This window comes from Camellia sinensis, chromosome 3, assembly GCF_055761805.1.
Source record: "Camellia sinensis isolate YWXY chromosome 3, ASM5576180v1, whole genome shotgun sequence".
NCBI lineage: Eukaryota > Viridiplantae > Streptophyta > Magnoliopsida > Ericales > Theaceae > Camellia > Camellia sinensis.
In genome coordinates, this window is record NC_138963.1 from 182,605,899 (window position 1) to 182,677,987 (window position 72,089).

A 72,089-nucleotide genomic window follows, 5' to 3' on the forward strand; every position below is an offset into this window, starting at 1 on the left:
TTTCACTTTTGCAATGCAAAGTTTCTCACTTCTTCATCGCGCAATTCAGTTCACAAGTCTTCGTATTCGGAGCCCCATCGACGCATGATGCTTTTGGGCTGAAAAAGCCTCCAGATTCGGAGCGCCCTTTGTGGATATCACGATTGGCCAAATTAAGCCTCCGAATTCAGAGCGCCCTTCGTGGATATCATGATTGGCCAAAGTCTCCAGATTCGGAGCCCCATCGGCGCATGACGCCTTTGGGCCGATAAAGCCTCCGAATTCGGAGCTCCATTCGTGGATATCACGATTGGCCAAACAAAGTCTCCGGATTCGGAGCCCCATCGGCGCATGATGCCTTTGGGCCGAGAAAGCCTCCGGATTCGGAGTGCCCTTCGTGAATATCACGATTGGCCAGTCTCCGGATTCGGAGCCCCATCGGCGCATGACGCCTTTGGGCTGATAAAGCCTCCGGATTCGGAGCGCCCTTCATGGATATCACGGTTGGCCAATCTCCGGATTCGGAGCCCCATCGGCGCATGACGCCTTTGGGTCGATAAAGCCTCCGGATTTTGAGCCCTATCGGCGCATGACGCCTTTAGGCTGACCAAGCCTCCGAATTCGGAGCGCCCTTCGTGGATATCATGATTGGCCAAATAAAGTCTCTAGATTCGAAGCCCCATCGGCGCATGACGCCTTTGGGCCGACAAGGCCTCCGGATTCGGAGCGCTCGTCGTAGATATCACGATTGGCCAGTCTCCGGATTTGGAGTGCCATCGGCGCATGACGCCTTTGGGCCAATAAAGCCTCCGAATTCGGAGCCCTATCGGTGCATGACTCCTTTGGGCCGACCAAGCCTCTGGATTCGGAGCGCCATTCGTAGATATCACGATTGGCCAAAGTCTTCGGATTCGGAGCCCCAGTCGTGTATAGCACGTTTGGGCCGAACAATACTCCGAATTCGGAGTGCTGTACACGAAGGTTAAATCATATAAATATTCAAAGTGGAATGTTTTGTTAAGCTAAGCCGGCTAAAGCCGTTTACACTTTAAAAGCATACAAACGTTGAAAATGAAATGCTTGAATAAGTTAGGCCGGCGCAACCCCATAAACAAATAAAATATGCAAACATTCGAAACGAGATACCTAATTAGGCATGCAGCCATTGCCAATCAAACACAAACATTTAAAATAAAACATTTTATTAAAATATCCAATGGATACATAGCTGACGCCCAAACTGTGTTGGAACATTTACAATATATGTCTAATCCTATTCGGCATCACCCTCATCATCGCTCTTCTCAATTTCAAAAATGTCAAAATGGAAGTCGTGATGATGATATAATGGCGATGTCGACTCAACTCCTATTCCTTGGAGTGCCTCTGAGGCTTGGAGAGCCTTGATCCACCCGTGCCTGAAGCCCCGATTCTCGCATCGGCACGCTTCCTCTGCGAGTTTCTCCTTGGTCTTGTCTATCCCGACTCTTCGGCCGTCGTGAAAGCCTTTTTCATAACCCACGGTCCTTGCATTTTCCACGGCAAACATGCTTGTCGTATCCCGATTAGCGATCGCATGACTTAACAGCCGTTGGGTCACTCTCTCCTCCACGACCAGGTTATATTGACCTGCCACACGCGGCTCGTTGGTTTGAGCCTTCCTAAGTTCCCTAAGCTCACGTTTGGCCTTCTCCGCGCGAGCTTCCAAGTTCTGAATTCATTCGTCTTTTTTTTCTATTTCTCGCTGCGTGATGCGCAGGTGCATGCCGACTTCATAATCGGTATACAGCCCCTTTACCGCCTCGTGGATGCCCTCTCGAAATACTTCGAAATCCTGTCGACCAACCATCGACTGTTGCACTTTCGGCGGAAAAATCTGTCGCACAAACTCGACTGCTACACCTGGGTCGTTGACAATGGAGTCCACCTCCATCATCGGTTTATTGCCCATAAAAATCGCAAAACTCAACGGTCGCGGCATCACGTCGGCCTCATTTCTCGGTCGCGGTCGTGGGGAGCTTCCCCGTTGTTGTTTTTCTTTTCGAGGTGATCTACTCCGACGACTTGGAGGCTGACGTTTTTCCCATTCTTTGGACATCCTACCTCCCGCACGGGTGTGTTCACTGCTGCGATTCATTGCAGTGTCAAGCTCAGCCAAAGTTCGCGATTCTCCTTTGCTGTTGAAGAACAGTCTATTTGACATTCGCACTTATCTAACCTTATGCAACAAACTGTTTTAAGCTGAGTCTGAACACAATAAGTGGAGTCACTGGCGCGAAGAGTCCATCCTATTTATTTCTAATGCTTTTAGCGCCTCCGAGGAGATTTCATTAACGTTAAACTCCAAAAGACGGATGCTGATCGACATGCACTGCAACCACTCCATGAACTATTAGCATTTGGCTTTCTGGAGTTCACGCACTGGCTGGGGCAAAGGCAGATTTATTAATCTGATCGGCCAAATACTTAAGCCCGATGCCGATCGGATCACTCCATGAACTATTAGTATTCGGCTTTCTGGAGTTCAGGCACTGGCTGGGGCAAGGACAGATTTATTAATCTGATCGGCCAAATACTTAAGCCCGATGCTAATCGGATTACTCCATGAACTAACAGCATTCGGCTTTGGAGCTCATGCACTGGCTGGGGCAAGGGAAAATTTATTAATCTGATCGGCCAAATACTTAAGCCTGATGCTGATCGATTCATGCCACAGCCACTCCATGAACTAATAGCATTCGACTTTGGAGCTCATCCATTGGCTGGGACAAGGGCAGATTTATTAATCTGATCGGCCAAATCCTTAAGCCTGATGCCGATCGATTCATGCCACAGCCACTCCATGAACTAACAGCATTCGGTTTTGAAGCTCATGCACTGGTTGGGGCAAGGGCTGATTTATTGATCTGATCGGCCAAATACATAAGCCTGATGCCGATCGATTCATGCCACAGCCACTCCATGAACTAACAACATTCAGCTTTGGAGCTCACGCACTGGCTGCGGCAAGGGCAGATTTATTAATCTGATCGGCCAAATACCTAAGCTATCTAATCGGCAAGTATACGCCAATGTTTTATCCAAAGTACAAAGGAAATTAAGCAACAACTGTACAAAGGATATTTAACAGCAAAGTACATTCATCAATAGCAAAATTAAGCATAAACAATAGAAAAGAACAAAGGGAATTTTCATTAGTAAATTGGGCACAAATTGTAACCATTTTACATTTGAAAACTACTAAACAAAAAGCTACAAGTTTGCAGGCAATGCCTGGCAAAAACTTAAAAACTATAACCATACATAAAAACTACTAAACAAAAAGCTGTAACATTACATTCAAAATCTTTAAATAAAAATAACTACTGTTGCCCTAATCAATCCTCGGAGTCAGACTCCAGCGACTCAACATCCACTTGCTCGTATGGAATCGGCATAGCCAATGTCACATTAACAGCAGCAAGGGCCTTGAGCCAGCCGTGTTTGAATCCCCGATTCTCAAATTTGGGGACTTGTTCCACGTAATTGTCGAGGGCAACGCTTTGCCCAGCCTCATATGCCTTCGAAGCCTCAAAATCGGCTACCTCCTTCGCCGCCTTCGATTTTGTCAAGTTCGCCTCAAGTTTAGCGATCGCCTCTTGGGCTGACTTGAGCGCAGCTTTATTCGCATCCGCCCTCTGCTCGGTAGCCAATCTGAGCTGGTCTGCATTTCTAGCCCTCTCCATCTTGGCCTTGGCCCTTGCGCCTTCCATCTTCACCCTCATAGCTTCGAACTCGGCCCTGCTCCTCTGGCCCTCAACTTCCGTTTGTAAACGGCCAAGCTGTTAGACGGCGTCATGATGGCGACGGCCTATCTTGGCTATCCTTTCGACCATCTGCAAAACAGGAAATTAAAACCAAAACGGTATTTGCATAAAATGAAAAGACAAAGTCAAGGTATACACCAAAAGTGCCGATTGAGTGGCTAATGCTATTACAGCCAGATCCGGCTCCGCTCGGAAAGCCGCCTTGTCTGTCGGCAACGAGACAGACGTAGCCATGCTCAACGCCACAGATTGGTCTTTAATAGTCGACACGTCAGAGGAGATCGGCGTGTTTTTTTATCTTCAGTTGAATGACAAAAGGCACAATCACATCCGATTCCTCTAAACGAGGCCGTTTGTTGGCATGACTTTCTTCTGAGCCGACCTCGACCTTGGCAGGACGCTTCTCTGCCCTTTGCTCAGCCTCTTGATCGGCTTGCACAACCACTTCAAACTCGGCACATCGGTTCTTTGCCATTTCCTCCTCAATAATAGGCAAGGAGGGCTGAGATTTGGCAATTGGAAGGGAGGGCTGAGATTCGGCGGCAGGTGGCACTTCTGATCGAATGGCCTCTGCCCTTCACCGCGCGACCAACCTTTCCGCGTTTCTCTTTTTGGAAAGTTGTGTGAGGCTTAACCTAGCCATGTCTTTGGGATATGAGCCGGGAAGATCCTCTAAACCGTTAAAAATGTCGTCAAATGGAAGGTTTCCTCGGCTTGAAGTGGACGGAGGATCGGCTGAACTGAGGCCGGCTTCCTTAAAGGCCAACCTCAAAACCTCGTCTACTTCCTCTTCGGACTGATCTAACTCGGCGACCTCAGCTACTTCCGCCCGCTCCGAATCGGATCCCTCGAAACCAACTTGCTGCAAGTTTTTGAAGTCGGTCAGAATAAGAGTGGTAAGAAACTTTTCACCCTTCGGAATTAGGATGTTTTCTGCCGCCGAGAAAGTCATATATGTCGGCTCGTAGCGAAGCAGAACGTGGGCCGCCCTCCCCTGTTTTTGAACACTCGGACGACCGAAATATTTTAGCGCGACTTTGATTTCTGAAAGAACAGCGTTGTCGGTTGAGGTCAGGACTTTCTTCAAATCGTTTTCTGCACAAGAAAAACCATTAGGTCTTAAAAGTGAAGCTTTACAAATATAACAAAAGAAAAATAAACACAAGAAGCTATACGGCCACCTGGTTCGCCCTTCTGCCTAGGAATAGGATCAAGGCGATCCTCGCCTTCGCCGAATTCCAAGTTGCCTTGGACAACGACCATAACATCATCGACTCGCTTCCCAGAGCTGAAAAACATAGTCACTAGTTGATGGTCGGTGTCCTTGACCCTAAGGAAATAACGTCCGTGCCGACCAGAAGACTTGGCCAAGGCATAATAATGCCGAATAGCAGGAATGCCGAGGTTAATCCTAAGGCGACAGTTTAGCTCTATAATCCCTATTATGATTCTAAAAAAGTTGACATTGGGTTGGGAAGGGATTAGACCCCAATGGCAAAGCACAGTCCTAAGGAATGGGTGAAGGGGGAAACGGACTCCACCTTCTGCGATTGATAGGAGAGGGAAGACGATCGTGGTTTCATCAGCCCTCTCCATATCAAGGGTGCCGTCCGAGTGACAGACGGACGTCAGGAACGGAAAAATGGCATCGGAAGCCAGAAATTCGATCCGAGTAGAGGAGATCTTTCAAATGTTTTGCCATTTTCTTTAGTTTATAGGAATATTCTAAACCAAAAACAAACCAAGAAAAAGGATTTAGAGCAGAGAGGGAGAAAACTTACAAGAGACGAAGAGGATAGTGAAGGAAAGGAAGTTGCAGAGATAATTCGGAAGGTAGTCCAGCGACGAGCATCTAAAAGTGTGTATGTATTTGAAAAGATGTCAAAATTTTAAATCATAATAAATAGAAGTGTACGAAGGGGCGGGAAGTTGAAATGATAACCGAGAAGCATGTGCTCAGACATCTGCATTGGAATGAGGTCAGCCGCCGAATTTCAGCTATGACTTTTCGAGTTCGAAACCAAACACTCCAGCCAACTATCGTTAGTGGAGTGCTTGGGGGGCAATTGTAGGGGCCGAATATTGGGAGTCGTAAAGAGGCCGAATAATTGAACTTGAAGAGTTGAGATATATATAGCATTCGGCTCCGTCTTGCATGTTCAAATCCTTCCCTATTCGGTCAAATGGCCGGTTGGGCAAAGGGCCGAGTGAAAAGCAGTTCGCTATAAAAGAAGCCGAATGGAGAACTGAAGATGGGCCCAACTTCGAGGCCCAAGAAAGAAAAGATATAAATAGAAGAACATCAGCCAGAAAGGGGTATGTGAGAACCATTACAGTTAACTTAAAATACAAGTAATTCAGAGAGTAGAGACTGACTTGCCCGTCGGAGTGCTAATTCCGGCACCCCCGACCAAAGTGTTTATTCATTTTCAGGTGACTAGTTGAAGATCACGAGCGTCCCCCAAGATCAAAAAAGTATTTCCAAACCACTTCTCCGCACCTTAGGTTTGGCATTGTTATATTTGTTCTCGAGAGTGAGATGTTTTGTATATGTATATTGTTGTCTCGTTCTCATGAGTAGACGAGTGCTTTAATTTACGCGTGTACGTATATGCTAACCATTCGGGGAGTGTAGGTCAAACTTGAGATGATATCCCCGTGCAAGTTTGGCTTCGGAGAGGTGTTAGGTATACGGGAGGCACATGAGATATATGTGTAGGCCGGAAGTGGAGGCCGAAGTGGTAGAGTTAAGGTACAAACAATTTAATTATGAGTTTATTAGTATAGTGTGAATTGTATTGATTTGTACATGTTAAAAAAAATAGTAAACAACCTCGATAAATTATGAAATTTGAGCAAAGGCATGTATACATGATTCTAGACAACTTTTGTGTTTTAACTTTTTATTAAAAAAATCGATTATAATTTATAATCGGATGATCTTAGATATTATAGTTTTGATTCATTTTAACAATGCAGATTTTAGAGGCTGTTTTAACCTACGAAACGAGTTCATTTTTAATGGTTTCTTCCAAATTGAAATAAAACATTATTCTGCACACTTTTCATATTTTGAACTTTTCCGAAAAAAATCATCTTAGGGCAGTTTTTGTTCGTTTTTAGCTTCAGATTTTTCGATTGAATTCCGTCTAGGTTTTTCTATCAATTTTTTCTCTCAACTTGTTCAATTTCTGTTAAATATGTTCATGCTGTCTTTTAGGAAATTTGATTTTGTACAACTTTCGTTCTTTGAGTTTTGGTCAATTCGAATTATTTAAGAATGAAACGGTGCATTTTTATACTTTTTCAGCAAGTTACTTATGATTAAATTATATTAACTTTATTTTGTTGCAGGATATTGGGTCTTACTAACTTTTTATGCAGGGCTGACTCACCATATTTTTGTTTCTATTTTGTTTATTTTATAATCAATTTATATTTCGTTGTGTACGACAAGAAACTAAATGCTACCGTATCTCGGGAAACTACCCATTCGTCTCGGTGCGGTTGGAACTACTTGTCTTGTCCCGTAACAAGAATTAAATGTATTTTAGTTTGGGTCTGGCAGACACGTGGGTGTTAAATCTTGTACTCATACCAGTATACCTGTATACTAACCCATTTTGTCTCTTGGCAACTCGGGTGCGTTCTGTTTAAGCGCAACCGAGCTTCCTTTGCAGGATTAGTTGGGGTTACGGTGGTGACGTGGAATTACTATAATTGTTGGACTTGTCATTTAGACTTCTTTTGTTTTTTTGAGCTTAGGATTGATATTAGTTTATGTATTTTTTTTTTTATGACTTTGGTATTGGGATAATTTGGCATGATTTGTAACCGTACATTATTTAAGTTATTTTGGCTATTTATTGTTACTTTAATGTTAGAGGTATTGGTTAGATATGAAATTATAATTGATGGTTTGGTTGGCGTTTAGTTTTTTTTTGTTTCACCTCTGGGATTTGGATGATGGAATATTGATTGGGGTTTAGTCATAATTTAATATTTAATTGTCCAAATTTTGGGGCCTGACAGCTTTTGCCTCTACCTACTGTTTTTTTTTTTATTCTATTTGCTGATTTGGGAATGTTCCATTGTACCATTGTATTAGTTTTATTTGGGTTTTCTATGCCATTTGTGGAATACTTGATAATTAGTTTAAATACTTTGAATTTTCCTTCCCGCACTTGCTGCAAAAACTAACCCAACACATTTGCTGATAATAAAAATCAAACAAATTGTACAAGCTGATAATAATGGGTCAACCTACTCACATTTGCTTTGAATAAATTTCTAACTGAACCCAGAGGTTTACTTTGAATCAAATTGGTTGTTTGTGATGGATTTTGATTTCATTGACGTGGGTTTCATTTATGGGTTTTTATCAACTAACCTATGATTATAATGGGTGATCGCTAATGAAATATAAGTAGTTTATCAACTAAAGCCATAATCAATGAGAAATTGAAGTCAGTTGGGAAATTTATGTTTTTTGTGTTTTTTAATTTTTTTTACTCTTCAAGTTGCTGCGGTTGATTTTAATATTTAATTTTATCATTTTAATGTAATTGTTAAAATACATCTATTGTAAACATTGGGTTAGCCTTTTTCTTTTTCTTAGATGTTTATATTTTTGTTTCTTCTCCTCTTGATTGTAACCCATTAAATATTTTCTATCCATGGCAGTTAGAATTTTATTATCCGATTTGGTAGCAAGTGATTTGGAAATAATATTTCACTGCCAATGAAATCCATGTTAACTTCTAGTATTGCTAATGTTTATGTAACCAAACATTTTTAGGTTGATATTTCACTGCTAATGAAATCTATGTTAACTTTTTGTATTGCTAATGTTTATATAACCAAACATTTTTAGGTTGAAGTACAACAATTATAGACAATATCACTATTTTTGATCAAGTAAGGTTTTTTTTTTTTTTTAATTTTTTTTTTAACTTCTCATATCTAATTTTCTTCTAATAAATGCTTATTCTTTTATTTTCTCATACTTTATAGGTGGATGGAGACTTACACCAAACCGTAATATCAACTTTGTTTACTAATTTTCTTATTTATGTGTATAAAGTTTTATTTATCACTCTAAAGTTTATATACATATAAGTTCGATTTTTTAAGAAAGAAATGTTAATGTTGTTATCCGCAATGAGCGTGACCTTAATACTATTCGCATTCGTGAGGTAAGCCTAAAAGTCACTTGAACACTGGACATGCATTTTCTTATCATTTTAAAAATAATTTATAAATATAATTTACTTATTTTTTTATAGGCAAAGGTAAAGTAAAAAGACAAAACAATATCAAAGGAAACATGTTGAAGTAAAGGAAAGGAAAGAAAAATGCATATCTTGTGGTATCGTTTCTCAACATTTTTTAAAAGTGTGTTTTTTGAATATTTATTAAAAAAAAAAATTATATAATTTTTTTTTTTTAAGAATTGCAGTGTCTTGTTCTGTTTTTTATGTACATTTTTTAAAAGTATATTTTTTAAATATTTATTTAATTATTTTAACTGATTGTATAGCGATCCCGGCTTTCCCTTTCGTGTTTAACTATAATCCGGATTCGATTTCGTAAGGGTGTCGTTGTCTTATCCTCTTTCCATCCCTTCCTCTTTGTGTTCGAGCTTTGGGTCGTGTTGGGCAAGTTGGGAATAAGTTGGTTGTGTTTTAAAACGTAGAATCTTCGCCCAGTTTTTTGGTCTCTCCGCTCGAGCTGCGCTTTTGATGCCCGAGCGGGACTTTGTTGTTGCTTATCCGCTCGAGCGGGGTTGTTGATGCTCGAGCGGGGAAATCACCCATCCAGTATTTCGTTTGCAGCGGTAGACGCTCGAGCGGAGGATTGGCCGCTCGAGCGGGAGTTTGTGTCTGACGCTCGAGCGGGGAGTTTGACGCTCGAGCGGGAACCATGTCTGTAAAAGTTCTGGGAACGTGCATCTGCCGCTCGAGCGGGGAATTGGACGCTCGAGCGGGGATCTGTGAGTGACGCTCGAGCGGGGAGTTTGGCGCTCGAGCGGGGCGACTTGTATATAAAGCCGAGATCCGACTTTTTTGTTCACTTTTCAACATCCTTTCTCTCTCTTACTTTTCCAAAAAGCTATTTTGAGAGTTCCTCTCACTAAAACCCTAACTTCTCTCTTAGGATTGATCTAGTAGGAGTTATTTTCTCACCTTGGGCCTTTACAAAAGTTGTGTTGATCGTCGAGGGCTATCTTTTAATCAGAAAATTTCGGGATTTGGAGCATTTCCGTTTCTTCACCCCCTTCGTTGGGTCCCATTATTTAAGGTAGGGATAACCTACTCCATCTTATGAGCTTTGTCTTTGAATTTTAGCATTTTGATATGTTGGGGGTTGTTGGTTAATTTTGAGAAAGTTTGAGCCTTTGTGCAATTTTACAAAAGTTGGGGGTTTTAGATATATAAACCTATATGTATGCTAGGTATAGAGAAATGAGATTAATGTTGGGACATAGATGGAATTGGAACCTTAGGGTTGTTTTATGAATTATGGTAATTTACCCTAATTGGTTTAATTAATTAGCGCATATAATTAATTGAAGAAAACGAGGAATTGAATTGAGAATGTTGATATATTACCCATGTGTGCATTTATTTCCTGCTTAGAAATAATTGCTTTGGGCTACCGGTGGAGGGTAGTGTTGATTGTTGTAGACAATGCATGATGATTAGGCAAACTAAAACTAATCAATTGGATGTGTCATAGAGTATGACGGTTGATAGAATACATTAACTTTATGTATCTGTGGATTGTGCATGTAACCAATGTGTTTATACGCATTATGTGTAGACGGTTGATAGAATACATTAATTTTATGTATTGATTGATTGCGTATGTGATTCTGTGTTTATATGCCTTACTTGTGTATGGGAGGAGATGGGGGATGTACTCCACGGTTTAGGGAAAGATGGGGGATGTACCTCTAAACCGGTTAATGGTTAAGGGGAGATGGGGGATGAACCCGGGGATGCAGCTCATATGCTCTCCCATCGTAGTGATGATACAGCTCATATGCTTATCTATTGAAGTGTTGATACAGCTCATATGCTTATCTATTGGAATGTTGATACAGCTCATATGCTTATCTGTTGTAGTATTGAATATAGCTCATATGCTTATTTGTTGAAGTGTTGATACAACTCATATGCTTATCTATTGGAATGTTGATACAGCTCATATGCTTATCTATTGGAATGTTGATACAGCTCATATGCTTATATATTGGAATGTTGATACAGCTCATATGCTTATCTATTGAAGTGTTGATACAGCTCATATGCTTATCTATTGGAATGTTGATACAGCTCATATGCTTATCTGTTGTAGTATTGAATATAGCTCATATGCTTATTTGTTGAAGTATTGATATAGCTCATATGCTTGTCTGTTGTGGTAGTGATATAGCTCATATGCTTATCTATTGAAAAGTTTGTTTGATTTGATATAGCACTAAAATGTATGTCATCATCGTTTGTGAAGTATGGAAGTAGTTTATGTGTTATTGGTACAACACCAAAATGTGTATCCACCTCAAGTTTCGAAAATGTTCTAGTGATGAACTATAATCCCATCAAATGTTTTGGCCAGAGTATTGAACCTTGTTTTCAAACCCAAAGTTGAATAAGAAATGGAAGGTGAATTTTAACCTAGACTTAACCGTCATGAAATTGTAATAAGATGTAAATGGAAGTGTCAGTGTTGACCATCTATCAGTTGCTAATTTCTTAGTCATTGTTCATAGTTGGTTTAGTATATTTCTACTGGGCTGTGGCTCACCCTATATGGGAACATCATTTTCAGGTACAGGTAGCATGCCACCTCCAAGGACATAGCTTGGGAGGCTAGAGACGGACAGACTTTTGTTATCTTATTTCGTTTTGGATGTATTGCGTGTAAATTCAAGCCAAGGGCTTAATGTGCATTTGAGTTAGTACTCTATTTTTTTTTGTAACCAAGCGTTGACTTGGAAAGCTGTAAGCCCGTAGGGCATTTATTATTGTTATTAACTTGTAATGCTGCTGTAAGAACTACTCTGATGAATTGAAGAATGTGGATCTTTTGTATATAAATGTAGGTTTATATTGTTGGGTTTAATGTCATTATTTCGAGGGCATTACAACTTGGTATCAGAGCGTACCGGGTTCGAATACTTTGGGTACGTGGGAAGTGATTAGTATCACAATGGGTTTGTCTCGCTTGTTAGAGACTTAGACGTAATGTTATGTACTTATGTGATAACATGTTTATGTGATTATTTGGGTATGGAATGTAGTTTCTTGGATGTTGATTGGATCCTTGGGTTTCTGGGAGTCCTGCTGGAAAGGCACTTGATCAATGCTATTTCTGACCAGAACTCTAGTAACGCCTCGGGACTATCATTATCCGGAAATGAAATTCGTAAGTGCTTATGTGTTTATGTGCTTACATGGAGTGAATTACAGTTGTCCATGTGTTAGGACGCGAGTGTTTAGCTTCGGCATATGTATGAGTGTGCTAACGTGTCTCTGTTACTTTTACTAGGATGCCTAGGCGAGGAAGTTGCGATTTCCCTCCTTCCGCTCAGGAAGAGCTGCGGAAACAGTTTGTGGAGTTACGCCAAGGTACTACAGCTTTGGTGCGGTTCGAAAGATGGTTTGCTAACCTGTCAAGGTTTGCTCCAGAATTGGTGGAGACGGAGGACTTGCGTTGTTACGAGTTTGAGAGTAAGCTGCGTGACGACATCCGTGTAAGGATAGCGGGGTCTTGGCATAAAAGATATAGGGTGCTTGTTGAGGCGGCCGCCCATGTAGAGGCTGCGGTGCTAGCAATGGGGCAAAATGGGGAGGGAGCCATCTCGGCAACTCCCGTGACTCAAGGTGTTGGTAGGCCTTTTAAGAGGCAGAGGGGTTTAAACCCACAACAGGGAGGTCAGGCTAGAACTACCCTTCCAGTGTTGGATTTGGGTTCGGGAGAAAGTAAGCAGAGGGGCGTCATTTGTTTCAAATGTGGTCTGCTGGGCCACAAGGTTTCAGTTTGCCCACAGAAGAAGGGGGCAAGGTTAGTATTTCAACCAGTAGTTGTACCACTAGGATCACCTAACCAGCCAGGTTTTGGGCCAATCAAATGCTCATTGGGGAGGCAGTTGTTGGGGTCTTCTTCAGCCCAGGTTCCGAACTAGTCTTATGCTCAGGCACCGCCTACTTGTTGGAGGTGTAATCAGCCGGGTCATATTCGACGTTTCTGTACTCAGCTGGGAGCTTCTTTAGGGGTTTCGCAACCTAGCCAGGCTCAGTTTCATTCGACTGGGCAGGAACAGTATCGTTTTGGGGGACTAGCAGGCCAGATTGCGAGGGCCTCAGTAGAGTCGAGTTCCCAAGCCCCAGTTGGGGAAGTTTGTAATTGTTCCAGGTGTGGACAGAGGGGGCACGTCAGTAGTTCTTGTCCGTGGCTTGTAAGCTCGTAGGTTATCTTATGTTTGGGGATGACCAACTTCGGCGGTCCAGCAAGGGACAGTAGTGGTGGTAATACCGATGGGATGGTTTTGTTTTGACTAATCCGTTGTGTAATCAGTGGATTATTGTTTTGTGATCATTGGGTTCTGTTGTGTAACCAATGTGTTTTGGGAAATGTTGAAACATCTAAACTGTTTGTTTATCTATATATATACATATATGTTTTGTTTGTTAATTTCCCTAGAGTGGGTGAATTGGAGCATGTTGTAGCTTTAAAGTTTTATTAATGTATAAAGTTGCTGTAAAACCATAAAAAAATTTTTTTGGTATTAATGTTTTTGCGTGTGACTTGAATTGGGAAAGATGAGGGCTGAGGAGCCATGTTTTCAAAATTTGGAAGAACCACCGAGGGGTGCGTGTCCTAGCCAAGGCAATATTGGAGCGAGAACTGTTTTACTTGCCGAGTGTGTGGAATTTTATGGGTATTACCCATTTAAACTTTTGTGCGTGGTATGGCTTTTGATCTACTGTCGGGTGAACTCGAGAGGATGTGAAGTGTACGATTAATACTAGATGTAACACGTATTTAATATGGTGTCCTACGGGGGCATAGCGCATAATTTTGTTAAGGTTGGACTTGTACCTTCGTGGTAAGTAACGTTGCCGAGATTGCAGGTGTACTGATTGGCCGTTTTAAGTGAGGGGATGTTAGTCCCTATATAAGGTTGTGATTGTTGTATCGGGAGCGATGTGTTGTGGGTAGCTGGTACTATATCTCGGGCAGTAGTATAATGGGTGTTTCCCTAAGTTTTCAAATTCCCTTATTTGGATTGAATGTGATAGGTTCGTACCTTAGCACTGGTCAAGTCAGAGGATGTTATCAGAAGGGTTAATTGGGTATATAGCCCGTGGTTAGAGTGTGACCCGTGGATGGAGTCACAGTGGTGTGGTGTTTGCGGATGAAGATGTGGGTTAATGATGAGGGAGGCGAGGACTTTTACTCCTCTGGAAAGTTAGAAGGGTGAATCTTTGAAAGCCTTGTCGGCGACTTGTAACGGGGTCGGGGTTTGGTTCATGATGGTTGCCTAGCGGTAGTTTTGACTAGTGGTTCAGCACGGAGGTCGGGCCTTTTGATGGTACTCTCGAGATGAGTGACAAGTAAGATGTAGAGTAACGAGTGGACCCTATGAGTTACTGTGGGATTCGGTGTGGGAGTAAGAGGGCTTGCAAAATAAGGAGGTTTTGCCTAGTACGGTTGATTGTGTTAGATGTGATGGTTTCGAGAGTTGCGCGGTGTTGGCAAGACTATGTGAGAATGTTCGAGGGAATGTAAGATTTGTATCTCGAGTTAGTGGGAATGGTATCTATATGTTGGTTCGTGTTTTGGGTCTTGCTAGTCAATGAGTCCGTGGTGACCCCATCGGTTGTACAGGGGTAGTTTTCGTATTGTGATTGGTTATCAATTGTTGGGTTTGGGTTGTGAGTGGATGCTGGTAGCATTCTTTGAAGGAAGAGCAGTTCGTGTTCTAAAGTAATGAGTACAGCGTGGGTCAAAGTGGTCCTTCGTGTTTAGGTTGTTGTGATTGAGGTTGACCATGTCGGTCTTCGGTCAAAGAAGTGAGCAGGCTTGCTAGATAGCCATGGCGGGGAATGGTGATTCCCTTGGGCGCAGTGTCGATGTGGTTCAATCTTAGGAGATCCGGTGAGATCCCAAAATTTATGGTTTGTGTAGGGAACTCCGTGTTTGGGGTTAGTAGTTTGAGTGGCACATCAGTGTGTGGATTACTGAGTGTAGAGTTTATTGAGTTGATTAGTCAGCTTGTCGGTATCGGGTTTTGGGTTGGCATTGGTCACCTTGAGTTTTAGTCTTGTTTGTTGTAGACTTTGTATGTTGATTAGGGAAAACTGAAACTAATCGAACATGTTTTGTCGTTGAAGCTGACGGTAGGAATAATACATCTAATACGTGTATTGATTGATCATTGTGAATGATTGGCTTTTTATACATTGTGTATGTATGATATTTGGTTTGTTATTGATACAGCACTGAGATGTGTATCATTTGTGTATTCAAGGGGGTATTGTTGAGATGAGATGTGCTCTTATGCCTTATGTGCTGTTAGTACTGTTGTTATTTCTATTAACTACCATTATAGAAATGTTATATCCTGTGTCGGTTGTGGCATCACTGCGTGAGTGATGGTTGTGGATAGAGCTGTTTTGAAAAGAAATGGAGAACAAAATTTTTCCCAGTGTTAGGGCCATCTAAGGGCATTGTTGAAGAGTTGATCTAATTCAAAGATTCTAAAGAACTCCAGATAAATCTTTTTGGCAAATAAACTGTGGATGACTCTGTGTTTTGGGTAACACCGTATTTATGAAAAATGTTTACAAAGCTTTTAAGTTTTCGAATGGAAAATGCAGGATTCATTCCGGAACGTTAACGTTGAAAATTTAAACATCTTTGGGAAATGCCTCTCGAACAAGAAAATGTTTTCATATTATCTACTTTAAGATTTGCTTTAATCGTGTTGTTGAGTAGTGACTTAGCTTGAAGCACTAGTCGGTTATTGGTGAATTGTTTCGGGAGAGGTTTGGTTTGTTGAGGCTTGCGCACCTAAGGTGGTGTTGTTTAGAATGTGTTCCCTTGGTTAGTCTCTTCCTTGGTAGAGTGAGTCATAGGTTTGTTTTGAAAGTAATTTCTTTCCTTGGGGCTCGGTTGTTGAATGCTCTGTGATCATTTGGCCTAATGTTTTGGCGTATCCTTAATTTCGGGGACGAAATTCTTTAAGGGGGGGAGGTTATAGCGATCCCGGCTTTCCCTTTCGTGTTTAACTATAATCCGGATTCGATTTCGTAAGGGTGCCGTTGTCTTATCCTCTTTCCATCCCTTCCTCTTTGTGTTCGAGCTTTGGGTCGTGTTGGGCAAGTTGGGAATAAGTTGGTTGTGTTTTAAAACGTAGAATCTTCGCCCAGTTTTTGGTCTCTCCGCTCGAGCTGCGCTTTTGACGCCCGAGCGGGACTCTGTTGTTGCTTGTCCGCTCAAGCGGGGCTGTTGACGCTCGAGCGGGGAAATCACCCATCCAGTATTTCGTCTGCAGCGGTAGACGCTCGAGCGGAGGATTGGCCGCTCGAGCGGGAGTTTGTGTCTGACGCTCGAGCGGGGAGTTTGACGCTCGAGTGGGAACCATGTCTGTAAAAGTTCTGGGAACGTGCATCTGTCGCTCAAGCGGGGAATTGGACGCTCGAGTGGGGATCTGTGAGTGACGCTCGAGCGGGGAGTTTGGCGCTCGAGCGGGCGACTTGTATATAAAGCCCAGATCCGACTTTTTTGTTCACTTTCAACATCCTTTCTCTCTCTTACTTTTCCAAAAAGCTATTTTGAAAGTTCCTCTCACTAAAACCCTAACTTCTCTCTTAGGATTGATCTAGTAGGAGTTGTTTTCTCACCTTGGGCCTTTACAAAAGTTGTGTTGATCGTCGAGGGCTATCTTTTAATCTGAAAATTTTGAGATTTAGAGCATTTCCGTTTCTTCACCCCCTTCGTTGGGTCCCATTATTTGAGGTAGGGATAACCTACTCTATCTTATGAGCTTTGTCTTTGAATTTTAGCATTTTGATATGTTGGGGGTTGTTAGGTAATTTTGAGAAAGTTTGGGCCTTTGTGCAATTTTACAAAAGTTGGGGGTTTTAGATATATAAACCTATATGTATGCTAGGCATAGAGAAATGAGATTAATGTTGGGACATAGATGGAATTGGAACCTTAGGGTTGTTTTATGAATTATGGTAATTTACCCTAATTGGTTTAATTAATTAGCGCATATAATTAATTGAAGAAAACGAGGAATTGAATTGAGAATATTGATATATTATCCATGTGTGCATTTATTTCCTGCTTAGAAATAATTGCTTTGGGCTACCGGTGGAGGGTAGTGTTGATTGTTGTAGACAATGCATGATGATTAGGCAAACTAAAACTAATCAATTGGATGTGTCATAGAGTATGACGGTTGATAGAATACATTAACTTTATGTATCTGTGGATTGTGCATGTGACCAATGTGTTTATACGCATTATGTGTAGACGGTTGATAGAATACATTAATTTTATGTATTGATTGATTGCGTATGTGATTCTGTGTTTATATGCCTTACTTGTGTATGGGAGGAGATGGGGGATGTACTCCACGGTTTAGGGGAAGATGGGGGATGTGCCTCTAAACCGGTTAATGGTTAAGGGGAGATGGGGGATGAACCCGGGGATGCAGCTCATATGATCTCCCATCGTAGTGATGATACAGCTCATATGCTTGTCTATTGAAGTGTTGATACAGCTCATATGCTTATCTATTGGAATGTTGATACAGCTCATATGCTTATCTGTTGTAGTATTGAATATAGCTCATATGCTTATTTGTTGAAGTGTTGATACAGCTCATATGCTTATCTATTGGAATGTTGATACAGCTCATATACTTATCTATTGGAATGTTGATACAGCTCATATGCTTATCTATTGAAGTGTTGATACAACTCATATGCTTATCTATTGGAATGTTGATACAGCTCATATGCTTATCTGTTGTAGTATTGAATATAGCTCATATGCTTATTTGTTGAAGTATTGATATAGCTCATATGCTTGTCTGTTGTAGTAGTAATATAGCTCATATGCTTATCTATTGAAAAGTTTGTTTGATTTGATATAGCACCAAAATGTATGTCATCGTCGTTTGTGAAATATGGAAGTAGTTTATGTGTTATTGGTACAACACCAAAATGTGTATCCACCTCAAGTTTCGAAAATGTTCTAGTGATGAACTATAATCCCATCAAATGTTTTGGCCAGAGTATTGAACCTTGTTTTCAAACCCAAAGTTGAATAAGAAATGGAAGGTAAATTGTAACCTAGACTTAACCGTCATGAAATTGTAATAAGATGTAAATGGAAGTGTCAGTGTTGACCATCTATCAGTTGCTAATTTCTTAGTCATTGTTCATAGTTGGTTTAGTATATTTCTACTGGGCTATGGCTCACCCTATATGGGAACATCATTTTCAGGTACAGGTAGCATGCCACCTCCAAGGACATAGCTTAGGAGACTAGAGACGGACAGACTTTTGTTGTCTTATTTCCTTTTGGATGTATTGCGTGTAAATTCAAGCCAAGGGCTTAATGTGCATTTGAGTTAGTACTCTATTTTTTTTGTAACCAAGCGTTGACTTGGAAAGATGTAAGCCCGTAGGGCATTTATTATTGTTGTTAACTTGTAATGCTGCTGTAAGAACTATTCTGATGAATTGAAGAATGTGGATCTTTTGTATATAAATGTAGGTTTATATTGTTGGGTTTAATGTCATTATTTCGAGGGCGTTACAGATTGTGAAATGTTTTTCTGAAGCATGTTAAAGTAAGCATTTGTACAAATGCTAATGCATTTGTATGAACATTAATCTGAATTTTTAATATGTTTGTCTATTTGTATGAACACATGCTGCATTTACAACAAAGCATAATAAAAATATAAAAGAAGAAACCAAAAAAGAAAGAAAGAAGAATGAACAAATATTTGATGAAAATGAAACTACGGAATATAATTTTTTTAATTTTAATTTTTTTATAAGAAGTTCTTAAGGAAAGAAGAAAAGGACAAAAATAAAATTTCATATAACGGAAAGAACAAGAAAAGGGAAGATGAAAGTAGAAAACATTATACGCTAATATTCACATTTTATGTACTCAATGATTTAATATTTACCTTTTCAATGTACATTTTGTAAAGAGATAGGTAGTGCCTTTAAAGCAATAAGTGCATTTTAATTTTAATTGGCAGCGGTAACACTAACTGGTCTGTATTTTAATTTTAATTTTTTTAGATTGCAGTGCATTAACTGGTGTGCATTATTTGATATTTAATTTTTTTTATATTTAATTTGTTTGGAATTGTAGATTACAAGTTGGTATGCATTGTTTGATGTTTAATTTTCAATTTAATTTGTTAAGATTGCATAGCACCTACTGCTGTGCTTTATGTGGTATTTAGAAATATTTTTTTCTTTTTATTATAGAACGTTAACAAGTATACAATAGTTTTGTTTTCTGTATTTTATTCAGTGTTTACAATTTTCTTTGTTACTTGCTCTTATATTTTAATTTGTAATATTGGTGAACATTATAAATCTTATATGTTTGTCTCTTAATTTGGATTAAGGCTAAGGGGAGTTGTTATTTTAGTTGAGTTTTGTAGAGCGTGTAATGCAAGCAAAATTGTTCCAAGTTCTTTAAGAAAAAAATATTTCAATATATTTTTTTCAATATTTTTTTCAAAATATTTCAAAATATTTTTTTCAGTATCGTTATCAAAAAATGACACAAACTTCACAAATTTTAACATGATACGTATAAATTACAACTGTATTTTAATCCTAACATTATTTATATCGTGCCTTTAGGCACAGACATATCCTAATATATTTATATTATATTATTATACTAACTATGTTCGTTTGTTTGTTTTTCTTATAAAAAGAAGAGCAAATACAGCAGAGAATGAGGAGAGCTCAACGAGGCGGAAGCTTCGGTCAAGGAAGCCAAGAAAAGAAAGAGAGAAAATAAAAAGAAAGAAAAAGTGGGTGAGTAGTTTGTATATATTAGAGTAGTGTGTTTATAATTATGTGAAACTAATATTTTTCCTAGGGTATAGATGAAACCCTGATGAAATAATTGGAATGAATTGTGTTTGATATTTTTAGTTTTAATTTGATTTGGATGAATTGTATAACTTTTAGATCTTTTTGTGCAATAAATATTTTATTCAAATCATGTTATACAATTATTTTTATTGTTGTGTATTAAAATTGTTAGATAGGTCATACCTAATAAGACGGGTTGTGCATCAACCATAGTTAGTTTAGTTTAGTCGTGACGGTCTGTGCTAAGTGAAGATGATTCGTGACTTTCTAATTTTAATATACAAATCCTCTTGACGTTGTATTTCTGATCAATTTACATCATTTCATCCAAATTAATGATTTTCTGAAAACTAATACAATAACCCCTGATTATAAGGTTGGTAGTGAATTCAAAACCTTTATTTTTATGTTTTAGTTTAGTTTTATTATTTTCAAAATCTTTCTTTTAAAATTACTTTAATTATTATTTTTGTATCAAAACAACTCGATTAGTTTCTAAGAATCGACACTTGGTCTTAACCGCTATACTTTAGAGTAGTAGTTATTACTTGGTTTAAATATAATATTTTGGTGTGCAAATGACCAGTATCATGAAACAAAAAGAACAACCATTGATGTTTGATAATTTGAAGTTTGTTGATCAATGGATTACCTTCTATGCACCAAGGAAACTCATATAAAACACCCTCTAATAGAAAACACGTTTTTTCTTCCTCTCTGAAAATTTGGATGACACAAACCCTAAAATGAGCGAACAACGCATTTTATAGTAAATTGGATCGCAAGAACCGCTCGAGCATACACTTCACCGCTCGAACGGTGTGAGTAAAGGCGGTGCAAAATATATAGGCAAACCGCTCTAGGGGTAAACTTTCTTCCCAGAAGTTTCGGCGCTCTACAAAAGTATTAGATGATTCTTTTCTCCGCTCAAGCGCACAAATGATCGCTCGAGCGATCAAACAACTTCAACTGCATTTTTTCTTTTTGCTTCGGGGGCGTTGCCCTTCGACCCCATCATGGCGCTATCCTGGACTCGTACATAGTCAGCGAAGTGGCAAATATGAAAGGATTAAGATTACAAGCTCCTTTGCATAGGCACAATTAGAGTTGTATTCGCATTTAAATACTCATAGTCTCACTGAAATAAAAGAGCGAATAAAATTACAACTGAAAAGAGTTTTGTTAAACAGAGTTGTCAATTACAAAAACCTAACACCCGCCGCATTGGAGTGTTACATTTGGGGAGTTACTTTGGAGTGTTATGTTTAGAAAAAGCATACTAAGGAATTTTTTTAATATATTACGTTTTTAGAGTGTTACATTAGAGTGTTACGTTTGAGAAAAGTAAACTAAGGAATCTTTTAGTGTTGGAGTGTTAGAGGGTTACACGAAGGTCATGTTTGTTTGGACGGATGGATAATGAGGGATTGAAATGCAACAGACTATTAGTCCTGGATAAATAGCCCCCGAACTATTTGTTTGGAAATGATGTGTATCTCATATTTATTTTGTCATAGGATAAATGTCTAAAAATCTGTTTTAATGAATCTCAAATTTGATTAGAAAATTATGAAAAATGATAACTTCTCAAAATATTATTTTATTCTTTTGAATTGTTTACCATCACAATGCTAAATTTAATGTATTGTATTTTATTTTAGTAAGACCACTATTAAGTTTATTTAAATACGACATTAGAAGTATTTTCATTTATAATTTTGCTAATACAAAAAAAAAAAAGAAAAAAAGAAGAAGAAGAAGACAGTTATATATCATGAGATTAATTTACAAATGTTTAAAAAAAAAATTTAAATGAAGAAAAAATATGCTATATATTATTTTCCTTTTGAATATTAAAAGTATATTTCCTTTTATTATTTTGCTAATACCGAAAAAGAAAATAATTATATATCACGAGATTAATTTATACATGTTTAAAAAAAAATTCATATAGTTAAGGGTCAATTTGATCATTTAACTATCTAATCCGGAGGTTGGCTCAATCTATCCATTTTTATCCCACACCCCCATGGGATAGAGTTATCTCACATATGAGAAACTATTAGTCTAACCGGCGTTTTCCTGTCCAAAAGTTGGACTTTCCATTGGAGATGGAACAAACACCCCCTAAGGAGTTTTTTAACGTTCAAGTATTACGTTTAGGAAAAACACACTAAAGAGTTTTTTAATATTAAAGTGTTATATTATTAAAGAGTTTTTTTGTGTGCTACGTTGGAATTTTGGAGTATTACACAAAGTACACTAAGGAATCTTTTAGTGTTAGAGTGTTACGTTTGGAAAAAGTATACTAAAGAGTTTTTTAAAGTAAAAGTGTTACGTTTGGGAAAAGTACACTAACGAATTTTTTAGTGTTGAAGTGTTACAAGGAGCTTTTTAGTGTTGGAGTGTTACGTTTGAGAAAAGTACATTAAGGAGTTTTTTAATATGTTACGTTGGAGTATTACGTTTGAGAAAAGTACACTAAGAAGTTTTTTTTGAAGTGTTGTGTTTGATTGTTATATTGGAGTGACGGAAACTTGATCCAAAAATTGGATCTAACTTTCCTAAGACGGCAAGAAGGGTAAAAACATTCACCACATCATACTAAAATTTAAAATAGGATCTCATGATAATGTTGCTAAAACAAAAAGAATCTATTAGTGTATTAGAAAATCTATGGGACTGATTGGAGTAACGGATTGCATATGAGAGTTTCTTATGATTTTTTCATTTAAAATTCTAAATATTTTTTAAAAAAGTTTCTTTTGAGTTTCTACATCTCTGTTTTTATAAATGCATATCATTATTATATTTCGCATCAAGTACTTAAATGATTTGATCAAAAATTTAAGGAAAATATTAGAAATCTCAAAAAAATTATCAAAATATATATTAAATATTTCACATGAATATGAAATTTATTACTGAAAATTTAATAATCATAAAATTATTAATACGACAGAAGGAGGACAAATTATTTAAAATAAAAAAAAACTGGATCCACACTTTTTATACTAAAGTTTAATTTATCTATTTATCTATATTATATAACGTCAAAATTCATTTAATATTTTGAAACTTCTTCTCCCCTCTCGCTAAATGAATTTTTTATTAAAAGAAAAAAATTAAATAGCAAAATGAACAAGACTTAAGCCTAGGACAATGGATATGATAAATAACAACTTTTTACCACTTAAATAACACCCTGTCCACGTTTTCACTAATTTTTTCATATGTGAACATTATATTAAAATATAATAAAAAAAATATAAATAGCAGTAGCATTTTTGCCGCCAAAGTTGCTACATCCCAACTTCTGTTTTCGAGAAAAGCTTACGTGGAGAGAAAAATTATTTGGTGCATTTGATGGATCACGCGAAAATATTTTTTATCAATCATAATATAGGCCTCGTTTGGGAAGTGACTATTTTAGTAGGCTATTTTAATTTTTGACTATTTTAAGTAGGCTAAAATTTTTGTGTTTGGGAAGATGATTGGATTTTTTTGTGGTTGGATGTGATGTTTGTGAGAGAAAAAGTGAAATGATTATGGGTTTGATGTGATATTTTGTCTTATTAGCTATTTTAGCCTATTTTGTCTTTTTGTGATTTTTAGCCTAAATTTAGCTATTTTTTTTCTTCCCAAACACCCCCATAATATGATCTTTGTTGTTTTTCTAGAATTCGTTTGTGATGTAGATTGATTTTTTGACTTTTTAGTTATTTTAATTTAAAGTTAAAAAATCTAGTTTATGATAAGTTTTTTAATTTTTTTAATTTTTGTAAGAAAAAAAATAGAATGATTATAATTTATATGTGATATTTTGTCTTATTAAATTAAAAAATTTATTTTGTCTTTTTGTGACTAAAATAACTAAAAAAACTAAAAATTCTGACATGCCAAACGAATACTTAATCACTTAGAGTTCGTTTGGAAAGTGTTGGTTTGGAATTTTTAGTTAAAATAGTCACAAAAAAAATAAAATAAAATAGACTTTTTAATCTAATAAGATAAAATATCACATCAAACTCATAATTATTACATTCTTTCTATCACAAAAAGTCAAAAAAATTAAAAACTCTTCCAAAACAAAACTTTTTAATCCAAACTAAAATAATTAAAAAATTAAAAAAACAACCCACTTCGCAAACCAATCTTAACATGAAATTATAAATTATATCTCTTCTTTCCCAGGACCATCTAATAGCATATGTTTCATGGGCGTTATGTTTCATGGGCGTTGTCTTCAAGTGTACGTCCTCCTGTGTCGTACACCGCTGGATCCCTCAGTACGTACCGACCACACACGACAAATAAAGATCAGGCGGTGGGGACCATCTGTTGGGACAGCCACATGGCCGGCCACGAGGATTAAACTGAGACCCATGTGGTGCTCGACCCACTGTAATAGTCTACCAACAACAACTTGATATTTTTGATAAAATAAAATAGAATAAAACACAATCTATATAATTGGCAAATTTCAGTATACTCTCTATAATTTACCATATCTGTACAATTTGTCACTCGTCATTTAAATATATGTACATAATTTTCACACATTTAAACCTTTTGAAAGTTCACTATTAGACATTTTGTCAAGATTAATAATAATTGTGAAATGCGTAATGATAGAGATTTTAAAAAATTTATTAAAATTTATGTGAGACCCCACATCATGTAAGTTCATATGATATACGTCACATCTATGTGAGATATTTAATAAAAATTTTAATAATTTTTTAAAATTTATAACATTTTTCATTGTCAAGCACATATTTAGGATTTCTTTGAGAATTGATTATTTTACTAATCTTTTCAACTTTTCACGAAAGATGTGCAAAAAAGAAATAGAAAGACTGATGTGATAACTTATAATGACTTTTTCACTATTTTAGTCTATTGGCAAACAAGACCTTAGACAAAAAAAGATTATATACTCATATCTAAATGTTAAAGATAAAATGTAAGTATAGTAAAACACAAGAAAAAAAAAAGAACATTTTAAGTTTTCAAAAAATAAAGAAAGCATTCATAATTTACACAATAAGCGTTTGTTTGGATAGATGTGGGTTTCAAACCAAAAAAAAAAAAAAAATTGAGATTAACAGGATAGAGAACAATATAAGAAAATAAGTTGAGATAGAAGATACACGGGGTGAAAGAGAAATCCTAGCAAGCTTTAAAATATCTTGTTTTATATAATTATTTTAAATCTATTAGATAAATCAATTTAACTCAATCTTAAAATTTATAAGAAAATTTTCATATTTATTTAAATTATTATTCTTGAATGATGAACGCCAAATCTTTTGATTTGAAATATACATAGGCCTTTTTTGGCCACTTGGTTTTTAGTTACTTTTTTTAATTCGTAAGAAAAGTCAAAAAATTAAAAATTGACCTTTTTGTATTTAAAGACATTTGGAAAGTTAGTTTTCAGCCACTGATAAAATTACAATTCTATCCCTCATGGGTTAAAATATGCTACATATGTGAAGTTGTAAATATTTTAAATTGAATAGGGATAGTTTGGCCATTTTATTGTGATTTGACATCATAAACAAATATTAATAAAAAAAATCAAAAGTAACTTTCTATTAACTTCTTAAATCACTTGTCTAAAAAATCCAAAAACTTTGTTAAAAGGCAAAAAATCACTTTTTACAATCTTTCCAAAACACCCCATACTTCCAAACGGGTCTTGAAATTATTTATGTACAACAATATCTTAAATTATTTATGTTATAAATAAATTAAACGACTTATAAAATTTATTAGTAAAATCTATTTTTAAATAATAATGTTATATATAATCTCATTTTTTATATCATTTTCTCACTTCTAAACACAAAAAAATGGGATTCACATTCATAAATACATATGATACTCATATCTTAGAGTCCGGGGAAAAAAAGGTACAAAAATGCTTAGAGAGCTAAAATAAATTACAAAATATTGTATCAAATAGTGGGATCCATATAAATCCCATGTGATGTGAACTCTACATCTATACAAATATTATGTAAAATATCTAATAATTCATTTAGAATCTCTAAAAGATAATCAAGAAAAGAAAGTAAGACATGAGATGATGTTAACACTCAAGCTTTTATATATAAACTAGTAAATGAATAAATAGATATATGAGGTAGGCTTAGACCGTGTCATATGCGTGTATGTCCCTCCCCACATAATTACATTTATTATTTCTAGTCTCTTCCAGCCCTTTTCCTCCTCTCTCTCTCTCTCTCATCCATATATAAATACACAGATTTCGGGATTCTTCTTTGTGATCTGAACGAGTTTATAGCAGGAAAAAAGCACAAATTCCAGAGATTATATATCATTTGGTACCTCTCAAATCTGGCACACTTTCGCTTCAATAGGTAAATCAGCACCACCACCCAGAATTCCATTTTTTAAATTATTGGTTTCTGCAGACTCCTATTTTCTCTTTCATTTTCATTGAGCCCCCCCCCCCCCCAACCAAATATGTTCTCTTCATGGACTTTACATAACTTGTACCTGAAATTTCTCCCAAAAGGTGTTTCCTAATACTACTGTATTTAAAATCTTGTTGCATGCATATATATATATATATAGAAAAATACAAAAAATATGTTTTTCAAAACAGATTGAAAGAATATCGGCAACATGGGTTCGTGAATTTGTACTTTTCTTTTAATCGAATGTAAATAAATATGTATACCTGTGTGTGTCTATGCAGGGCGATTTGTGGCGGCGCTTGTGGCGAGAAGCTGCTGGGAAACTCAATCTGGCCGACCCTCCAATCAAATCTCCTTGTTTCTTGAGATGGGTTAGGGCGGCCGATGCAAGAACAACACCACCACCCGTTGATTCTTCCATTTCCGATCATCTTCTCTCCTTGTCTTTGTCTTCATCTTTGTTCAATTGGGTTCTGTTATTCGTTTGGCGTCTTCCCATTGATTATGGCTAACTATTAACTTTTGACCAATTGTGAAACTCTGCTTCTCAAGAATCTCTTTTCCGGGTCAATATATTCCAATTTTGAGTTGAACCCATATCATAAAAAATGTCAAAATTCAATTGCTTCCCTGCGCTGATCGGGAAGAACAAGAAAGAAAAGGTGAATATGAACCGCTCAATCAAATGTGTAATAAAAAACTAATTAATCGTGATTGTTTGGTATAAACTCTGTTTACCTCAATTCCTTGTCTGGTTGTAGGATGATTACCAGAAGAAGATCAAGACCTTGCAAGTGAGATTTGAAGGCCATGCAAACTCTTCAAAATCCGATGAATCGAAAGCTGCTTCTTTTCGTGTCCCAGTACCGTTTGGTATTTCAGGAAATTCTAAGTGCAACGTCAAGGTAATAAGCCATGAGAGCCCTGTCAAAGGAGAGCCTACAGAAGTGTCTTACGAAGGGGAAGACGAGCAAGAAGAGAACTTGTCGATGAAGAGGGATAACTCGGATTTCGATTTCCAATCCCATGTTGTGGACTCAAACGATGAAAATGATCAGTCAATAAACAAAACGACAGAATTTTACAAATTGGGTAAAACAATTGATGCTGAATTTGAGAACAAAACTAGTAAAGATGCTGAAGAGGGTGTTGATTTGATCCAAAGCGGGCATGTTAGTGATCCGGGGATTGGGAAAACAGAGTTCTGGGCATCACCAAACCTCAAGCGTTCGTGTTCTAACCTGGAAACGAGGGACGTGCTGACGAAGATACGTGATCATTTGCACCCTTCGAAGAGTCAGTCTTTCGAAGAGTTGCAGAGATTAGCTGATAGATTTCAGGAGGATATGCTTCCTGAAAATCCAGGAAGCCCAAGGTCAGTGATGACCCATTATAGTGCCGATAAAGTGATGTTGAAGAAGCATTCTTCGAGCCAAGTACTGCCCTCTCGAAGTAGAAGACTCTGGTGGAAGTTGTTTCTCTGGAGCCACAGGAATCTGCACAAGCCGTGGTCTACAAAACCGCAGACGATTCCAATCAAATCTATTTTCAACCAGCAAGGTGGGTACTGCTCGGATGATCTGGAACCAAACAGAGCTTTGGAGTCAGAAAAGATGAAATCGCCTGAATTGTTAACCAGAAAATCAATGAAGGGTGGTAACAACAATGATAACCAGAGTTGGGATGGCTTTCATGGCGGAGTATCTGGTTTCTTGCCACAGAACCAGTGGGTTGCTTTCTCTACAGAATCACCATTAACGAGGGTGGATGAGTGGGTAAAAGAACTCGCAATCCAACAACCTCCACTCCCGGTTTATGATGATGACGACAACAATGACAATGAAATTGTTTTCCCACAATCTCCAGAAACTGGAAAATCACCAACAAGCACATCTCATCGGCATCCAAATGTGAATATTTCGGAGGAGATTTTATACGCCGACACTGTTATCCAGTCTCTAAATTCTTCCTCGACAGTGGCTCACATCGCAGGGATCGGATTAAAAGTTATCCCGACCCTTGCACAGTTCTCCAGTCTTCGATCTGTCAACCTATCAGGCAACTCAATAGGTTAGTAATCGAGTTAGAAACAGTAAAGCGCGAGTGGCATTTTAGGTATAACCAACTGTTTTTATTTTGGTTTGCAGTTCATATCACTACTGGGTCTCTGCCAAAAGGTCTCCACACTCTCAACATGTCCAAAAACAAAATCAGCACAATCGAAGGCTTCAGAGAATTAACTCGGTTGCGTGTCCTAGATCTCAGTTACAACCGCCTCTCTCGAATTGGGCATGGTAAGAAAAGAAAATATCATTGTAGAACTGATTGACAACACTTTTAAGAGATCATTGTATAACTAATACAGCAATCTAACTACAAATGATATCAGGTTTGTCAAACTGTACACTTATTAAGGAGCTTTACCTTGCCGGAAACAAGATCAGTGAAGTTGAGGGGCTGCATAGATTCTTGAAGCTGACTGTCCTAGACTTGAGCTTCAACAAGTTAACCACAACAAAGGCACTTGGCCAGCTTGTAGCCAACTACAACTCCCTGCTAGCACTGAATCTGTTGGGGAATCCAATCCAGAGCAATATCAACGACGAACAACTGCGCAAGTCAGTTTGCGGTCTTCTCCCGAAGCTAGCATACCTGAACAAACAGCCAATTAATCCACAGAAGGCACGGGAGGTGGCCACAGAAAGCATTGCCAAAGCTGCACTTGGCAACAGCAGTTGGAACTCCCGCAGAAAATCAGTAAAAAGGGTGAGCCAAGGTGGATCCAGTGGGCACAGGAGTAGCGCCGGTGTTGAGCAGAGAAGGCAGCAGAGATCAAAAAGCCGAACTCATCACCAGCCATCAGCCCTAAAGATGAAGTCATCTGAACAAGCTTCATCTTCCCGGTAAATGTTTCCCATTTCTTGGGGAATTTTACCTTGAAATCAAGTTCACTTTTTTGACGTGGGAGTTTTCTATGCTTTCATTTTCTCATTGGAACTTTGTGCACAAGCTAGACACATTGATAAAGTTTCATTTTATCTAGGTTTGCTTTAAAACATCAGATCTCTGTGAGCATGAGCATAGATTAGCTTGGCTCATGTTCTCACAGGAAAAAACAGCATGAGGAATTGAATTTTGAAGTGAATTATTGTACTCTAAGCCATAAGAACCTGCAATGGTGAAATATTATGATTTTGTTTATACAGTACCGAGTATCAACTCACAATGAATTGCTCTCTCATTTCTCTTTAATTCTTTTTCACCAATGAAATGTTTCTTTACAATGTTATATGTTTTGATTCACAAACACAAAAATTCCATCTTCCAGAGATGGATGAATAAATGAAAGAACACTGAGGTTATTCCACTTATGTTGTTTCACTTGTGTGGTTGGTTCTATTATTGATTATGTGTCTGTATAATTATTGAAGATAGAATGATTGAAAAGGATATGTGCTGCAAGGGTCTTGTTCTGATCTGGAGAGACTGCCTGCAGCTGCAAATACTTATCTTGGAGGAAATTTGCAAAATCTGAACCACACCAGGACAATGTTTTCCTCATCTCTTTTAAGTTTTAGCTTCCTAATCTGTCGTGGCTTATATCACGTGGTAGGGAAAAGAGTGTCCAGTAAACCAGGAGACAAATACTTACTGTGATATGCTATACATCTTTATCAATTGTTCACTCCCAGAAAAGATGATGTGAATAAAACAAAACCCTAAGACAACCAAGTGTTGATGCTTAGTGGTGTCAGGTGAGCTTCTTAAAGTGTATCAGAAATGAGGTCAGGGGTTGAAGTCCACTGAACTAAAGTGGGATGGCTATTGAGGCATCAAGGGGTGTGTATCCTAAAGTGTTGCAAAAACATTTTTAGTAGTATTTGCATTATGTGTAGATCAGAAGTTAACCATATTCTTTACCTCTGTGTGATTAGTGCTGCTGATTATTGTGAAACAGCATCTTTCCCTTCTCCAGCTTAATTTGCAGCCCAATAAATATAGAGAAAAACTTCTAGACATACAATTCAGGATTGAAACCATTTCTTGCAATATTCTAATCAGTAAGATTTAGACTTGCTGCTTGTCTTGAGAATGTACTAGTATCCACCATGAACAAGATGAGATCAACATAGACTTTCGACCTGCATGATCAGTCTTGATTTGAGTAGTAAGCTTCTATTATGCTTCTATCTTATTCGTCAGCTCTTATCATATAAATGTTAACAGAGACTCTCTTGCAAAGAAAGAAGCAGAAAAACAGTTGGGTTTACATGTTCTATCAAATGAACTTCGAATACATCTCATATCAAATTTATTGATGTTCTAGATATTGATAACACAAGAAAATAAACATATTTTATATGACGCATTCTTCCCCCAAAAAAAGACACAAAGCACCAATTTGCCACCTGCCATAGAGGTCCTTGCTAAAGCATTTCACTATCTGGTAATTATAACCACCAATTGAACTCAGTTGACAAGCAACACGTTGCAACCAATGGGTTTTCGGTCAAATGTTTCAAATTTTGGTTTTCAATTCAAGGACATCTCATTGTCAAGTTTATCCTAATTGTCATCAAGAAGATAGAGACATTACGCAAAGACGTCACACACACAAAAGAAGAAGAAAAAAATGAAAAAGCCGTCATTAAAATGTCTTATCACTATAGATTCATCTCAAAATCTATATTACATTGTAATAGTTGCTACCAGCTAGAGGGATGGGATGATATCTGAGTTTACATTTCCTCTTAACTAGGAAACCATGATAATACCAAAATGGCTAATTGAGAACCATAAATTACAAATGAATTAGTCACAGGCATAACATAGTGATGACATATAAAATAAGTAAGAATGCTATGGATTAATGCTAAAAACAATGTTAAGGATCAACCTAAGATACCTCGTGAGTGCACAATAAAACTTTTAATCACAGTTTTGCCCATAGAGCTTTGCTCGATTTGCAAGAACACATACGAGATTGCACACCCATTGAAAACCTTTGCTCAATTGGCAAAAGCAACAAGACATTGCGGTGCACCCATTAGAAATTGATCAGTTGCAATCAGAACCCGGTTCCATCTCTTGCATCTGTGCAAATCTATACAACTTCTCATTGAAAACCACCTGTGGATCCTTATTGATCAAGACACCATCTTCACTATAAGCATCCTTCAAAAACACAACCCAATTCATCTCTGTACCAGCCAAGTAAAAAGTCCTCGGCTGCTTCAAAAGCATTTGATAAGTATGCTTGGTAAGACTGAACTCTTCCTTGAACTCCACAATGTGGTGTATAGAAGCCCTCTTCTCCAAAGTCAAGCTCAAGAACTCGTGCAACAACCCAATCCTGTACTTCTCTGCCTCCAATGTCCAGAGATCCAACTTGGACCCATCCGAATAAGGCGAAACCAACGGAAGGGTGTTCAGCAAATTCAACTTCCTCGAATCGTCCTGGTCCAAATCCAATTCCTTCCCGTGCTTCACCGGAAATTTGAAAGCTTTCTTCACTCGATCCTCATCCACCATGAATTCCCTCTCCAAGTCACTCACTGCCAACAAAGGATCCCAATTGACAAGCTGAAGCATTCTCTTTCCATCATCTTCAACCACAACTCTGAAGTAATTAGGGTAATTCAAAACCCTATCTCTGAAATCTTCAGGAATCCCAAACAACAACCTGCAATGATACAATTTGCTCAAAGCAATTCGCTTCTTGGCGGACATCATTAGCAGTTTTCGAACAGTGGTGACTCTACGTTCCTCCATCGAATCCATAATATCTGTCTCTTGTTCGATCAGGGACTCCATGAAGTCAGTGAACCCGAACCACATCTTGGAGTCGTGGTGGCGGTAGGTTTGGAAGAGGAGGGGGTGGCGGAGGATGGAGCGGAGGACCTTGCGGCCGCGGGGAAACCCTAGCTCGCGGTGGAGCTTGCCGGCGTCGTCGAGGCGGAGGACGTGGTGGGGTTGCTTGGAGAGGTAGTCTTTGGTTTTGGTGAGGAATCGGAAGGTGGAGTCGCGGTCGACGATGGACTCCAAGTGGGAGAGGCGGCTGGATTGGTGGGTAATGAGCTTGCTTCTGGGGCTGTTGTCCTTGTTCTTGCGCTTCTTTCGGAGATTTTTGGGGGTTTTGGTGATGAGGAAGGAGGTGGAGAATTGGAAGAAGTAGGGTTTAGGGTTTAGGAGGTGGGTGGTGGCGAGGAGTCGGCGAGCCATGGCGATTTTGGATTTGTGGGGAAATGAACTGGGTGGTGGAGTCTGATCAACCAACTGGGAAAACTAAAAAAAAAAAATGAAAAAAAAGAGGGCAAGAGGGATTGGAGAAAAAAGGAAGAGACTCCGACCTGCCGGATTCGAACCAGCGACCTAAGGATAGCTATTTGGAATTTATACCCACTACAGTCCTCCGCTCTACCAACTGAGCTAAGGTCGGTTTGTTACCATGGTTTGCAAGTAAAAGTTATTGAAAGATTCTCTTTTCTCTCTACTTTTTGCACACCTTTTCGTAATTAGTCAAAAAGTCATCCCAAACATACAAGTTTTTTTTACCTACCTTTTTAGCCAAATAGCCAAAAAATTACTAAATTAGCCTGTTCCCAAACGAGGCCTTAGTTACAAAAAAATATAGTAGATTAAAAAAATAATAAAATAAAATGTCACATCTAAATTATAATGATTTTATTTTTTTTCTCACAAAAGTCAAAAAATCAACCCACATTCCAAATGAAGCTTATATGTACTCGGGTAAATTTTGAGAGTTATTATTTCCAGCCCACTTTACTCCAAATATATCCCTTTTTTTATCCTTATTATACATAGTTATATTCCTTATTATATATAGTTATATTAATATAGTATCTTTTATACAAAAAACACTCCCTGAAAAACTAAAAAATTTAAGAATATTAATGTAACTATATAATAAAGACAAAGAAAATAGTGTATTTAGAATAAAATAGAATGAAAATAGCGACTCTAAATATTACGACATTTGTGGTACAATTACTTATTTTTATAGCATGTTATGTTGCTCCTTTTATTTTTTTTCACAAAAAATTGTAATATGTACTAAAAAACCTAAGCACCAACATCTCGCTTTTTCAAGAGTCCCCAAATCTCTAAACATGAATGTAATACAAATTTTTTTAAAGTAATTTTAAGAATTAGTATTTTTGAAAAACATTTGAAGCTTTCAAAACATGTGTTTAACCTAATTCCTTCTTATTAGCAACTTCTTCTTTTTTTTTTCCTTTCTTTTCTTTTCTATAAAAGGTCTAACCAAAACAAGGAGATAATTGTTCGATGAAAATTATTTTTTCAAATTCTACTGATAATTGTTCACACACGAGTTGAACAAAACACGAATTTGTGATTCATATAAAATAGTAAAATTCATAATTTTGAGTGAGATCAATACAACTTTTGAATAGAAGTCTAACTATTTGAGATCAATCATAAATCATATTTTGTTTCTGTGACAATGGTGAGACAATATTACAACATCTTATAAAGAGGAGAAGAGAATGAGATTTAAGGGAAGAGAAATGTTGGTTTATGAGAGTATCTGGAATTGGTTTAGTTGGTCTGAGTACCCAAATTACAACCTAATTCAAGCATGCTATTAAGATTTTGAGGCCTTGGTCTGGTGACCACCAAAATCCGGCGATGACAACTCAAAGATGGTGCTTTCCGCCAATATAGGCAAATGTTTTGGCAAAAAAATTAGCAAAAGAGGGCACAGAATGAAGTACAGAAAATTTCTCCATGTAATTACATAGCCAAGTAATTCTATATATATATATATGAAGTATAGCAATTGAAATATATATATATATATATATATCTTTATTCTGTAATCATCTTCAGCAAATCTAACTCATTGTGTGGTTGTACATTAATAACAAGACATTGCAAGGTAAATCAAATGTAACCCTATACTTAAATCTCACCCTTGCTTCATTCAACTGTGTAATTACATGGCCCTATGTATGCCTTACGGCTCCATAGGAGTTGTGTGGTTGGATCCACGAAGGCACGGACTCGTATCTTTCTCTCTCTCTGTCCAAAACTTTTCATGCCCACCATCCAGTGGCGGAACTTTATGATTTGCTTAATTTAGATCCACAAAACAATATATGAATTTAATGATCATCTACCTATTCGAGGCTCCCTTACAAAGTTCACAATCAGGTTGCTTGTCTCTTGACGAGAGGTTTCTGGGCGATGAGGAGTCTCTCATCACTGTTACTCTCGATTTCTACGACTCGTGCCTCCCATTTCAGCCTCGCAGCGAGAGTTCTTGCTATTTCAATGAGAGAGGCAGAGTCACGGAGTATCACCCACCCCTGCACAACACCACCTAGATTAGCAAATTTTACAGAAGGGCTTGAAGGAGGAAAGCAGAATAAACATTATGTCACGTGTGTACAACTGATGTTTGTATGAGCATGACTCATGCAATTGCACACATAGAATGGAAAAAATAACACAACGTTATTGTAAAATAGAGCGAGCAACATTATGTCACGTGTGTACAACGTTATTTTGAAATATGGTTAATCATTAAATGCTAAATTTAATGATTAACCATACTTCAAAATACCCATGGTTCAAGGAATATTGTTTAGCATAATACAAATTATGAATATATTTGGTAGTCATCTAGGATATTTAATGCCACCCAAACACAATGGATTCATTTTAAATGCCCTAAATAAAATAACTGATTTAATCTCTATGAAGCATCCCGAAGAACCTCGTAGAGGAATTGAAAGAATATTAGAAAAGCAAGCATTCAAACATACAACCAATTGAAATAATTATTTTGAAAATGTCTTTGTTTATATCTTCTCCAACTATGTTAAAGAGTGTACCATTCTTTGCCAATCTTATGAATCCAACACTGATATGAAGTTAACCAGCAATTGCTACACGCCGGAATCTATACAAGTACTCTTATCAAGTTTTAATAAAACAGCCTTACAAATGCCATTTTCTTTTGTATTATAGTTATGCTACACTCCTATTTTAATAATTTTCATAATTATTTTTTAATTTCTTTAATGATGTGAACATTGCAATGTCATACATACATAAGGGTTTTTCCAAAAATAGATGTTTTCCAAAAACAGATCTATTTTACCCGTCGAAAAGGAATAATGAATGGAAAATGCAGTTAGTCATACATATGCGATACCCAACTTCTACGGTCAAAAGACCAGCTCATTTTAAACATTCACAAGCTAAGTCACCTAGTTCATTCAACTTGGTAGGCGATCTGCACTCTAGTGTGCAAATTCCCAGATTTTACAATAAGTCGGGTCAAATCCAAGAATTCTATGCAAATCTTATATTAGTCAATAACTTACTGCCACAAATATATATACATATCCAATTCTAAAAGTATATTGCATAAAAAATTTACTGCCACACACACAAATATATATGTAGGATTCCAAAAGTATATTGCACATGGAATAAGCCACAAGCAAACAAGTGGCCACATGGCATAAACACAACCATTGTATACTCGTTACTGGCCAATGTAAAAAAGAAACAAACTGGGGCATTTAGTAGAACTGACAGGCTGCACACTTCTGTTTTTAACCAATGTGGGATTGTTGCAAAAGGGGTGAGGCCGTTTTGTATTATAACAGGTGCCTAAAGCTATTATTTTCAGCGATATGGGATTGTTGTCTCTCTTGCCTTTTTTAATGTTAAGCAACATATAAACTAATTTATTTATTTATTTACTATTATTTTTTAAATGTACACACACTCCGTAGGCACTCCCGCTCTGGTGGTATTTCACAGAAGACGCTCTTGCACTCCCACTCACACTCCCACTCCCACTTCTGCTCCATGAATCGGTGCTTTAGCTCACAAGAGTCCAACCCTTGAATCCTAGAAATTATACCACAAGCTGAAGCCAAACATGACCAGGAAGCATGCTGACAGTGAATTGGTTTAAAAAGAGGATAAATTAAAGCACTCCTTCCCCTTCCAATTGTTCTAAGCAATAAAATTTAGAATCTACAGATTTAACTTCCAAACATGCCTGTGAAGATGAGACAGTGGGTTGGATGCTTCCTACTATTCTTAATCTATTTTTATTTTAGTACACCAACCCACAATCATTTTAAACTTCAACCAATTGATAAAAATAAGGAGAACAATGTGCTTGTCTATCAAATATGTAACATAGAAACAGTAACAAAACGATTATGGTACCTCTGGACGAAGTAAACGATCTATCTCAGAGAAGAGATCTAGCATGGTACACCTTCGCTGCTGATCAGTTTCAAGTGATAAAAGTCCTTCAGCATGGACCAAATCATATGTTCTAGGGTAAGTTGGAAATGGTTCACACCTAAAATAAAATTAAAAAAAGAAAAAGTTCAAATGATGCATAAATCACAGAATCATAGGGAAAAAAAAAAAAAAAATCATATAGGGACATCAGTTGGAACAATGTAGAATAACTTTTAGCTTAAACCTGAGATTTATAATGCTCAGGTATCAAATCCAGTATCCTTCCAACAATGTATGAGACCAGTGTGTATACCATTATAATTTCCAATAAAAAAAAGGGTTATCATTGTAACAAACAATTTCAGTTACAGCTAAATATTTCATTTCAACAAAATAATAAAAATCACAACCAGATACCAAATCATATGTTCTAGGGTATATTATTTTTTTCTCCTCTCTTAATGTGGCATAATAGTACAAGGGGTTGCTTTCACTTTTCAGGTTTCACTGATTGTCAATTTGAAATATGGAATTGGTATGTAACCACCACAAAAGTAGATTAACAACAAACACTCATTTTCTATGAACGTGGGCTGTCCTAGTTCAAGAACAAGAACAAGAACAAGAAGAAAAAGTCAAGGTCCTCATGATGATAGTAAGTTTACAGGTTTTGTCAAGATGACCAACAAAACTTATCCCTTCACTAAAAAGCTAACAAATCAATCTCAATACACACTTATCAACAGCCACAGAGTCTAGCAATTAATCTAAAATAGCTATCTGCTACTATTTCACATCAAGTTAGGAACACTACAAATATAAAAATAAAAAAGAAGTTGTCCTTTCTCTTATAAAGTAAGTAAGAATGTCAATGAAGTATCAGTTTTCATAGGACATTGAAAGCAATGAATTCTTTGAGGTAGAAGGTTCAACTTACCAGTCATGTAATACTCCAACAAGACCCCTATCAAGGATTAAGGGAAGGGAGTTGGGCCCAATTGTAGGGACCACATTCATGACCCAAACGGATTTCCCAGATTCCAATAAAGCAGAATTGAAGCCACCAAAACGGGCATTCATGTCCAACACATTTCTGAGCATATTATAAGGTGGAGAAGGATCCTCATCACCAGGTCTCTTTGGATGATCAGAAAAAATTAGTGGTGAGAGAAGAGACCAATAGTTACGAACTGCTGAGTTCCAGTTTAGGATATCCTCAGTGAAGTCATATGGAGGCAAACCTGGTAAATAAGGCAATCAGTGACACAATTATCAGGATATTCCCAAGGCAGCAGAAATTATGAGTGAAGGTTTTTGTGCTTAGTGCCAATGTAGCCAAATTGCTTTTCCATCTATATACTGTTTAAATAAGGTTATGAAAGACAAAACTACTTGATAGCTAGCTTAATATACATTGTTGGGTTCATTTACTAACAACTTAAGCTTTTGGAATAATTGGTGATCTAACATGGGATCAGAGCTCAGATTGAGAGAGGTCACGGGTTTAAGTCTCTCCGTTGGCATTTAGTATTTGGTCCCCATTTGGTTTCTTTTTCTCTGTTTGCTTGTTTGCTTCTCTTTCTGTTAAATTCTTTATTTGTTATTCCACATGCAAGATGGGGTTACACATTAGGGAAGGTACACATTACTGGCCTATTTTCTAACAACTTGCCCCTTTGGGATAATTGGTGATCTAACAAAACCATCTTAATGAAAATAGAAATTACCATAGATTGCAAGTTCACTTGAGTTCAATTTAGCCCTAGAAGGCCAGGTCGGCCTTTCTTCAATCGGAGCCCATCGACGGCTGTGCGTTCCTCCTATGCAGGATTGGAGAGGTCGATAATATGGGGATTCAACATCATGGCCCTTACTGCAGATGGAGGGACCAGATCCAGATTTCCTAAAAATTGAAACAGTTCACACCACAAATTAGGATCATTTATTGGCCCCATGGCCAAAACAACATGCATGAATATTTTACATATATTCTCAACAAGGATACCTGCATTAAAAATAAAACATGAAATAAATAAAGATTTAACCCCTCACCTAGAATCATAACAACTCTTTTTACTCGTCTTTTTCCACACAACAGTTTCATCTTGCTGTGGCAACATATCCCAGCAGAGCATTTCTGCAAAACTGCGCACAAAATTCCATCTTTTCTGATTCTCTTTGTTGCGACGGGAGCCCTGAACATTGGTAACTGGTGAAGTCCACACGAAGTATCCACCAGGCCTCAATACACGATCAGCTTCAATCAAAAGAATACCCTCTGCACCACATGACAAAAAGAATACAATCAAAATTCCCGATTCAACAAGAAATGTCAACCCAAATAATATGAAACCAACTAAATCTAAGCATGACTACATCACAGCAATATGTTCTTCCACGGCAAAAGCTTAACAAGAGATGAAGCATGGTTTGCACAAAGACATCTTACTAAGGAACACTTGCTTTGTGGGGTTCAAAAGGCAATAATTAGGATGGTTTAAGCTTTAAAAACATGTCTAGACTTTCATTGCATCAGACTCCTTGATCACAATTTGGTGAACAAAACATGCAGATCTTGCTACAGCACACTGATGACAAAGCAGTGCATTATTTATCGCTTCCTCAGTCAATTAACCTTGTGAATCTACTGCAACTTGGGTTTAAAATCGATGGACTGCAATGCTTCTGCCACCCACATATGCAATATATTATCAATGATAAAAACAAATCTGCAATCCAGGTATTCTTTGCAATAAGTAAAGAAACAGCAGCTGAAACAATTCCCTTTTTTAAATTGGTTTTTTAAACAAGTGGCAACAAAACCAGTTTAGTTCAAATACCTAATTGATTCAAGAAAAAGGAGAAAAAAAAAAGAGCAAAAATTCTGCCTGGTAACTACTCTCAGTAGCTACCACAAATAGCATAGCCAACTCAACAAAGTCTTGGATTACATTTGGTTGGCTATCTAACAAACCTTTTATTTTTTATTTTTAAGGATTGGCAAAATTCTGTGGTTAGTTGTTAGATAAGCACCTAGGAGGAGATCTTTAATAATGTTTTAGTTCCACATTTTGGAAGAGAGCATGAGAACCAAAGGATATAAAAATGTAGCACATAGTTTGTCAAAAAAAGTTATTGGTAAGCAGATTAAGAACTTGAAGGATACTGGCCTTCCGACCAGATAAAACTACTTTTCTATAGTCAATATACAATAATACTGCTTATAATAATCCATGAGCCACGGAGGATGAGAATCCAGCCACAAAAAAATAAAATGTAGGAACCTTGTGTATTATTTCATCACAAATATGCCATCACAAATATGTATTATTTATTTCATTCTCACTTTTCCACAAACGAACATATCATCTTTTCCAAAGATAACCAGCAAATGAAAACAAGTCTCTCTTAGTTTTTCCCTGTCTAGTAACAACTTAGTGTCATTATCTTCTACTAAAAAAATAATTGAAAAGATGCATGCACCCTATTTACATGTATGAAGATGGGCCTAGAGAAGTATAGCTTTCAACCAATACCTTTTTTATCCCAGTCAATGCCACATCGTGCACAATGCACCATATCAAAGGAAAGAGATGGATATGGCAATTGCTTCGAAGTAAAAGAACCAAGCATTGCAGGAAGACCTCTTTCAAGCGTTAGCTGAACTTGGCTGCCTGAAGCCTCATAGTTTGCAATACACATGGTTAACAATTGTTTTGAAAAGAGATGTGCTCCAAAGCTACCATAACCACATCCTATATCCAAGATGATTCTAACCTGAAACGTAGAAGTGCAGTATAAGTGAGATAGATTTTATTTATTTATTTATTTAGTAAAAATACCAAGCTAATTAAGTTTTTTCTTCCATTCGGCAGATATACAATAAATAAACCCTGACGTTTCCACAACAGTTGATGATGAGTTGTTCTCGCCTAACTAGCAGTTGTCCATCATTTTTTATGTCAATGAATTTCTTCCATTAATTAAAAAAAAAATCTTGACATGAGCAGTTCCAACATGTTGATCAGACATACAACTCTTTCACAATAAAAGAAATATCCATATTGAATCTTTTGAAGACTGGTCTAAATTCAATTTGAACACAACATCAGAGTTTATTACAAGAACTTATATCATTGGATATGCAAACCATTTTTACACGAGCCATTACTTGCAACTATAATCATGAGGTCTAGATATGAGACTTGCAAATAAAAGCAAGGAAGATTTTATTGTCATTGCATTTTCCAATTTTCATGATAAAATATATATAAAGTAACCAACACTAATCATAGCAATAAACACCAACACAGACACTTCAGTAACACCCAGTGATCACAACATGCAATTTTTTTTATTCTATAACTAGCCAAGACAAAGGAAAAGCACAAGGAAAGCAATGAAACAGGACATTTTAAAGATGCTGAGTACAATAAGCAATTTATATCTACTTACTCCAGCTCGTAAAAAGTTAGATTCATTTCTTAGCCCAATCATTTCAGCAATTTGATGCGAGTAGTCTTCAACACCATCGAACATAAGAGAAGCTGAACGGAATGAGATCTGCTCTTCCTCCAACATCATCATCCTACGTCCCAAATGAATTAAAAAGCAAAAATAAGTTCAGGACCTAAAGCTACATAATTTTGGAATAAAGGAAAATAGCACTCCCCGCTTACCTCTTGGTCAAGCTTCCAGAGGAAAGCACTTCCTGTGCAGTAATTTTCACATTTGCAACCCATATAACATCTTTTCCAGTAGGCCATCTAAGAGGAATCTTATAATTGACGGGGGGAAGAACCAAGCAATTTTGCCTCGATCCATGCGTACAATGGCGGTCGTACTCTTCTCCCTTAGAAAAACCCAAAGCAAGATTCTCTGTAGCATTGAAGCAAGGAACATAATTTTCAGACTCCAGGGGACAGAATTCCAATTCTTTCAACCTTGTAGAACCAACAGACAGCTCTCCAATATCCCAAAGGTCTGATGCAATTTGTGCTTGTATACTCTTATCCCCACGAAATATGTGAACTCTTGATGAGATTGTGATCGACATTGTCCACAAAAAGGATCCAATAAGAGCAAGAACTACGATTGCAACTAAACTTAACTTAATAAAGAGCAAAGTTAACTTGTGGCGACTTCTCAATGTCCCGGGGCTGTAGGGATCAGATGCGAAACCATTCTCACTAGGACTGTGTATAGAAGGTGAATTATCCGGAACAGATAACCGAATAGGAAATTTGAAAGATATTAATGTGTGATCGGAAGAACCAATTTTATCGAGATTTTCTTTATCAGTTTTGTCTTTCTTCTGAGAGTCATCCCAGAAATCATGATTGTTCCCCGAGAATCGCCCCCCACCAGATACACCTCGTTGTAGTGGCCTCGACATTTTGCAACCTTCAAAACCCACACAAACCAATTGTAAAAAAAAAAAAAAAATGCAGAGAAACCCGAAAAATTCTTCAGTACGATGAGCTAAAAACATAAGAAAATACAAGGTTGAAGAAAACATCAATAAACAGAGAAACCCAGAAAAGTTCTTTAGTGAAACAAGCCAAAACAAGGCAGAAATAAAATTGGTGTCCTGGGATAAGATCAGTTCCACATTTGCTGTACTAGATCCAGAAAACCTAGACGTATATAGCATATTTTGATTGGCATATTATCTTATTATATATATATATATATATATCAGAAGACTAAACCGTCAAGTTCATGTCAAGTATAAAATCAAAAAAAGGAAAGAGAGATTACACAATTCAGATTCGCAGAACAGCAAAAAAATAACATTTCCATTTCCAAGATTGAGTTCAAATGGCCACCAAGTTCATTTTCCATTGAAATTCAGTGAGGCTAAATTACCTCAAAACTGAAAATCTAGAGAAACCCAAAAACGATAAGCTAAAAAAAACCCATTCCAATCAACCGACAAAGGGCGACTTTTGAAAAACAAATCCAAATCAATAAACAACAACAGAGAAAGTAGTTGCACAAGAAAAGACTACCTGAAATGCAGAGAGAGAGAGAGAGAGACTGAAACCAAACTCCCCCAAATTTCAGCATACAATGATGCGGATTTCACGAGTCGGGTTATGACTACCTCAGTTTTCGTCTTCTCTCAGCTCCGACTGCTCTTCTTCATTCGCACCATCTCTTTCTCTTTCCCACTCTCTATCTCTCTGGATTTAGCTACACGGCTTCCAAATTTCAGAGCGAGGAGAGAGAACGAGAGTGAGACAGTGATGGGTTCGTCCAATATCGATCCAATCGCGACAAAGCTCGCTCGTGAAAGACTATCCCCTCATCTACACATACGTACATGCATACATTTATATATTCTCTCTCTTTCTCTGTGTCTATATATGTACACAATTAATGTGATACGATATATGTAATTTTTAAGTCTGCATTAACACGCTGTGCTGATCAGTAGAGCTCGATCCCAACTGTAATTCTCAATTAATATTTTTTATTTTATTTTTTTCGTGTACAAGCAAACCCAATTAAACTATTCATTCATTCCAAGTTTCTGCGAAATAGACCTACCTCAAACCCCGACATAATAGCAGTAAAACTCGCAAATACAAAAACAACTCTCACTCTCACACTCTCTCTCTCTCTCTCTCTCTCTCTCTCTCTTAGAATATTTCAATACATGACTAAAGGGATCTCTTTTTCTCTCTATCTAGAAGTGTGAGAATTACATTTACTTGGACCTAACATGTAGATCTGTGAGAAGAGAATGAGAGTTTTAGACACCCAAATTGGTAAATTCGTTAAATCAATTTGTCAAATACTCCATCTTCCGCCGGAATTGCCGGACACCTAGCATTACATTACATTACATGCATATACATATATACATACAGACATATACGTATAGAGAGAGAGAGAGAGAGAGAGAGAGAGAAATGGGTTCCCACTATCAGATAAAAGTCACCCAGAAGACAAAGCCTAGTAAAATCCAAAATCTCATACCCACTTCGACATTCTCTCTCTACTCTCTCTCATCTCTCTATAGATCTTATCTCTGCTTTTCACTGCTCTCTCTCTCTCTCTCACTCTGTATGTATGTAATTTTTTAGTTTAGTGTTTCTCTGGAGTGAGTGGAGGATCAAATGAGTGAGATTTTGGGATCAGGAATAGTATTATAATAGTAATCTAAGACAGATTTTCAACTCTAATTACTGGCCATTATCATTTCAATCCACTTTCGTGTGTTAAAAAATGATTTCGGTAAGAATTATGCAAATTTTTTTTAAAATTTTTATTATTTTTACACTTATGATGAATATAATCACAAATATAGTTAGAATTTAATTTAAGATTGTAAAGGGAGTTGAATCAAGATAACTAATAATCTATTCAAATTTAACTTAAAATTTTAATAATTTTTTAAATATATTTTAATTAATTTACTTATTATGTAGAGTATAAATGAATTTTAATTAAATTCTCCTAACATTATTTATTTTATTTTATAATATATATAAATTTATTGAGGTGATAGTAGATTTTGTATATATATATATATGAAAAAATTTCCAGTGTGAATAAAGCATTAGATGTTCAAAAATAATTTTAAAACATTACTTTAAAATATATTTAGTTTTAATTTATTTAACTGGTGAGTTGAATAGTTTTTTAACGAGTAAGCGTGAGACTAACTTAAATAATTTAAAATGTTTTATAATTTTAATTCTAATATATTGTTTTGAATTTTTTATGCACAATAATATTTTTAAGTAATTAAAATTTTCAGTGGATGATTAAATTTGTAATTTATTTAAGTAACTAAAATTTTCACTTGGGTTCTGATCTGATACGCTACACGACGACACTGGATTGAAGCAAATAGCATGATTTCCATCATTAAATAAAGGGTAAATTACAAACCTTTCCCGATTTGGTGAAAATACAGATTTCTTCCTGAAATTTGAAAAATTACAAATTGTTTTCTGAAGGTCAAATTTGCATAACAAATTAAGAGAGAATCTGTATGAAAATAAAAACCTCATGGAGCAATTTGTTATGAAAATATAAACCTTAAAGAGCTGGATGTAATTTCTCAAACCTCATGAGAGAATTTATATTTTCACCAAACCTCGAAGGGGTGTTTGTAATTTACCCTTAAATAAATATAAAACTTTTTTATTAGGGCAAATTACATATACCCCCTCGAAGTATGGTTAAATTACAGATACCCCTGAGGTTTCGGAAATTACATCCCGCCCCCTGAGGTTTGTATTTTCATAACAATTTGCCCCCTGAGGTTTATATTTCATAACAAATTACCCCCTAATTTCTTATGCAAATATAGCATTCAGGGGAGAATTCGTAATTTCTCAAACCTCAGGGGGATATCTGTAATTTAGCCAAACCTCGAGGGGTGTATATGTAATTTGCCCTTTTTATTAAGTAAAGTGGGCCCAGCATGACAGATTTGTAAATCTCCTATTTTCGTCTAATCGTTACGTTACTGTGACGATGACGGCTTGGTGGTAATTCTTGAGTCCAGGAGCTCTACTTGGCTTGGCTCCTTATTTGGTGGGTTATTGTGTTTATTTTTAAACTTAATTTTGATAATTTAAATTATTTATATTTCAAAATTTATCAAGTTTATTATATTTATAAAAAATTAAATTGATCGGATATTGAAAATTATGTAATCGGATTATCAAACTAAAAACTGTTTTATGAAAAAATAAAACTATTAATTAAATTTTTTAATAAAGAATTTTTAGTAACACGTGATTTTCCATATCTAATTAATTTTATTTTTTACAAATATAATATAATCGGTAAATCTTAAAATATAAACGGTTCAGATCATTAAAATTAAGTCCAGAAGTTAACATAATGACCCACCAAATAAGGAGCCAAGTACAAATACTCGTAATTCTCTTCATTCGAAAAAATTACTCGTAATTCTCTTCCTTGGAAAAAAATTACACAGTGGCCTTGGTGTAAATTTACATTGTGTAACAATTGTTAATAAATGGTGTCAAATAATATTTTAAAATCATCAAATAATCGTTTCAATCTTGAAATCAAGTAATGTCCCAACAAAATCAGATTAAAGTTAAGTCTGTTTGGGCAATTAGAAATTTAAAATTATAAGTTTTGTTTTAAATTTTAGGGCAAATTACATATACACCCCTCCAGGTTTGACAAAATTACAGATACCCCCCTGAGGTTTGAGAAATTACGAATTCCCCCCTGAATGCTATATTTGCATAAGAAATTAGGGGGTAATTTGTTATGAAATATAAACCTCAGGGGGTAAATTGTTATGAAAATACAAACCTCAGGGGGCGGGATGTAATTTCCGAAACCTCAGGGGGGTATCTGTAATTTAACCAAACCTGGAGGGGTGTATATGTAATTTGCCCTAAATTTTAATAATTCTGATACAAGTTTTTTAAATTTTAAAAAAAAATTATAAACAATTTTGTTATATGAATTATACCAAAGAAGACCATCATTAAACCATAATTTTCTTTTTGTATGCTCACACAATTTAATATATGAAATGAGACTTATTACAATAGTTTTATAAGTTTCATACCAATGAGTTTTTTTTTTTTTTTTGTCTATTAATTTCTAATATGTTATGCATAGACATATATTTTGAAAGAGGTGAGGTCCAAGGAATTAACTAGAAGAATATAAAATTTGATTATACAAATGCTTTCACAGAATGATAAGGAATTTATAATAAGAAGAAGAGGAGGAGACTCGCAATGTCACATGCAATTTGAATTTTGAAGTCAAATCCCATCGCTACTACTACCAAACAAACTGTTAAAGGTTTTTTTTTTAAAACATTTGTTTCAAAAATCTGTGGACGAAGTGGGGTCCATATTTTAGGCGCGTTTTACTGCGTCGGTGAGTGACGTGGCCGTGGGGACGAGGAATGGTGTGGTGTGGTGGGTTGCAGAGAATCGGATGTAGTTGCCCTTGTCGTTTTGTCGCTGCGGAGGCAGAGAAACAAGAAGAAAAAAGAAAGCCCGGAATGTGAAGAAATTCACGGGATGATAGAAATAGAATCTTATGGGTAGGGTTACCCAGCTGGGGACTGCTTCGGTACTTCATCACCTACCCTACTGATCATCAAAGTGTTCCAACACGTGGCAGATCAATACATGATCACAACTTCATATATTGGGCCCCAATTGTTTTGTTTCAGAAATTTATTTTTATTAGAAAATGATGTACCAGTGATCTGTTACGTGATATTGTCACACACAAATGCATCACAATTATATGTTTATTCTTATGATGCATTTGTGACCATAGTCTATTTTGATAAATTAGTTAAAAGTAAGTTTTTTAATTTTTTAATTTTTTTAAGTCATATTATCTCTTTATTTTTTTTTATATATCTATTTTAAAATTTTTTGACTAAAAAAAGACAAAATACAAAATTGGTTATATAAGTCAATAAGGCAAATATCACATCTAAATCATAATCATTATACTTTTTTTTTTCACAAAAGTAAAAAAAGTCAAAAACAAAATCAAACAAGACTAAAAAAATAAAGTTAAAATAGTTAAAAAGTCAAACTATTTTTAACTCTTTCTAAACGAGGAGTAAATTTTTTTTATGTTGGGTGCACACTAAATTCAAATCCATTTGAGCTTTTGTGCATTATTTATTATTATTTTTTCAATGAATGGGAGAAGAATCAAAAAAGTGTATTACACATTAGGTGAAACTCGACCTCACACCACACCAATTTACCCCATTAATTAGTGGTGTTGCTGTTTCATCGTTTTCCAATTCTGTTTTAGTCAGAAATAGTATTATAAGCTGTTGAGTCTAACCTGTCAAGTAATAAATTATTTAATTTTGTTTTAAATTTTAATAAATTTAAAACAAAAATCAAATTTTATTTGTTTACCTTTTGAATTGATTGCAAATGAAATTGATTGAGTTGATCACGAATTAAGAATCTTCTATGAAAAATACATTAGGATGTCACTATTTAGAGGTAAATGATCCTGTGCAAAAAAATACTTGTAGGATGTGTTTGTTTGGATGGACTGGATAAGGGGGATTTTAATTCATCAAACCATTAGTCCTGGGATACATTGTCTCCGGACTATTTGGTTGGACTGAATTTGTATCCTATGTTTGTTTAATCATGGGATTAAATGCCTGGATTGTACTATTTTTAGTGAATTCAATGTTTGTTTGAGATATTATGGAAAATGATAAATGTTCAAATGACTATTTTATCATTTTCAATTATTTACTAAGTAATAGCAATATTAAACATAACTTTAATATTTTAATTATTTTTAGCTAGATTAAATAAAAATTTATTTTATTTTATTTTTTGCACAATTAAATAATTTTTTTAAAAAAAATTAAATATAAATATAAATATATGTTATTTTTTAATTAAAATTTTAAATAAATTTATTTAAATAATAATAATAATTAAATAATGAAATAAAATAAAACATCTATTAAAATTTAAATAATGAAATTAAATAACATATAAACAAAATTTTAAAATAAAATATCAATAAAATATCTATAAAAAAATATTTTAAAAAATTAAATAAATAAAAAAAATAAAAATTAAATAAAATTATTTTATTTTTAAATTGAGACATTTAATTTTTTTTTGAATTTTACAAAATATAATACATAATTAAATACTAGACGGCAAAAATGTAATTTCATTGTCTAATCCCATGGGATAAGTTACCCATGGTTTCTATCTCACCCCCCATGAGATAGGATAGTCCCACAAATATGAGACTAATAGTTCGGAAGGACTATTAGTCCGGAACAAAACTTTTGAAATAAACAATGGATTATTAGTCCGGTGGGACTAATAGTCCAATCCCACACCCTAATAGTCCAATCCCACACCCTATTAGTCCGGTGGGATTAATAGTCCAATCCCACACCCTAATCCTTCAAAACAAACACACCGGTAGAGAAGAGCATAAAGAGAAATTTGACGAGTATATTAAAACCCCACCTAATATATTTGGGGTGATTTGAGAAATTAGTTAAAAGCTAAATTTTTAGCTTTTTGAATTTTTTTGTCTTTTTGTATATAAAAAATATCAAAGGTGGTGTGACCAAAAATGGGTTAAAAACTAAAAGCTAGCTTTTAATTGAGTTGCTAAATTGCCTCTTTATGTATGATATGATTTGTTTTATTTTCCAAATGTACCCTCAAAATCAAGAGGTGCCTTGCATTTTGCATTTTTTTTATTATCAATACCTAAGTTGAAATGGCATCAAGTTTTTGCAAATATATACAAATGGGATTGAAAATTGAAATAGATGTTCAATTTTCTTGGCTGAGTGGGTTGGGGATTTTCCCACAAAGGATTAGGCGCATGGTTGGTCTTAAGGCAACAATCAAATGCTTTTCCTAATTTTCAAATGTTTGAATCATTTTTAAAAGAAAATTTATTATTTATTTTAAAAAGTGTTATTCTCTTCATCATATGACATTATCAAATACTATGAATGTATGAATAAATCAAGAAGACCGCAAATACAAATCATTTGAAGGAAAATTTAAAAATGAAGATTGTTTTTTATTTTTTAATAACTCCATATTACCTGGTTATCTATATTTATCCAATAGTTTTTTAAAATTGCACAAAAGGCCCCCCAGGTAGCGAATCTATGATGGGGTTCTATGTGCAATACAATGGTCCCCCTTTCTATTTAGTGCTAATTTAGGTGTATAAGCTCAATGTTATTACTTTTTTTTCTCAGTAAACCAAAGTTTTGGGTTAATTAATAGTACCAAACTTCAGATATCAAAATTCAAACACGCATACTTTAAATGCTACTAAGTCAACAGTTTACCAAATTATAAGTGGATCTTGGCTTTCACTAGTTGACTTCGCAGTGACATGTCTTTAATTGAAAGCATCATTAACTCTAACAAATAGAAAATTAAAAAAATATATATTAAAAATAATTGAAAGAGAGAGAGAGAGAGAGGTGGATTTGAGGCTCTACTTTCTTGGGGTTAGGTCAAAACACTCTCATCAATTCACATGAGGTTTGGGTCTCTTCCCTCTTCCAAACGCATTTGACCTAAACTTAAAAATGTTTACCCTATAACAGCATCTCCGTGAGGTTGGGTGTCTTCCCTCTTCCAAACATCATCATTTGACCTAAATGTTTAAAACTTTACCCTAAGACATCATCTCCTATAATTTATTAATTTTTTCATCAAATTTGATATATAAAAAGAAGAAGAAGAAGAAACAAAAAGTGTGTTTCAACTATTTCATCAAATTTGTATGAACCTAAGAGAGGCAATTTTTTCGCCAAATTAAGGATGAACCAATTTCATCACAAAATTCCTAAAAGTTATTTATGTTCAAATTTGATGAAATTTTAAAAGGATTGAAGATTTTTTTTTTTTCCCCTCACAAAAATGGTTAAAACAAGTTTTTAGGGTTGGTTTGGGATGTTCTAAAAAAGTGCACTTTTTGACTTATTGGCTTATATGAGTTGGGTTGGGTTTGGGTTGGGTTTGATGTGATGTGTTAGAAAGGTGATGTGATTTAAATAAGATGATGTGACTTAAATAGGATAGTGACTTTTTAACTTTTTGTATTATTTAGTGTACCCCAAAAGTTTTGAATTTTTCAAGAAGATTTGACAATAAAAAAAAAAAATAGTAAGGATTTGAGTATTCGATATCAAATCAAGTTTTTAATCAAAATTTCAGTCAAATTTGAAGAAAAAAAGAATAAGGATTGCAAATGCTCTAACAAGTAGATTGCTACGCTTATAGTATTGTTTGATGCAATTTATGGAGGTTTTTATAATTATATATATATATATATATATTGAGAATACATGTGCCAAATGTTTGATGCAATTTTTATTCTCAGAGAAAAATAACTTTGAAAAAGCTTTTAAAAAAAAATGTTATTTGAAAATTGGAGAAAATACTTTACCTTGTGTAGGAGTTTGTATCAAACAAATGCTATATATTAGAAGTGGTTTGAGTTTTAGTTTTCCATACACTTTCAATCATCAGTAAATTTTTGGGTGAGAGTAGATTGATACGTGATACTTTTTTTTTAATTATGATTAACTTCATAATAAAATTTACTATATTTATGTTGAATGTTTGAGAATAACAAAAAATGCATATACATTTGTAATTAGAATGTAATAATTTTTATCAATAATCTATAGGATAAATCTCATTTTGATATTGAGATTGGCTTAAAAGCCTAAAAATATATTAGCTATGGTAATGACCATGGTGGTCCTTGGCTAGGTCTACCTCAAAACTCAATTTGGGCTTTAACACGAGTCATGTGGTCTTTGGACAAAAACGTCATAGCTTTACAAGTAAGCGTAGGTTAAGAAGCTAGCTAGCTTAGCACAAAGCACCTTTGCGTAAAGAAGAGACATGCAACAACGTAAAACAGAGAGTAATCAAGTTGTCGGATAATCAAAAACCGAATCTCATCAATCTTTTATATTTCTCTATTTATTTTGTAATTTTTGGGCAAATTATATCTATATTTCTTTCTATCAATTTGATCTTTATTGTGGGTGTTGATTTTCGATCACACAACCAAAGGGGAAATTCAACTGGAGGGCACAGACATAATAGATTAAGCCCAACAACCTGTAACAAGAAGATGAGGATTCTCGCGGTAGTTCGTCCACCCGGAAGCACTTTGACGATCAAGTCAGTAAATCTTATCTCTCTCAAATATCAAAACAGTACTTAATGCGCAAGTCAAAGCATCACAAATAAAAACATACCTTAAACCCACGAGGGTGCCTTACTTTTATAATGACTAGTATCCAACTTCCCCTAGAAGTCTTACTTCAAGGAACTCTATCCTTTATAAGGATAACATCTATCACAACTCATACTATTCAGAATAAGAAGAACTCCTTCAAGAGTCTCATATCTATCCAAAAAGATAGCTTGATGTCATCTAAGACTCTAATCCTCTATCCAAATATCTCGGATTCTGGTATCCCCGCAGAATACATCGGCAATGCCTTAAACGTCTCAGCAAACATGATCTGCCCACGGAGCACCTCGACTGACACCTCAGCATCACTTTAGTCACATGGCATCATCTCAAAATATTTCCCCACAATTGTCCCTTAGGTTCTATTACCTCAACAATCTGAGGTGATAAAACCTACATCGTTTCATCTTCCAACATGCTAGAGATACTCTTCCGACCGAGATCATGACTCGCCGGCGTATCGAAATAAGGACTCAAATGTCCACTCGTAAAGTACCAAGAATCAAGAACCATCATGTTCTATTTCATCCAAGTCCAACATCTTAATAGAAATCACACTACTAGCAGAGATCATGATTCACTAATTCAAGAACATCAAGACCCTGGTATCCACTCATCAGGAACCAAGAACAAACAAGTTTTGTCCCATCTAAATTTAACATCTCAATCGAGATCAACATCTTAACCAAAATCATCATCTCAACCAAGATCATCATCTCATCACCTCGTTGGTTCGTATCAGTCACGCGTCATTCTATCACATCGAAGCTGTCCACGCCGCCTAATAGGCACATCGTCCAAGGCAACATAATGTTTTGCCACCTTTTCATTTTGAACAAAACTTCCTTCACTCTCTCTCTAGAAAGTTTCCATTACCATTCCTTCGAAGCTTTTCCTATTACAACTCTGGTCACCACTTCCGACGTGCACTCAGCAGTTTCGTTTCGATCAGAGCGTTGTCTAACTCCTGCGAATCCTATTTTGCCATTTACTTCCTCGACTCCACTTTGTAAGTCCTTGATTTCTTTTATTTTAATTTCAGTTCTCTACTGTTTTCAAATATATTCCTTCTGTGGATTGTTACACATTACACACGGTATTTGTATCTGCATTTATATTGCCATCTTGTATTCATATTCGAATCTCATTGTTCTACATGCCTTCACTTGCTTTGAATCATATTTTGTCCTTCATGTTCTTGAGTCTATCTTACATTTTCTATATTTGATACATATCTTTTGGCACACTATCACCGAATTCTATCAATTTTGTTCATACCCTGAATCTGTCAATGCTTTATTTTTCTCGTATTTCTTGAATCTTTGATCATTTTTTCATGTTTTTTAGAGCTGTTTCTTTTGTCTGTTCTTGCTTGTTAATAGATTATTGCCTTTGAATCTTGTACATTTGCATAGACTTAGGTTTGGGATTTGCTAAAATCCACACTTAGGAAAAATGAAACAAATTTTGTCCCCAAACCTTCCTCAGAACCATGAAACTGATAACCCAGCAATCCTTAGGGTTTTGCCGAGGTCTTTAACCCATACAGTCCAACTTTTTTTTGCCAAAATCACCCTATGGGATGTTCAAATGGAGGGTAGACTCCTCCAATAAACTAGAATACTTCCGTTAGGAATTCTCCATTTTAGCCGACGTTCATCCAAGGTTGGTTGGGAAGAAGGATTCCATGATGCCTGGAGAGACATATATGCCCTTCCCTGTAGTATCTATCATTAAGGGTAGAGTCAGATTCCATCTTGACATCCTTCTTTTGTGTCTGAACAAGTTGTCTTTTTGAATGCAAGTCCTCTTTTTGACTAAGTGTTGAATGTTTGCCTCTGTTTTTACTGTCTTGTATGATTCCATACTTAGAATATTTTTGCACTTCTCCTAAGTATACTTTAACTGTGTAATCACTTCGGGGTTAGAACACAACTGACATGTACTACCTCGGATCCACTTCATCTCGGGTGCACCCTTAGTTGGTCACCTCGGACGAACTTACCTCGGAGTTCACCTTTTACTGTGATCTCGGCCAATAGGCACTTTATAAAAATTCTTTGAATAATATTCAACAAGTATTGCTTCTTTACTTGTACTTGCTGTCTTTTATCAAGACTTCCCCTTTCCAATATTTCCAGGTTTGACAACCTGGTTAGTGATCTCGGGTAACCAACAACTCAAGTGTCCCTCCTCATCTGGATACCTCAGCTGACTCTAACTTGTAAATTTTTTCAAAAATTTCAACAAGTGTCAAGCCTATTCCTGCTTCCTTCATCTAGATACCTCGGCTGACTCCAACTTGTAAATTTCAACAAGTGTCAAGCCTATTCCTTATTCCTACCTGCCCCTTAATGTGAACCTAAGTATCACTTATGTTCACATTAAGCATACAACTTTAATTTTGTCGAAGACTGATTCAAACAAATCTTAGCTGAGGTTTTCTACCTCGGTGTCTCTGTTAATATAACTAGATCAAACTTAGTTCAACTCTGCCGTTATAACAAGTCTAAGTTATTCGTCATATTTCATTCGAAAACATCGCCAACTTAGTTTAACTCTACCATAGACATGTTGAGTTCAACTCTACCATATGATAAGTTTAAGTTAATCGTCATGTTTTATTTAGAAATATCGTCAACTTAGTTCAACTCTACCATAAGCAAGTTGAGTTCAACTCTACCATATGGTAAGTCTAAATTATTCGTCATGTTTTATTCAGAAACATTGTCAACTTAGTTCAACTCTACCATATGGTAAATCTAAGTTATTCGTTATGTTTCATTCGGAAATATCGTCAACTTAGTTCAACTCTACCATATGACAAGTCTAAGTTATTTGTCATGTTTCATACCAAAACATCGCAAACTTAGTTTAACTCTACCAACATGGCAAGTCTAGGTTATTTGTTATATTTCATATTGAAACATCGCAAACTTAGTTCAACTCTACCAGCATGGCAAATCTAAGTTATCCGTCATGTTTCATATTGAAACATTGCAAACTTAGTTCAACTCTACCATCTCGGTAAGTCTAAGTTATTCGTCATATTTGCTAAGAGAATATCGTTGTAAGACTTTTCGGTCTTATTGCATAATCATGGATTTTAACAATATTTTCACGCTTTTTTACATAGGTTTCGGCATCTTTTTGCATATAGGACTACTAGAATCCCCGCGATTTAGCTTTGTGGGCAAGGGATCTGCCCCATGCATAGCTTCCATATACTTCTTTGTGGACCTTGTATAAAAAGTCTTCAACCTAGGAAGGATGTACATATCGTAATAGAGGTCTAGTAAAAACCCTTCTGTATAGATGGCTTTCTACCGACAGGTAGAACTTGGTCGACTTCAGTTTGATCTTGCGTACTTTCTTTTTGTCTTCTGGGATCTGGGATATGCTTATTTAGATTAAGCTCTTCTCTTCTCGGACCTAATCATCTAGGCCGAGATCTTATCTTCTGGAATCTGGGATCTGCTTACTTAAGCTGAGCTCTTTTTTTCTCGGACTTAATCATCTAGGTCGAGATCTTATCTTCTAGAATCTGGGATCTACTTACTAAGGCTGAACTCTTCTCTTATTGGACCTAATCATCTAGGTTGAAATCTTGTCTTCTGGAATCTAGGATCTGCTCACTCAAAGCTCTTGTCTTCTCAGACCTAATTATCTAGGCTAAGATCTTGTCTTCTGGAATCTGGGATCTACTCACTCAGGCTGAGCTCTTCTATTCTCGAACCTAATCATCTAGGCCGAGATCTTGTCTTCTGGAATCTGGGATCTGCTCACTCAGGCTGAGCTTTCGTCTTCTTGAGCCTAATCATCTAGGCCGTGATCTTGTCTTCTGGAATCTAAGATCCGCTCACTCAGGTTGAGCTCTTCTCTTCTTAGACCTAATCATCTAGGCTGAGATCTTGTTTTCTGGGCACCAGTTTTGGCTGCTAATGCCGGCATGTCCTATAATCGGTATGTCAACTGCATCACGTTGTTCTGCATGATGAAGTTAACCACTATCTGTGGATCTGTCAACTTATTTGCAATGTCTTTCAGTTTTCTCTTTTTTTCTCCGCTATCTGTCCCTCTATACCTAAAGGTCTCTTTCACGGTAGTACTCATCTCGGCTACCCTGCTTGTTCCTTTCTCAGCCTTTGGTGACATTTCGCCTCAGGGTTTACTTCTTGCACTTTTCCCTTTTGGTCTCATCCTTCAGTGTTAGGATCCATATGCTCTTCTTCCTCACTGTGGATGTCGTCCCAAATCCTCAATTCATGTCTGTTGTTGGCCATCTATCCTTACTAAGTTCCCACAAATGGTGCCAAATTGTGGGTGTTGATTTCCGATCACACAATCAAAGGGGGAACTTAGCTGGAAAGCACAGACAGAATAGAATAAGCCCAACAACCTGTAATAAGAAGATGAGAATTCCTGCGGTGGTTTGTCCATCTGAGGGCACTTTGACGATCAAGTCAATAAATCTTATCTTTCCCAGATATCACAACAGGACTTAATGCACAAGTCAAAGCATCACAAATAAAAGCATACTTTTGACCTACGAGGATGCCTTACTTTTATAATGATCAGTATCCAACTTCCCCTAGAAGTCTTACTTCGAGGAACTTTATCCTTTATAAGAATAACATGTATCACAACTCACACTATTCAAATTAAGATGAACTCCTTCAAGAGTCACATCTCTATCCAAATAGGTAGTTTAATGTCATCTAGGACTCTAGTCCTCTATCCAAATATCTCAAATTCTGGTATCCCTACAAAATACATCGGCAGTGCCCTAAACATCTCAGTAAACATGATCTGCCCATGTAGCACCTCGGCTGACACCTCAGCGTCACCTTAGCCACATGGCATCATCTCAAAATACTTCCCCACATTTATTATTTATTTATATTAATTATGCCTTTTTAATTTTCTTACATTGTCAATTTAATTTGATTGGTAATATATGCTAAGAAAATAAACTAAAATATAAGAAAAAATGGTCTATTTAAAAGGAAGTATACTATATTGGTGTTCATAGATCAGATTAATCTGATTTCAGAGGAAAGAAGGAACTGAACTGGTTTGATTTTTCAGTTCTAGAAATTTTATATAACAATAAATATGATATATTTTATGTTAGTAAATAAACTAATAACAATTAATTTGGTTAAGTTTATTAGAATTTATTAATTTCATAATCAAGACTAGTGTTCAAATTTTATGGGAAACTTTCATATTTTTATATAAAACATTAATAAATAAATATATCATGGTTTAGTTCAATTTAGAAGCGTAACCAAAGCCTTAAAACTGGAAACGGAATTGATTTGATCGTGACTAATAAAAATCAGACCAAATTGGCAATTTAAATCGAATTAGATCAGTTTCACTAATTTTTTTGAACACCCTTATACCATTTCAAATTGGGCATCAAGCTCTCAATCATTTTGAAAAAAATAAATGAATTATTTTGTTACTTAATTTTAGTTCAATTTCTGACTAGACATTATTAATTGAACTAAATTTAAATAATTTTAAAATTTTAAAATTTAAAATTAATGTAATTAGAACTATAATAATCAAATTGACACAAAATGTATACTGGTGTAATTTTTCCTTAATTTAAACAATTTATTTATTTTTTCATTGAGATCTTATGTTGATGTCAAAGAGGGGGGGCCATGCATGATAACATTAGAATCATTGAAAATGCTCTCAACGCGCTTTCACAACAAATCGTGTTTTTGTGTTCGTTTATTGTATGACTACACCTACAAATATCTATATATATATATATTATATTAAATTCATATGATGTATAAATAGTATGATATACAATTATTATGTAGTATTGGAGTATTTGGATCTTCAACTGTCTGTCTATCTGTTTTGCACTACAAGAGCCACTAGAGCTGACTCATCTCATACATGCATGTCAAACTTGTGTTCATACTTTCTTTTTCTTTTCTTTTATAGCAAGTGATAATAGAAAACGATACAAATCTGTGGGGAAGTATTTTGAGATGATATGATGTTGAGGTGTCAGTCGAGGTGCTACATCATGTTTGTCAAGATGTTTAGAGAGGTATTTTGTGAATCTGAGATATTTCAATAGAGGATTAGAGATATTAGCTACTTATTTGGATAGAGATAGAACTTTTGAGGGAGTTCATCTTACTCTGAATAGTATAAATTGTGATAGATGTTATCTTTATAAATGATAGAGTTCCATCAAGTAAGACTTTTAGAAGAAGTTGGGCATTGATCATTATAAAGTAAGGCAACCTTGTGGGTCTAAGGAATGTTTTTATTTGTGATGCTCTTACTTATGCATTGAGTACCTGTTTGATATCTTTGAGAGATAAGTTGACTGACTTGATCGTTATAAAAGAACCAATTGAGATAACCACCGTGACATTCACATCTTCTTGTTATTATGACGATACTCTCCAATTGAGTTTCCCCTTTGATTGTGTAATCAAAAATCAACACTCACAAAATCCTTCGTTTATATTACCTTTGGCAATGCCTGGTTTCAATCTTGTTGAAGAATTTATGTAAATTTTATGAGATTTATAATTTCTCTATCATGATTGTTTGACAACAACAATTTCCAAATTGTGAGTCACATTAATCAATATTTTTATTTTCAATTGATAACACTTTTTTTTTTGAAAATTACAAAAAAAAATAAATAAATCAGAATTTGATCATTATAACAAAATAAATTATAATTTTTTAATTTTATTAATTTAAATTCCAAATTTTTTATTTGTTTTTAACCTAAACTATCATTTTATTTCCGTTAAGTAAAACCAACGGAAAAAAGAGTATTTTAGTTATTAAATTCAATGTAAATATAAATAAAATATCTAGAATACTATTTTTCGTTGAGTTTAATGATTAAAATATTATTTTTCTATCAGTTTTACTTAATAAAAAAAATAATTTATATTGAAAACAAATAAAAGCTCAACATTTATTTTCTTATAAGGGTTCTAAATTTTTTTGTAATTTTCCCGAACTTTTTGGGGGGATATCAGTAATGCTATCATAATTAACCAAATTTAAATGGGTGCTTCAAGTGATCAATCATAAGATACTGCAAGTTTTTAACCCTGCATTTTATTTGCCAAATTTTTAATTAATTGTCAATTTTTTTGGTAAAGTTTAAACACATAATGAACATGTTTGTTTGGACAGACTAGATAAAGGAGATTGTAATCTATCGAACTGTTAGTCCTAAGATATATTGTTCTCAGATTATTTGATTAGACTGGATTTGTATCCTATGTTTGTTTAGTCATGGAATTAGATGTTTGTTTAGTCATGGAATTAGATGTCTGAATTAGATTATTTTTAGTAAATCCAATATTTGGTTGGACTGACTGGATAAGAATAAATGTTCAAAAGACTATTTTATCCTTGTAATTTATAATTTTTATTTAATATATAATTTTAAATTTGTAATCTTTATAATTTATAATTTCACAACACTATGATTTTTAATTTATAAGGCCATAATTTTTAATTTATTATTTTCAATTAAATTAAATTTATAATTTATATTTTTTATTTAATATATAATTTTAAATTAACAACACTAAAAAAATAATTTTATTTAATATATAAATTTAATTTTTTAACAACACTAAAAAAATTTAATTTATAAGGCTATAATTTTTAATTTATTATTTTTAATTAAATTAAATTTATAATTTATATTTTTTATTTAATACATAATTTTAAATTAACAGCACTAAAAAATAATTTATAAATGTTCAAAAGACTATTTTATCCTTTTTCAATTATTTATTAAGTAATAACAAGAGGGTAAAATGAACATTTCACACATTAGTCTTATGAGATACTAATCCCATGGAAATAATCCACCCTTCCCAGATACAATAATATCTCATATGAGGGATTAATAGTCCGGAGAGACTATTAATCGGGAATAAAAAAATTGAATCCAACAAAAGACTATTAAACCGAATCCCATGACCCAATTCTTCAAAAACAAACATCACCAATAATGTTACCTGTTTTTGGATATAAAATGATTCTTACACATCAATATAATACAAATTATGTTTGGTTTACAAAAGGAGTCGCATGAATAAATTCTCACGTCACATGTAGGATTAACATTCAAATTTCATATGACATTGGCGATGAAAAAGATTATTTTGTCCACATTTTATCAAAATAAAAAATAAAAGTAAAGTCACTTTTTATATAATAAAAGTTTTTATATAATTTTATAGATTTAAGCTCAATCAATTAATTTCACCATACAAGTACATTAACTAACACAGTTTATTATGATTTTTCATCTAAATACCATCACACTACTATCCCTCATTTTTGTGATACTCATAATCCCAATTAACTTAACCCAATAATCAAACATAATGTTAAAGGATACTCGGCTCCCTTTCATGGTTACCCACAGTGTATTCATCGGTGTCGCCAATTCATTTTAAAAAATTTAACATTTTACTTCCTTCAACATTTTCTTCATCATGTACACAAATTATTACTTACACATACGTAACGTGTAACAAAATCCTACTACTAAAGTAACTATTCCAACCAATTGTTGGACAAAACAAACATCAATATTAATTCAATGGCTAAGAAGTTTGTTTTTGTTGATCCCATCATCATTGCAACGTTATTTTTTCTCTCAATCAATTATAATCGACTAAATTAATAAAAGTGAGTTTTAAAGTCTTATTTTATTAAACCCACATTTTTCAAATGATGTGAAGGTGAGATTTCAAATATTAATTTTATTGATTTGATCAACAATATGCAATTTATCAGAACCAAAAACAAAAATAAAGTGGTGATCCCAAACTACTTAATAACATCTCTCGACTATGACAATGCCTAATACTCCAATACTATGACAATGCCTAATACTCCAATGTTTAAGAAAAACTTGCATATGTGTCTTTTCTTTCCAAATACAACAATAATTTGCTTAATTAGATGGCCCAAGAAGGGCAACATTGTGAGGGACCCATAGAATGGCATGTGATGTGTTTAAACCAGAGGCAAACTCCTTATCACTGTCCTTTTACAAGTGACTAACCAGGACACACTTATCATAATAATCATTTTAGCATGCACATGTGGCTGGCCCCTCTCAACACCACCATGCTCACATTGGTCACATTTAAATGTTCCAAAATGTCCCTAAGAAATATAAAACCAAAACATCCAATATGTATGTCACCACCACGTCACTGAACCATCGTTTAATTATAAAAAATAAAAAAGAGTGATTGCATGTCTCTTATTTTTAGTGAATATATGATTACGTGGTGTTCTCAAAATGTTAGAGAATTACTCGATAAATATAAGTTCAGTTCAATGACAAAAAGTACATTGCTTTATTATGATCTAAGCCAATTTTAGTGCAAATTTCTTCGTTTGCACTGTCAATTTTATTTTTTTGCGATGACTTTGATTTTAAATACGTATACATGTAAGATTGTAATTTGATGATATAATGTGGGGATAGAGCAATTCAAGTAAGATTGGTGATACTTTAATTCCTCATACGTTTCATGGGATAGTTTTGTATTACACTAAGGCCCCGTTTGTTTTGGGAGATAGAATGGAGGGGATTGATAGTGAGGGGATTATTAGTGAGGGGATTGATAGTGAGGGGATTAGTAGTGAGGAATTGTTAAATTATTTTTATATAAAATAATAAAACAAATAAAAAAATATAAAAAATTAAAAATTATATTTTAAATTTTTTTCCCATATATAAAAAATAAAAAAATTTCTAATCCCCTCACTATTTTTCTAATACCATCTCTACCTCCTCCTTACCAATCACCTCTCCAAGGGTATTAGTAATACCAAGGGACTAATAGTCCCAAGGCCTTCTCCCAAAACAAACAAGGCTATTACTAATACCTTGGTATTAGCAATCCCAATACCTTCTTTTTCACCCAAAACAAACGGGGCCTAAACATCTTAGCCAAAAAAATTAACTGTAATATTAAGGTAATAAAAGCAAGATTTGACATATAATGCAATGAACATCGACTACAAAATTATGAAAAACAATGTTAAAAGACTTCAAATATCATGGTGAGCTTACATCATCAAATATCGTGGGATGTACAAAAGATAGTAATTCATATCGTGTTTTATTTATTGTCCATAAACTTAATTTTGTGAAATAAAGTAACCCACCCTTTGTTAATTTGAGTCAGAAGTCCCCGAGTGAGTAAAAACATCTAATGCATTTTCATTTCCTGGAAATGCATTACCAATAGGGAGTCCTCTCAAGTAAAATGGTGATGAGTCTCCATCAACTTTCTAGCAAATAGTGGATACGTTGGACTTACTAGTGCTCCGTGCCAAATAAATCATGTTCACTCACTCATATTAAGGTACTGCCCACCAGTTATCAACATCACCTTTAGTGGTATAGTGATTAAAATTGAATGTGGTTAGATCACATCACTCATGAGGATGGATTTAGGAGCGATGATACTTTCAAAAATTTTAAAAATATCATATATTATATTAAAAATTTTAAAATAAATCAAAATTACAGGTATTTACATTCTCAAACATATTTTTATATTTCTATAGTTATAATTCTGAATCTGTCTTTACTCAGTCACATTGCCGTTACTAGGTGAGTGTGACGAATGTTTTTGAATGGTCTTCTTATGTGGACAAAGAGATGGAAGAGTACTAAGTTGTCATGTGTTTGTCATCTGTCAAAGTGAATTTTAAGTCGGAGTTTTGGAGCTTCTTTGTACATTACGTTTTGAAATTGCGGGGATTTAGCTTAAAACGAACAAAATTGTACGATGTAATGTCAAAATTGTTGGGATATTGGGGGAGCCTTCGAGCGCACGGTAATTCACAGTTCAATCTCTCGGGAATAACTTAAGTGTTCCACCTGCAAAACATTAAGGCCCAAAATAATTTGCAACTCAATCATATGAACTCTCAAATCATACGTAGGTTCACCATGTCTAACTATTAGGCTACCACACACACTCCATGAAAAGCTTCCATAATTCGTCAAAATTGAGTTTGGATCATAAATTTATGTAAGAATTTAAAAATAGAAAGAAAAAATATGTGTGAAATGTGAATGAAACTCACCCATCTATTCTTTTTTCTATTTTCAAAATCTCTACTCAAATTTATAATTCAAAAACCATGTCGTGGCCTTGTAAGCTGTGTGTACAGTGGTGGACCTACACGATGGTGGCTGTCGCCACTCCCAAGTTTTTCAAAATTACAATATCACCTCTGTATTTTAAGATTATTTGTAGAATGTATAATGGATAGCTTCTAATTTTATGAAAATTACTTTTTTTTTAATCAGCGAAAGTCAATTGTTAATTATTATATTAGAATTTATAGGAAGTAGACTCTCTACCCTTACAAAGAACTTAATGTTTGTCTTCTAATTCAACTTCTCATTAGGCAGGGTTGAACCCGTAACTTCCATCCTGCGACTAAGAGCATCTCCAATGCACTAGGCATATAATACTTGTTAGTTAAAATACCTAGTGTGATTCACTTTTTTCAATTCCAATGCACTAGGCATATGATTAGGCATTTTGCCTCAACTCATATTCAGTAGCCACATGTAGCTAGCCTTCAATGCTAGGCAAAATGTATTCAATCACTAGGATCATTTCCCTCCATCTTTGTTGTTGACGTGGCATTCTATAAAATTAATAATATTTGGATAAATAGCTAAATAAAGAGTATGGTTGGAGTAAAAACATAAAACAGTCGATAGGCAAAATAAAATATATACTTTATAGTAATATTTAGATAGGTAAAATGCTTATTACCGTTGGAGATGCTCTAAGCCCTTAGAAGAGTCATGGTGGTAAATTAGGCTAGGCCTAGCCTAGTTGGTTTTATGAAAATTACTTCACTAGCTATTTATTTTGTCAATATTTTATAATGTATAATGAAATAATCTCTAATTTTTTCACGCGTGATTTCATAGCATCAATTTCATCGAGTTGATTTTATTTATACAAGAGGTAAATATTATATATATTTTTATTTTGTTTTAATTTTAAAAAACTAAAGAGGCATATATGCTTTTTATTTACTAGATTATGTCAATCAACAAAAGAACTTGAAAGCATGATTCAATCGATTATATACTGAGATATAATTAACAATTCAAAATTTAGAAAAGAATAAAAAATAACTTGTTAGATTTATTTAATTTTCTCATTAAACACTTATTTCAGTTAGTAATGTACCAAAGTTAATTCAAAAACTTTTTATGCACATCTTGGCCCTCCGATAAAATTTCTAATCCTGCCCGTATATGTATCTAGATTTTTCAGCACACACTCCATCTCCGCACAAGCCCGGCAACATGGGTTCATTTGAGAGAGTCTTTGCCCAAAAATCGTCAATCATTGATTCTAATCCCATTTGTTGTTTCCAATTGAGAAATTCTGCCCATAAGGGATTTTTTTGTTCAAAAAAAAAGAAAAAAAAAATCTCCTATGCGACAGAAACATGTACATTTGCTAATATCAAGAGAATCGGGCGCGACCAATAATAGAGGGGCAGTCTTAGGATTGAAGTTGTCCCTTCCCCCTCACTATACTTATTTTTGGCTAGAGCTGCACATTCACGGGTGAGGCATGAGAGAGTTCGTGGTACAGTGAAATTTAGTGAATTAAGCAGGAAATGCATGGTGGCACCATATGACTCATTTTATGAACCGAGTAGTACAACATTGCTTCTCTGTAATTTTTGTAACTTGGTACTTTTCTTCTGATCACTCCAATGTTATGTTTGGTTGAATACCCATGCTCGTGCTTGGAGTAACCATCTTTGAGCATCTTCAACAATAAATCATTTATTTCACCAAATTCAAGTAAAAATTTCATCTGATATGCAGCATTCCAACGGAGCATTTTTTGTTGTCATCAACAAACAAGTCAATTGGAGGGAAGACCCGCCGGTCGACCAGCAAGAGCTATCCACTATTTTGCAAGCCTGTAAGCATAGAGGATGTCTCCTCTCAGTCATCCTAGAGTATGCTTTGCTGTGGAAAGTTTTCTACTAACCGGATGATTGGGGGGACAATCGGCCAGTCATCCGGTTCTGCAAAATTAACGGCACCAAATAGTGAAATACTGAAGGCTCTCAGACATCCTCTATTTGATGAAACATTTTTAATATTCTCGATTTGATATCAATTTAATAAAACTGTTAGAGCTGAAAAATGAGTCATTTTTCATCAAATTCAAATTTGATGATAACTTTGATATAGTTTTAGAGATGACCTTATTAATAGCTTCCGCTTTGGGTTTAATCTAATCTAGAGCAGTACCATCTCATTCCTTCTCAGTAAGTGAAACCGGTCCAATCTAACGAGTTGATGATTTTTTGCTTTCAACCATTGGTCCGTGCGCTCCCAAAATTCCATTAATTCAATAATTGTTACAATATAATTCTATTACACTTGTTTTCAAAAAAATGAAGAATTAATATAATTTTAAAAATATACCATTCATTTTTAAAAGGAAAATCTGATTAAATCATATGATTTTTAATTTTTCATTTTATGAATAATTCATACACAAGAACTTAAAAAATTAAAAAATTTATCAGGTTCGTGATAGGCCCATGGCCCAGACTAGATCAATTGGATAGAAGTAGATTGACATCCCTTGGAAGTTGGAACTCATTTGGGTTCAACCTTCGAGCTATATTGAAACTCACTTGTTTGGGTTGTTTTGAGAAGTTGGTTAAAAGTGATTTTTTGACTTTTAATTAAGTTTTTGACTTTTTTAGACAAATGATTTGGGAAGTTGGTAAAAAATGACTTTTGACTTTTTTGATTAATATTTGTTTATGATGTCAAATCATAATAAAATGACTAAACTACCTCCATTTATTTAAAATATTTACAACTGAACCTATGTAACACATTGTGACCTATGAGGGGTAAAATTGTAATTGCACCGTTGGCTAAAAACCAACTTGCCAAATGAAAAAAAAGCCAAAAAAGCCAACTTTTGACTTTTGCTACTAACCAAAAAAAGTGATTTTTAGCCAAATTCCCAAAATAGCCCTTTATATATATATATATTTAAGAAAAATAATTACTCCGTGGTATCAACAAAAAAAAATTATTACAAATTTACGATAAAATTTATAATTTTAATTATTATATATTTATAATATTTATCATCTATTTGTAATTTATTTTTTTTTTGTTAATTTCACTGTAGAGTAATTTGCCTTTTTTTAAATGATTTTTTTGCCAATAAAATACAGACACGTGGAGACAGTGAAAGTAATTAATCCTTCGAAGTCAGCAAGATTTTGACATCCATAAATAAGCCAGCTATGAGGGCATGATGATGATGATGACAGTAGTTGTTAGAACATCCAAGCAAAGTTTGACTTGATTGATGGCTCCATTCAACTGTGTTACTGTGTATCTCCTTCATCTTCTCATTAATCTTCAACTTCTAGCTTAGTGTAAGTACAGTAATGTTTTAGGCTCTTTTAATTCCTACTTACTTGTGATTAGTTTAAGTAAGAAAGAGGAAGGGAAAAAAAAAAAAAATACAAATACATTGTTAGCCCACGTCATTGTGAAGGTGATGGGAATCTCCCTGAAAAAGGTCTCAAATATTTTCCTTTTAAGTATATTATATTTCATATAAAAAATTAAAAAAGTTAATTTTTAATTGTCTTTTCGAAACACTCTTCTATTTCTCTGTCTGTATAGATGTTTTTGTTTCATGGGATTGGAATTGGGATGGGGATTGAGGTTGGGATTAAGATGGAGATATGAAATTAGACTCTACATTGAATGAATTTATTAATTCGTTGTTTGATTAGAAAAGTAAAAACCAGATTAATAGTCAAATATTCATCATTTTCAGTTAAATAGTCTATGGACTATTTATTTAAGACTAATTTTCTATTATATTTCAATTCATCCTTATTTAGTCCATTCAAATAAACGCATCTATATGTTCAACTGCAAAAACTTGAACTGCGTTTGGTAGAGTTTTAGAATTATGATTTGATAATAGATTTGTATTTTGAGTTTATGAGTTTTGAAATTATAATTTGAATGTGAAAAATTTGTTTATTTATGAGTTTTGAAAAGAGTTTTGAATTCAGTGATGTAACATATAATATTTGATTAAAAAATTTATAACTCATAACTAAACACATAACTCAAAATTCTATTCAAAACTCATAATTTTTTTTTTAAATTTCTAAAATATTTTTTATTAAAATATAAAAATAACATGTATTCAAAAAAAAACTCACGAACACTATTCCGGTCAACTGGCCAGACGTTCGAGAGGATGACCGGATAGACGTGTTTTGAAAAGTGGGTATAGAATTAATTTTTAAAAATTATAAACAAACAGAGCACTCAAATCGTGGGGGTGTTTGTTTCAGCTTTTCAAAGCTAACTTATAACTTTTAGCATTGAAAAAGTTACTTTGGACTATTTGATTAAACTTATTTCAAATAATTTCTGATTTTAACAGCTTATTTTAACTCAAAAAAGCTGATTCTGAGAAGCTGCTTATCCCTTGTTTCTGATTATTAACTTCTGCTGTGGACATGTTAATTTATGGTTATACTCTTAGATTTTTTTTTTTTATTTTTTTTAAAAATAGAAAAAACCCAAATGGACTATAGATTATTATTATTATTTTTTATGAGAAATGTAGACAAGTATTAAATAACAAAAAATAAAAATTAATTGAAAAAGCTATTTCATAACTTATTTAACAAACACTATTCAACAAGTTAAATCTATAATCCAACAGTTACACCAAACAAATTAACAACTTCTAATTAAAGTCATAATATATAATCTGTTAAACTATAATCTATAAGCTGTTTTAATAGCTACACCAAACGAGGCCCATGTTGTGAAATCATTTTTAGAAAACTTCATCAAACAGAGCCTTATTCTCTCTCAATGGTGTGGACTGCAGATACTACTCAAAGGCCCCGTTTGTTTGGGATTATGGGCAGGGGATTAGGTTTGATAGTGAAGAGGGAATTGAGAATGGGGTGTTTGTTTTGAGAGATAAAGAGGGGATTAGTAATCCCTTGGTATTAGTAAGGAGGAAGGAGGATTGGTAAGGAGGATGTAGAGATGGTATTAGAAAAATAGTGAGGGGATTAGAATTTTTTTTATTTTTTTTATTTTTTATATATTGGGAATTTTTTTTAAAATATAATGTTTATTTTTTTATTTATTGCATTATTTTATATAAAAATAATTTAACAATTCCCCACTATCAATACCTTCACTATTAATTCCCTCACTATCAATCCCCTCCATTCTATCTCCTAAAATAAACGGGGCCAAAGATCTACAGTATTGTCCAGGACTACCATACATGCCTCACTGGTATCAACAATATAAAAAATTCACAAGTCTCTATACAAATAATATTATCTATTTATCTCATCATGTATTCACCCAGCACCAGATATTATGTCATCTACTAGTTGATGAATTTAAGAATTCAAATATTGTTCCCTCAATAGTTATTGTGAATCAAGGTTCTAAATAATTGTGTTGGCGGATGAATAGATATTGGTCACAGTTTAACGGCAACGTGAGTATGGAGCTATACAGTGACGGAGTCATAATTTTAACTTAGGAGGAATAATATTGAGTTAAGGTTATAACGATCTATCATAATGTAAATAATTTTGACTTTTAATTGAGGATAAAATAACTAAAAATGAACATAGTTTCAAATTTAAATTTTTAAAGTTATGCTCAAATTAGTTAATTTTTTTGCTTTATTTTTTGATTGTTTATTTATTATTAATTTGATTTGCTATTTTAGTTTTGTGAACGTGGTGATCATTATAATTTAAAATGCGATCACATACTATTATTAAAAATGAGAATGACAAAATTACACCTCCAAAAAAAAAAAAAAAGAGAGTGGAAGAGAAAGAAATGAGAGAAAAGAGAGAAATAATATAGAATTTAAAAGAAAATATTTAGCAAAATTAAATATTTAGAGTGACAAATTATAAGAATTTGTATTTTATTTTTAATTAATGAATCATGTTATCACGAAACTAATGAATTATAATCATAATAAAAATCAATATACCATATAACTAATATAAATAAATATTTTCAAAATAAGACAAAAAAATCATAAATAAATAACATGAAAATTCCAATCAATAATCAGATTGAGATATTTGAACTTCTAACCTCATAATGAAAATGCAATAATTTTGACTAATAGATTAACCCTATTGGTTTTGCAAAGATTTTGTCAAAAATAAAAAAACAAAAACAAAAATAGAAGACGAGGTATAAAAAATTATGACATATTTTGAATTTTAAAAATTAATTACTTTTTAAATATGAGTAAAAATGTAATCTTCAAAAATTGAGGAGGTACACGTGACCCTCCTGATCTCAGCATGCCTCCGCCCCTGGAGCTATAAGTACTTGGCTTTTACCAGAAAATTGGGTGACAACAATTGTTAATTAAATTATCAACAAGAAAACAAATTTTATAGTTATTGAATCAGCATATCAACAATGAAAATTATTTAAAAATTAGTTATGATGTAATTTTTATTCTCACTACTATACGGGGGGTATGATGATCGAGATACGCATCAACTATACACTACAAAAAGTATACTCCAAATATGACCCAGAACAGGCTGTGACACGTCAGCGACCACCATAGTTTAGTTTTTTTGATGTTTGAATGTGAAGGTGGGCCTCTAGGTTCATTAGTACTTTCTGGGTCATTTCATGGGCTTGTAGTTGTCCTCACTGAATGCCTTAATGCAACTATCGTATGTTTGGTTAGGAGATTTAAGAAGAGATTTAGAAAGAGAAAGGGTAAATGTGTGTGAAACTATGTGAAATATAAGCACGTTTTACTCACATTTCACCTACCTTTTCCATTTCCCTTTCCCTTTCCAAATCCCTCTCCAAATTCTCCAACCAAACACAGCATAAGTGAGTCATGCTTTAGACTCTAATTTTTTTTTTTTTTTACTACATGACATGTCAATTACCTAGAAAAATTTATAAAATTTATTGATTTTCACCAATGGTAAACATAAATAATGCTGGCATGGGCATATAACAGAATGAGCATATAAATAAACTAGTGAAAGATAGAATAGAATGGAAACAAACATTGAAAGCAACTGGGAGGGATTATTAAAGTGTTGCACCAACCAGGTTTTGTGTATTATCCATCTAAGAAAGCATAAACAAATTATTAACCAATAAGGATGAAACTATAGGACCACTAGGCTCATGCTCTGATATGATATGATCTCTTTGCATTATAATGAAGCACACAAGAGGTGGGTTGGGGATGGTCCCATTTCAACCATTGGATAGTCCACTTCTCTCTACAACACAATACAATTCTATCCTATTGGTTTCTTATCACTATGCCAAGCCTAACATAGGTTATCTCTCTAATTATTGGCCATGTTTGCTAGGGCTTATTTCTAATTTATTTCAGCTTTTAATTTAATTTAAGCTATTTTGATGTGTTTGGTTCAGTTTAACAATACAGCTTATACCTTTTTGTAAGTCAAAAATCAACTTATTCTTTGAGTGGGGGAGGAGAAACTTAATTTATAAGTAAAAAATCAGCTCATGTTCACAGCTAAGATATAAGCTGTTAGGATATAAGTTATAATCACTTTCCCACAGTTCTACCAAACGGGGCCATAGCTATGAACATAAGCTGATTTTTGACTTATAAATTAAGCTTCTCCTCCCAAACTCAAAGAATAAGTTGATTTTTGACTTACAAAAAGATATAAGCTGTATTGTTAAGCTGAACCAAACACATCAAAATAACTTAAATTAAGTTAAAAGCTGAAATAAGTTAGAAATAAGCCCTACCATACAGGGCCTATAAGTTATAAACTGTTAGACTATAAATTATAATCACTTTCCTACAGCTCTACCAAACAGGGCCAGTATCTTATATTCATCACATATTGTTATGTTATTAAAATTAATAACTGAAAAAATATGAAATAAAAATTGGCTGAGGAAGTTAGGCAGCTGATCTCACATCACCTAAAAGAGTAGCTAAGGCCAACAACAACCGGCACAAGAGTGAAAAAAAGAAAAGAAAAGAAAAGAAAAGGCAGCCAAGAATTGGAATAAAAATACAAATACAAATACAAATACATTTTTTTTCTCTTTAAGGTTATGTTTGGTTTGGGAATTTGGAGAGGAATTTAGTAAGGAAGAAAGAAAATGTGTGTGAAATTAGATAAAATATAAGTATATTTTATTCACATTTCACCTATCTTTTCATTTTCCCTTTCCAAATCACTGCTCAAATCTTTTAATCAAATACAGCGTAAAAATATACAAAATACAGTGCGGACATGACCTAATATTACATTTATTTTGAATGAGTCTGCGCCGAAGAATTATTACAAGATTTGTTCTATCCAACCATTAATTTCTGCATACACACTACACTTTTAGTGACAAATTCATGTTCTCTTCACATGATGCTGGTCCTTCCCTTAGAATGTTATTAAGAACCTCTTTCCTTGAGATGCCATACACATATCACTGTGCCACATGGTGGGCTTTAATTTTCCTCAATAATAAAAAAATGTGATATGGATTCATTTAAACTCCTCCTTTTTCCTTGTTTGTGGTGGCTTTTTTTATTTTTATTTTATCCAAAGTTCTATTGCTTATTTCACTGAAAAGGAAAATTCTTAGAACATCTAAAATATCACTTTTAAATTTGCTTTTAATGATATAGACAGTTATATTTAAGTTGGACAGAATATTAACTTTTTAATATTTTTTTGGGCTATATGATCCTAATTTTTTTCCAAGAAAAAACACAGAAATGCTACGAGCCCAAAAAAACTACTCTATTACCTAAGGAAAATGTAAGTGTAATATTGACCAAGGCTGGCCAAAGATTCTCCAAAACGCCAACCTTCATGATTAGGCCAAGCTGGGCTGAAGATTGCATAAAAGCCCAACGTCATTATAGGGCTCAGCCTTTTTTGGGGTTTTTTTGTGAATGGTGGGCCAGAAGCTGTGTGGTAAAGTTGTGGGCTGGCAATTGGGGAGTCCGGCTACAAAGCCCATGGCAAACTTCTGAGAGGACTTCCCCTGCCATTTGATAGTTTCCTTGCGTTTTTCGTCAAAAGTTCCATAATACATCAGCAGTATACCGATCAATGGGAGCAAGGAAGAAAAAAGGCCACAATTTATGGAGGAATTTTAGAAACTTAATGAATGTATTGTTGGACAATCTTTATTGTGTTTAATGAAATAAATTTTGTTTGTATACTAAACAATAAATAGAATACAGAAGAAAAAAAAAAGAAATGAGAGAGTTTGTTTGATTACAAAAATCAAACCAGAAAATAAAATAAAATAAATAAAACAGAACAGATTTTTATTTTGTTACAAAAACAAAATGAAAATTTGAAACATAAAAATAATAAAACAAAAAATAAATTAATTACTTACCAAATTAATTTTTTGAACAAATTTTCTGATCAAGTCTAGTGTTTAATACTGTGTTCTTAAGATAAATTCGTCATCTCCACGGTGCTTTCAGATTGTGGAC

General features: G+C 34.7%; 3 protein-coding genes and 1 non-coding gene across 4 annotated transcripts; 1 reads left to right on the plus strand and 3 right to left on the minus strand.

The window, feature by feature from the left end:
* The first annotated feature begins 26,056 nt into the window (after positions 1-26,056).
* LOC114317882 (Outer arm dynein light chain 1 protein) lies at positions 26,057-29,595 on the plus strand. The gene is made up of 5 exons (XM_028264673.2): positions 26,057-26,334; positions 26,676-27,056; positions 27,156-28,464; positions 28,542-28,688; positions 28,784-29,595. The coding sequence occupies exons 2-5, from the start codon at positions 27,003-27,005 to the stop codon at positions 29,299-29,301; spliced, it is 2,028 nt and encodes a 675-aa protein (XP_028120474.2). The 5' UTR covers positions 26,057-26,334; positions 26,676-27,002; the 3' UTR covers positions 29,302-29,595.
* Positions 28,720-32,861, minus strand: LOC114317883 (Ubiquitin carboxyl-terminal hydrolase family protein). The gene is made up of 2 exons (XM_082921602.1): positions 31,301-32,861; positions 28,720-30,536 (listed from the first exon to the last, which is right to left on the minus strand). Exon 1 carries the CDS (start codon positions 32,614-32,616, stop codon positions 31,453-31,455), a length of 1,164 nt encoding a protein of 387 aa, XP_082777728.1. The 5' UTR covers positions 32,617-32,861; the 3' UTR covers positions 28,720-30,536; positions 31,301-31,452.
* TRNAY-GUA (transfer RNA tyrosine (anticodon GUA)) lies at positions 32,739-32,833 on the minus strand. The gene is made up of 2 exons: positions 32,797-32,833; positions 32,739-32,774 (listed from the first exon to the last, which is right to left on the minus strand). It is a non-coding gene; the product is annotated as a tRNA-Tyr (tRNA).
* Positions 32,862-34,212: 1,351 nt separating the features above from the next.
* Positions 34,213-43,775, minus strand: LOC114317881 (putative pectin methyltransferase QUA2). Its single transcript, XM_028264671.2, has 9 exons — positions 42,663-43,775; positions 41,331-42,054; positions 41,107-41,239; positions 40,188-40,428; positions 38,704-38,929; positions 38,379-38,554; positions 37,589-37,892; positions 36,631-36,769; positions 34,213-34,745 (listed from the first exon to the last, which is right to left on the minus strand). Exons 1-9 carry the CDS (start codon positions 42,718-42,720, stop codon positions 34,587-34,589), a joined length of 2,160 nt encoding a protein of 719 aa, XP_028120472.2. The 5' UTR covers positions 42,721-43,775; the 3' UTR covers positions 34,213-34,586.
* Positions 43,776-72,089: the final 28,314 nt, after the last annotated feature.

Excerpts from the sequence above, each read along its gene's own strand:
- LOC114317881 (XM_028264671.2), bottom strand. The coding sequence starts at position 42,720 with ATGCTGAAATTTGGGGGAGTTTGGTTTCAGTCTCTCTCTCTCTCTCTC. Across the intron at positions 38,930-40,187 it reads CATTGACTGGGATAAAAAAG|AGGGTATTCTTTTGATTGAA; the intron begins GTATTGGTTGAA and ends CATGTGGTGCAG. Across the intron at positions 38,555-38,703 it reads AAGAGTTGTTATGATTCTAG|GAAATCTGGATCTGGTCCCT; the intron begins GTGAGGGGTTAA and ends TTCAATTTTTAG.
- LOC114317882 (XM_028264673.2), top strand. The coding sequence starts at position 27,003 with ATGTCAAAATTCAATTGCTTCCCTGCGCTGATCGGGAAGAACAAGAAA. Across the intron at positions 28,465-28,541 it reads CCTATCAGGCAACTCAATAG|TTCATATCACTACTGGGTCT; the intron begins GTTAGTAATCGA and ends TTTGGTTTGCAG. Across the intron at positions 28,689-28,783 it reads CCTCTCTCGAATTGGGCATG|GTTTGTCAAACTGTACACTT; the intron begins GTAAGAAAAGAA and ends AAATGATATCAG.
- LOC114317883 (XM_082921602.1), bottom strand. The coding sequence starts at position 32,616 with ATGGCTCGCCGACTCCTCGCCACCACCCACCTCCTAAACCCTAAACCC.